Source organism: Nicotiana sylvestris, chromosome 4, assembly GCF_000393655.2.
Source record: "Nicotiana sylvestris chromosome 4, ASM39365v2, whole genome shotgun sequence".
Classification (NCBI taxonomy): domain Eukaryota; kingdom Viridiplantae; phylum Streptophyta; class Magnoliopsida; order Solanales; family Solanaceae; genus Nicotiana; species Nicotiana sylvestris.
In genome coordinates, this window is record NC_091060.1 from 120,999,653 (window position 1) to 121,071,741 (window position 72,089).

The following is a 72,089-nucleotide window of genomic DNA, read 5'->3' on the forward strand; positions in this document are numbered from 1 at the left end:
CACCAGGAAGCTTTGGTTTTTCTCTCCAATGGCGGTTTCAACGCCACACAAGATGATAACTAGAGGTATACCCACCAAAATTCTCAATTTTGATGGGCTCTCTTTCTCATTGCAAATAACTCAAGGGGAGTCGGATTTTGCAGGTTTATCAGCAACTACAGTTTCATAGAGAAGAACTAAATTACACAATGACAAGTCGAAAGAAGTCCAAGTTGAGAAATCTTCAAAAGAAACAAAAAATCTAGTTGTTACAAAGAGGAAAAAAACCTATGAATGATTCTTCATGTGTCAATATAAAGGAAGTCGCTGCAAAAAAAATATCAGATACACGACACGAAAAGGTAATTGCTATTGTATCAATATGCATTCAAAGAAACTTATATGTATTCATAATTATTCAAGTTATTTTACATGTACGATATTGTATTCGTATGTATCTGGTTGTATTTAAATATATTTAGTTTTATTCAATTTCACATTTTTGTACTATTTGATATTACTGTATTCAGTTGTATTTATAAGTATGTATATGTATTCTTATGTATTTTGATAGTTTGCACCTGTTCAATTTTCCAGTATGTTTTTAATTGTATTCATATGTATTCATCTTAGTTGTTTTTTGTTTGCAACTGTTCAATTTTTCAGTAAGTTTTTAATTGTATTCATATGTATTCAGCTTACTTATTTTTTATGTCATGTGTGTTGTAACTAGTTTTTAATATGTATTTAGCCTTGTCAGTGTATTTAGTTGTATTCGTATGTATTCATGTCAGATGTACTGTAATATATTTTGTGTATTCAGTTATATCTATGCTTCTAAGTGTTTGTAGTTGTATTCATGTTAGATTTACTATGAAATATGCATTGTATTCAATTGTATTTACATGTATTTATTCTTGTTAAATGCAGGGAGTTAATTTTTTTGTGAAACACCAGCCAAAATTTGCATTGTATTAATTTTTTTAGGGATTGTGGAGTGCATGTTGCAGCATACGCAGAGTTTCTGAGCACTCTTGGAGAGATTCCACAAACAACATTTGATTCCACTCTACTCCGTCAAAGATATGGTGCTCTCCTCTGGGACTATGCTATGCGGAAGATAGATGCTGATGCCATAAGCGAGAATTAAACACCTTCAAAGATTGCTAGGCAAATCACGGAGTCAGATTCACAGATGCAGATAGTGTTAGAGTAGCTTTAGGTTATTGTAATTTTGGAGTGTAGTTTCAAGATGAATACTATTTTGAGTAGTTTTTGGTGTAGATGGTATTTAGTTTGAAAACTTATCACTTTATCAACAGTGTTCGTGTATGACAATTGCAACTTTTCAATCACTGTTTCACTGGTTTGTTCATAAGTATTCATGCTTATTCTTCAGTTTGAATACATATTTATCTTACAGGATTCAAGTATGTGTTAATACCAAGCAACTTTGCTTGAACATGTTTTAGTTAATAAACATGTTAATGTCAAAGTCAGAAACTTTATGTATGCTGATGGTAGGTTATATAAAAGAATTCAGATGTATTTTTTCTGGATTCAGTTGTATTCAGTTGTATTTAACTGTCAAAATCAGTTGTATTCAGTTGTATTCAGCAGCATCCATTCAGATGTATCTTTCAAGTTTAGATAACACATATTAAAGAACGCAATTTCAGATGTATTAAACAGGTTGTACGTAATCAGTTGTATTCAGATGTACTCAGTTGTATTCAGCTTGTTTTATTCAGCAGTAGTTAGTTGTATTTAAGTATATTACTCAGCTGTATTCAGTTGTATTTTGGTGTATTCATTTACATTCAGTGCTACTCAACTGTATTATTCATAAAAATACAACAGTTGTATCCAGTTGTATTTTTTAGTAACTTTATGTATGCTGATGGTAGGTTATATAAAAGAATTCAGATGTATTTTTTTCTGGATTCAGTTGTACCAGTTGTATTTAATTGTCAAAATCAGTTGTATTCAGTTGTATTCAGCAGCATCCATTCATATGTATCTTTCAAGTTCAGATAACACATATTAAAGAACACAATTTCAGATGTATTAAACAGGTTGTACGTAATCAGTTGTATTCAGCTTGTTTTATTCAGCAGTAGTTAGTTGTATTTAAGTGTATTATTCAGCTGTATTCAGTTGTATTTTGGTGTATTCATTTACATTCAGTGCTACTCAACTGTATTATTCATAAAAATACAACAGTTGTATCCAGTTGTATTGTTTAGTATTCATCTATACTCAGTTATACTCAACTGTATAGTACATATGTATTTATCTGTATAGAAATACTTCAACTATATGTATTAAGAAACTATTCACGAAAGTCATTTCAGAATATATTACTTGACAATGAGAATTTATTACTTAACAATGTCATCATTAAGTATTGACAAATCGTTGAAGCACCAATACATGTCAGAGTGTTAACTATTTATTACGTGGAGCATTTTTACACGTTCGCTTATTATGTCCTCCCTGCCCACATATGCTACATGAATGTTGATTTTTCGGCTGCAGCAATTCACTTAAAGTTTTATCGCGCTTCTTCTTTGGCCTTCCAGGAGGTCTTTTCCATTTGGGTGGTAGTACAACCTCCCCTGCAACATGTTCTGGTATATTCCAGTCATTTCTGTCTGGTAGCGGGTACACTGGTACATCGTATGTCATTACAATTGTATTTGGTTTGTAATAGTTATAGCAATATTCTTCTGGCATTAGAAACTTGCTCTTCAATACAGCCCAAGCATGTGGGCATGTTAATTCATCAACTTAGAACCTCCCACAAACACATTTTCTCTCTAACAGGCAGACTGTGTAATTCCTCCCACCATCGTTAACCGTATGTAAGTATTCAGTTGATGGTACCACCTACATTTAAAAATAGAAATATAGGTTTTGAGCACATATACCTGAATTACCAAATGTATAATGCTGAATTAATAAGTTACATACAACTGAATTGCATATAGATGATTACATCAAATATTTAGACCAGTAGAATATCAACTGTAATTAGTGCAGAACTTATCAAAATTCTGTTGTACTTTAAGCAACATGATGCTAACAAAAGCATTAGAATCATACGTATTGACAATACATATTAAAATTACATATAATACAGCTTTGTTAGTTATATTCTGATGTATTCCAATAGTTTTTGCAGCATGTTTTTAGTTATATTCAGTTGTATTCATATCAGATCTACGGAAAAATATATCTTTTATGAGTTTGAATATAGTTGTATTCATATGTATTAATGGTAGTTCTACTTAAAAAAACATTGTATTCAGTTGTATTCATGCCATTAATTCAGTAACAATTAAGCTATATACAGCCATGACATTAAAATATAACTTACAGTGATACGTTAAACTTATTTTATCCCTTGGAGTGTATTTCCTCTTATGGTTTGTAAGCTTAGGCCTTATCATACCACCTATAAGGCTACTACTAGCCTGCCGCTGCTCATACACCTTGTCCTTCAGCGGACATGTATGGTTACCATTGAATTCTCTCACTTTGAATAGTTCTGATTTGTTAATGCTTGAAGCCTTAAACCTCCATTCACAATCTTCTTAAATACATAATAATGCATAGCTGCAAAGAATTAATTATTTTACATTTGATTAGCATAAGTGTTTACAAAAAAGTGCAGCTCATATACAGACAAATACAATCTGACATAGATACATCCTGACATCTATATATATAAATTTTTATACTAGTGAATTCCATTATAGTTATATGCGTTTGACTACAATGAATACAACTGAATACACTTGTTTGTATATGCATACACTTAATACCACAGTAGACATAATAAGAAAATAATTAGAGCCACTGTTGTGTATTTATACCAGTAAAATACATATGAATACATGTATTTAAGGACCCTAAACAAACATATGTTTACTTCATCTGTGATCATCAAGAGGAATACACAAATACGCATAAATACAACGACTTTAAACTTACAGTTCGAACCAATAATCGAAAATACAACAGAAAAAAAAATTAAATACATGCAAACCTGACAACATTAGACCTATCAACCCAGAATTGAAACCTTTGAGCTATAACATAATTCTCCATCACCTCTTTCAATGTAGCCTTATCTTTATAAGTCCAGCCATAACCTCCTTTTGATTAGTTTTTGAAATTATCAAATCCTTGTGGAGTTCGAACACTCCAATCGCTTCTCCTGAATTGACAAAATCTATAGCCAGTGTATCATCTGTATCAGAATCGTACCTTTGAACTCCTTTGTCTATTTGCACAATGTCGCCTTGATTTAAACTACCTGGGATATAAGATCTTTTTCAATAGTTGTTATGCACAAAGGATACATCCCAAATTCTCTGTTCTCTTTTTTCAATTCTGCATACACTCTGTAACCCATATCATTGTGTATTTCCATTGGCGTGCAATTTCCTTCTACTTTGTATTGTATTTTAATGGTCTTTGAGCTCAAATCTATACCCAGTTGATTAGAAATTGAAGCAACCAGATCATTAAAGGAGGCATACTCCTTTATCAGTATTCCCTCAAATTGAAAAATCGATGTAATTGCCCTCATCGTTCCACTTGCCAGAATGACGCAACAAAACTGTTAAACTTGTCATATGTATAGAGGATGAATACCTTATTTTGTATATAATTTGTATCAATCGAAAGAAAGGAGAAGAGAATGGAAGAAGTTCGATCAGATGTTGCTCTGTTTTTTCGCTGTATTCACGTTTCTGAATTGTTTTCTTTAAGCATAATACAGATTAATGTGTACTAGTTGTAAGCACGTGATTTTTGCCCTATATGAGAATTACTCCCAAAAAATTCAAAATAAAATGATTTTCCTTGGTGTGCAATTTTGAGAATTTTTGTGACATTTTTGGATAATTATTTGTATTTGTCTGTGCATGTTTATTTGTTAAATTAATAAAAAATACAAAAATATATCGCATTTTGCATGTAGGATTTAATTCTACAATTTGTTAGTAATTAAGTTTGTTTACAAAAAATGAAAATTACAAAAATATGCATCTTTTGCATTTTTAGCATTTAATGTCCAAATATACAATTTTATGCTTAATTATTACTTAATTGTGTGTTAATTGTTATTGAGAGTTAATTTGCATTTTTATAACTTAATTTAGTTCTTAATAATAATTTAAGTATTTTTATAATTTAATTTTAGAAAAATAAAAGAAGAAAAAGAGCAAAAATACAAAGAAAAATCGGATTGGGCCACTTCTTCAATTTCAAACCACAGGCCCAAATAATTGCCCAACCTTCCCCATTACCCGGTCCATTTCGAACCGGGTCGACCCGGTCCGCCCCATTAACCCCAAAATATTTTCATAAAAGAAGTGATAAAAAAAAAAATTTGGGCCTGTGGCGGACCAATGTTTTAGTATCGCCAACGTTAAGTTAATCGAAATCATGTAGCTAAATTCAGTTAAAACAGGAATTAATTTTGTGAATCAAGTATTAGGACATAATTTGAATTAAAACAGGGATAATTAAGGTTAAATTATTTAATTTTTAGAAATACGGTTTAGTAATCAAGATTATATCTAATTTTCAGTATTTGTAAATAATTAATTTCAATAGCTCAAGTCATCTAACAATATGATTTTTAATCGCCGGAAGGCTGACTTTGTATAAACAGCCACCTTGGGTCATTTTTTTAGGATTTTGGTTCAGTTGACCCACACAGCCTTAAAAATCTTCGTCCCCGAGGCGCTGAAGGGCCGTGTTTGCAACACAATGTTTTCATTGTAATTTGAAAAACAAAAACAAAGAGTCAGCGGTCAGGTGAACACCGTCTGGATTTTTAGTCAAAAATAAGCCAAGCCAGCTTCGGCCGCATCTTAAACCGTTCTTGCCGAAATAGCCTCAGAGTATCTTTCAGTTGTCGAAAGGCTATTTTCAGAAATGAAAAGACAGAAATGTATTCCCGCATTATACTGGTGGGCGACCTAGAACAGAAATGAAAAGACAGAAATGTATTCCCGCATTATACTGGTGGGCGACCTAGAACAGAAATGAAAAGACAGAAATGTATTCCCGCATTATACTGGTGGGCGACCTAGAACAGAAATGAAAAGACAGAAATGTATTCCCGCATTATACTGGTGGGCGACCTAGAACAGAAATGAAAAGACAGAAATGTATTCCCGCATTATACTGGTGGGCGACCTAGAACAGAAATGAAAAGACAGAAATGTATTCCCGCATTATACTGGTGGGCGACCTAGAACAGAAATGAAAAGACAGAAATGTATTCCCGCATTATACTGGTGGGCGACCTAGAACAGAAATGAAAAGACAGAAATGTATTCCCGCATTATACTGGTGGGCGACCTAGAACAGAAATGAAAAGACAGAAATGTATTCCCGCATTATACTGGTGGGCGACCTAGAACAGAAATGAAAAGACAGAAATGTATTCCCGCATTATACTGGTGGGCGACCTAGAACAGAAATGAAAAGACAGAAATGTATTCCCGCATTATACTGGTGGGCGACCTAGAACAGAAATGAAAAGACAGAAATGTATTCCCGCATTATACTGGTGGGCGACCTAGAACAGAAATGAAAAGACAGAAATGTATTCCCGCATTATACTGGTGGGCGACCTAGAACAGAAATGAAAAGACAGAAATGTATTCCCGCATTATACTGGTGGGCGACCTAGAACAGAAATGAAAAGACAGAAATGTATTCCCGCATTATACTGGTGGGCGACCTAGAACAGAAATGAAAAGACAGAAATGTATTCCCGCATTATACTGGTGGGCGACCTAGAACAGAAATGAAAAGACAGAAATGTATTCCCGCATTATACTGGTGGGCGACCTAGAACAGAAATGAAAAGACAGAAATGTATTCCCGCATTATACTGGTGGGCGACCTTTCCTTTCGGGAAAAGGCAAAACGAGTCTTAAGGGAGGTAGTCTTCGAAGTAGTTTGCAGAGGAATGAAACACTAGTTTTAGTTCGTTGAGTTAATTTAGGAGAATATCATGTGATTTGATTTCCTTCCGTTTTTAACAAGTTTAACCTTTCAGATTTTGCGCAGATACGTTACTGTATTTCATGTTAATGGCGCTTAAATACAACTAAATACATATTAGACTTAGCTGGAATTCCCGTTTTTTACTCCTATTTTTTTGTTGTATTAATGAATACAACATCTTAAATACATGAAATACATTGTATAAAAACATAAAAGGTATCTATAACACGTAATATAGCAAAGGGTATCTATAAATGGCTAATTAGACCTAAAAGATGGTTCTTTATGAAAAATTCTCTTAAAATTATTCTAGAAACCCCAATTCCTCTCTCACCAAAACAGACGCTCCTCTTTCCCCTCTCCATTGTCGCTTTCAATATCTGCCATGGCAGAGCTCTCCCTTGGCTTTTTCTTCCAATTTTGGCTAAGTCTTGACCTTCACTCTTTCCATAACAGAGCATATCTCACCATTTCGAGTGTAACCTGAAGCATATAACTGAAGAGTCACGTGAAAGCCTCAAACATTCGGATTCGAATGACTCTTTGACCACAAATTCAAAATCAAAATCAAGAATTCCCGCTCAAGAGAAAACCCTAGATTTTTCACTATAAATACTTGCATATCGGACCACTTCTGGACGGGGCAGGAGCCACCGCTAAAACACTATTATTTTTCTTATTCTTAACATTGTTCTTGTCCCTTAGAAACTCTAAGAAAGCACTTTTAAACTTTTATTTTCTGTTCCGATGTACTTTAGCCGGAATAGAGGTGTTCGAATTCCTTTGGCTTGGGGTTCAGATCTGTTCATAACGAGAGAGTAGATTCGAAGGTCGACGCCATAGTTCACTGCCATACGAACGGTCAGTCCCTTCTAAACTCTAATCTATTTATTTTCTTTTTGTTGTTAATGTAATATGAGTTACTCTTCTGGTTAGAAATCATGATTTAGTGTATAGTTGTTTTACCTAGAAGCCATGTTTAGATTCTTTTTGGTTATGTCAAGATCTATTGCAAAATTTGACAGTATGTTGTAGACTAGAGATTATCTTTAACCTTCCTTAAAAAATCAGAATCGTGATTTACTACTTGTTGAAGGGACATCATGATTTTAGGCTCTTTATGATAGAAATATCTATAGAGTTGTCTTTTGGCTGAGTTGAAGTATTAGTTGTAGAAATTTTCATTCTGTTGGTTTTGAGCTTACAAAAAATGAAAAGCGCGCACTTTATTTAATCAATGTAACATAGCGAGTATGAAGCTAGACTTAGTCGATTACGTACTTAGATATTAAAAGGGAAAGAGATATCTTTTGCCAAAACTATAATATGTCTGCTTTTCTATTTTGGATAATAAAAGGAATATTGTCTTAGTCAAGGTTTAGATATCATATTTTCAGGTGTTACCATTCAACTCATTCTTAAAATTGCAGTAGTGTTGTAAAAAAGTTCTTTCCTTTGGCATCTTTTAACATTGTTTATAAAGGTAAAAGATAGTCTATTAACTACTGTAAGTCAAAACATCATTTCTGGCTTAAGTTATTCAACTCCCATATTCGGATTTTTAAAAGTTAAAACCATGACTTTTGTCACGATCCAAACCCCGAACCGGCCATGATGACGCCTCTCGTGAAGACAATGCCAGCCAACCAACCCATTTCGCCTTTTCAGAATAGCTAATATTAATAAACAATTATAGCATGATTAAATATCCACAGTCAATACAAAAGGTTTCTTTATAAAGTGTGGAATACAACCCCAACACAGCCCAAACTGAGATGTCACAAGTCACGAGCATCTATTAGAGTATAAATACAACTACAAGGCCTGGAATATACAAAATAGGACTGATAAACAAAAAAAAGAAGTGCGGTGCTGCAAACGCTGACAGTCACCTTCCTAAACTCCGATAACTTAGGCTCCGATCAACTCAAAACCTGCTACCGGGTGAATAAATACCTGCATATGCACACGAGGTGCAGGGAGTAATGTGAGTACTCCAACTCAGTGAGTAATAAAGGTAAATAATAACTGAGCAGTAAGAAATCACGTAAGACAAACCATCATGCTGTATAGAGTAGTGTAAAACCCTTTGAGAAAAATAGTAAATCTGTGAAATCTTTAGAAAAACTTCTTAACTCAGTTTAAATCTCTTTTGAAAACGACTTTTCCAACGGTTACGCAAATGAATGCAAAACAATTGGTGCCGATAAGAACGGAAATCCGCCTCTCGAGCACAACACTCAATTAACAGATAATACCAAGCAATCAGGTAGATATCACATGGAGTAGCACAAACAACAGATAATGGCAGACAAATGAAATAAAGTAAACACGTAGAACAGTACCAGCACTACTGCGGCGTGCAACCTGATCCATATATCTCTCGATGGCGCTCACTGGGGGTGTGCAGACTCCGATATGGGTCCCTTACGGCTCAAGCGCGATATCAAACCATCTCGTGGCGTACATATCTCAGGCCCTCGGCCTCATAATCAAATCAGTATCTCACTGCTGCGGCGTGTAGCCCGACCCAAAAGTATCCTCACAATACAGACCTTCGGCCTTACTCAGTCAAAAATCACATAAGCCACTCGGGCAACAGTAAAATATGATGCTTAGCCCAAAAATACTATTGGAAATATCATTTCAAGTGTTAAAGAAAAATAAACTTGGCTGAGTTTTGAAAACAGTGGAAAATACATGACTGAGTTCAAGTATAAAATCAAAATAGTGAGGAAATATCAACAACCATCCCCGAAGGGGTTCAAATAGCTGGCACGAAGCCCAAATATGGCAATCAACCCAAATCATGATGATAACAAATAAGTTTCAGTCAAATACATGGTAAAATCATCAATCGGGACGGACCAAGTCACGATCCCCTATAGTACACGACCCCACACTTGTCATCAAGCTTGTGTCTCACCTCAATAAAGCACTACGATGTGCAATCCGGGGTTTCAAACCCTCAGAATATCATTTACAATCATTACTCACCTCGAACCGACTACAACTCTAGCTTGCGACGTCTTTGCTCCACGAATCGGCCTCCACACGTGTTGAATATATCCAAAACGAGAATGAATACGTCATAATATGCTAAGGGAACAAAGCCCAAGCGAAAACAATCGAAAAATGTCAAAAATCCCGAAATTAGCAAAACCCGAGACCCCGGGCCCACTTCTCGAAACTCAGAAATTTTCACATCAACGGGTTCCTTATCCTTCCACGAGTTCATACATATCAAAAGTTTTCAAATCCGACCTCAAATGGCCCTTCAAATCCCAATTTAGAATTTCAAAATCCCAAGCCCTAGTTCTTCCATTTTTAGCTTAGGTTCCATGAATTTCTAGGTTAATTTCACAATAGAATCACGTTTTTGGTTCATAAAACTTACCTCAAATAAATCATCCTCGAATCCCTCTTCAATTCCCTCAAAGAGCTGTCAAAGTACTCAGCTATGGTGGAAAAATGGCTTTAATTCGTGAATGAAATGTTTTTATAACTTTCTGCCTAGTTCTGGAACTCCTTCATCGCGATCGCGACCCAAGTCTCGCGATCGCGAAGCACTGAATTTCCACTCCTCAAATTAACTCTATGCGAATGCGATGATGTTGATGCGAACGCGATGCTTCCACTTTCAGAACTATGCGAAAGCGAGCCCTTAGCTGCGAGCGCGAAGAACAAATACACTGGGCCCCCAGATCCTCTTATGCGAACGCGAACATTACCATGTGAACGCGAAGCACAAGAATATGGCCTTCCGCGAACACGGACGCTCAACCGCGAATGCGAAGAGCAAAACACTTCCCTTCCAATTTCTTTATACGCGATCGTGACACCACCCCCGCGATCGCGAAGGCCAAAAACTCTGCAACATCAGAACTGAAAATCTACAACATTTAAACTTAGAAAATGGTCCGATTGACCATCCGAAACTCATCCGAGGCCCCCTAGGACCTCAACCAAAAGCACCAACACATCTTAAAACCTCATTCAAACTTGTTCCAATCATCAAAACACCTCAAACAACACCAAATCCATCAATTCACATCGAATTCAAGCCTAAGTTTTCTAAAAACTTCCGAAACAAGCTTTTAATCAAAAACCCAACCAAACCACGATCTGACACATATACTTTGAATAGACCCGAACTAGCTGTAATAACCCATGCCTGCAAACTCGGGAGCAATCCCATGATATACCACATAACTCAAACACTCGTAGCGATAACTTTTACTCACAGCAGCTGCCCACAACTGCCGAATACTGGTAGAAAACCTCATATCAACTAAAGTCTCATTCCAACACTTTCATATACTGCCAACGATAAATGAAATACGCACTAAACCACGACCATTTCTCAGATCAACCATTCATAAATCTACTTCTCCCCTGACAAATATCATAGCAAATTTCCGAGCCAAACCTCGATCTTATCCTTCCAACATGCTGAAATCGAATCTGTTCGTATTCATCAATGATCCCAACGATCTCTTCTAACCCAACACACCACTCTGGTGACATGACACATCAATAGAGGCCTAAGCCACAACTGGCATAATACGCACACTAATAAGCAACGGTCCGAACATACTCAAATCATGAAAATGACTCAAATGAAAGAGTTGTACCTCAAGCTCACCCGTACCACCACAACATAAGGCTGAGAACCCGTCTCACATCGTAGAAATAGAACGCACGAATCTAACCCGCAAGGTCATATCTCCACATAGCTTTGCTGCAAATGCGCGATCCTATCCAAACACGGTTCCACATGAAACACCTCAAGTCACTATACTTAAAATTGACAACCACACACAATTTGATGTCTGAAACCAAAGCAAATCATTACACCCTCGGTGAAACAAGTAACATATACCACGCAAACCCGATAGGACATAACTGATACGCCATTCACCGAGCAACACCCAATTACTCTTCCCGCTCGACTTCCGCTATGAACCCCAATAGAACCGCACCATATGTGCCCATAACCAACAAATCGTAATGTTTTTCAACACAGAAAGGCAACTCATAGATCTCCCCAGGTCACTAATAAGCTTAATAACAATCGAATCAACACATCCCTCAACAATGCAATTCGGAGCCAACCGAGCCGACTCAAGCTAGAACACCATCCACATTGGCCTACCAACGAACTCTTTATTAAGGAAATCCTGAAGTTGTTCCCTCAACTCCTTAACTCTGCCGGTGCCATATGATACGGTGCCCGGCACCAAATCAATACCGAAATCAACAACCTTGCCTGACGACATACCCGTCCACAAGAAACACATCCGATAAATCTTTCACCACCAAAACTGAATTAATGGTAGAAGCCTCTGCACTGACATCCATCACGAAGGCCCAAATAAGAAAGGCAAATCCTTCCCGGCCGTCCGCTGGGTCTTCAAAATATAAAACCACTCTACCAGGATATACTCCGATGTACCTCGCCACTCAACCCGTGGCATTTCCGGCATAGCCTATAGCGCAATAGTCCAAAATAACCCAACACGGAGACAACTAGTCTAAACCCCAATATCATATCCAATATCTAACATACCAAGCAACGAAAGATCCACTCGGGCCTCCAAATCCCGACAGTCGCTAAACAGTGCTGTTACATACAGTCCACAACCACAACATAGCCTAAATATAAGAACTTCCATCTCCAAATCCACACGGCACATAAATCACCATATCCGATCCCAATTCCACCGTCCGAATACATGCCACACCTCTAATACCCAGTCATTCCACGAGAGATACTCCAAAAATTCTTCTAAGCCACCAAGCAGCTCGAATATCATCAGTCGATCTAGCCTGAAAGTGCCACAATACTACCGAAGTGCCATCAACTTACTCACATTGGCCTCTTTCTGAAACATATACTCTCGTCAAATCACTCCCAATTAACAATACCATTTCTTTAATCATTTGAGGCTACCCGCTGCCTAAGAGTTTTATGAACTTCCTTTTAGAACTGAACTGAAACCTCACACATGCAAATCTCGATCCTCCACAACAACCCGTATATACCATACCATCCCAGGATAACATGAGAACTTCATCTCCCTTCCGAGCCACAGACATCTACGAACTCAACTAGTCCAAAACTTTCCATTGGTCCCATCTAGAAGAAAAATCACTATACATCCCATGCTTCGCATGCCCATAGAAGATATACATCTCCAAACCACGGTAAAAACCATCAAGAACTCTCCGAGTTCCCTTTGCATAAATCAGACCTTCCAGGACCGAATCCTTCTAACTCAACCAAGCTAAGCAAGCCATCGAAACCTAAGAGCATTGCTGCAAAATGCCTGTAAGAACTCATCACCTCGAACACACACAAGGAATTAATCATATCCTTACCATACCGGTCCGGTCTACTTTCAAGCTACTCCAGCTATTAAATTTCCTTCTGATTCACCTTCAACTTGATATTCCCTCTTGCTGTAGCACCACAATTCCTCACCCTAGGCTCACCACACGAGACCCAAGCATAAACCCACACTGTCTGAGACCCATAAGCCGTTGAATACTCTCTTAATCATTCTCAGAAACACCACATTCCAGAATACTTTACTCTAAAGAACTTCCTGCGAATCTGAATCCGTTACCCTTGCCTTCCTGATACTGATACATAGAATCCCATAATTAGCATAGACCTACAACAAGTCTTGACCTCTTCCAATGAAAACACAGTCTCTAACCACATATACAACCTTAAGATACCCGATTGTTCCCTGTAGAATCATGAACACTTTAGAACCATTCTCGAGAGTCATTCACTCTTATTCAACTGCAATTTACCTAGCCTAACAAATAGAACCACTCGTGCCTCATTGGCACTCCGGCACCGCAGAATGAAATCCTCATCACATTACAATCAAGCAACTTCCTGTTCTATGCGCTGAGCATTCTTTACCAATAACAACTTAAGACATCATATGATTCTCTTACCATATGAAGCATAATATAACCTTTGCCAATTTTTTTTTTCCTTTACTCGAACCATCCTCGATCTCTATTTCCGCGAGCCATAACTTATTCGCCCGCACGCCTCAAACTGGGATCCAACATAGCACCTAACCGTGTAATCAACTACTCACAGCAAACTCCCCCACTTAGCTCGGAGCCATAGATCGAAAATACACTCGATAACTCATAACACTTAAACTATATTGATACCACAATACCATCGTGATATTTAAACTCAAATCCTTCGTAAGCTGGTGAAACACAGATCATCTAGTACTTTAAATCTTCGGCAAATCTTGAACTCATTCTCGCAACATCTAAGCCCAATCTCTTAAGCGACCCAAAATTTCAGATTTTTTTTAATGCTTACACTTCACTTGCACATAAGATCTTCTAACAATCACATAAGGGTCACACAACCCCAGAACTCTTCGCAGGAGATAACCCACCTACTTTGCCTTCCATTAACATTTCTGTATACTTTCCACCGCCCTGAACTATACGCAGTCAATTAGTCTTCCTAAGTCTGAACTCGTTCCGCAACATAAAATTTACTTCACTCTCAACTGGAGAACATAAAAAGGTCCTTCACACGCCTATGATTTGGGGCTATACCTCGAATCATGATGGAATTCAAGCACCCAATAGTCCTTCTATCATCCAGTAGACCTTCCTCGTCACTTCCAAGTCATATAGATGCATCTCGCATTACTAACACTCATCACATAGATACCCAACCATCACTCCCACTAGTAGGGACAATACCGAACATATAAGTTCAAAACACTTGCTCACACAATCAGCACCTCCGTGCTCAAGCCATAGGCAAAGATCCGGCCTCAAGTCCTCCAGACTGGCCCCAACATCAAACTCACAGAGATCACGTCTCGCCCCTCGATCAGGGAATCACAAGCCATCAAGGCACATCTGACACTGAGCACTCATGCGCGTATACGAACGCGTGGAAGGAATTTCAAGAGTTATTTTTCAAGCTGAATCAGGGGCGCACGATGAGAATTCAAGAATGTGAAGTTTTCCTAAAGGTTCTGCAGCCTCTCGAGGATAAATACAGACGTCTTCGTACCGATCCGCGAGACTTTTCTAAACCTGCTCATGACTCGTGAGACCTATGCAACCTAGGCTCTGATACCAACTTGTCACGACCCAAACCCCGAACCGGTCGTGATGGCGCCTCTCGTGAAGACAATACCAGCCAACCAACCCATTTCGCCTTTTCAGAATAGCTAATATTAATAAACAATTTTAGCATGATTAAATATCCACAGTCTATACAAAAGATTTCTTTATAAAGTGCGGAATACAACCCCAACACAGCCCAAGCCGGGGTGTCACAAGTAACGAGCATCTATTAGAGTATAAATACAACTACTGTCTCACCTCCTTTTTCCCGCGCCCGCGGGGCGCGTGGGGAGTTTTCTCCAATTAAAGGACAGTCGAAACGGGATTTGTTTATTTGTTTCAGAGTCGCCACCTGGGAATTTTGAGGCGTCCCAAGTCACCAATTATAATCCCTGAATCGAGAAATTTATTTTGATTTATTTTGGAGTAATTTTTCGTAAGGCAAAAATCACGTGCTCACAACTACAAGGCCTGGAATATACAAAATAGGACTGATAAACAAAAGGAAGAAGTGCGGTGCTGCGAACGTTGGCAATCACCTCGCTAAACTCCGATAACTTAGCCTCCGATCAGCTCAAAACCCGCTACCAGTTGAACAAATACCTGCATCTGCACACGAAGTGCAGGGATTAAAGTGAGTACTCCAACTCATTGAGTAATAAAGGTAAATAGTAACTAAGCAGTAAGAAATCACGTAAGACAAACCATCATGTTGTATAGAGCAGTGTAAAACCCTTTGAGAAAAATAGTGAAGCTGTGAAATCTTTAGAAAAACTCCTTAGCTCAATTTAAATCTCTTTTGAAAACGACTTTTCCAACTGTTACGCAAATGAATGCAAAACAATTGGTGCCGATAAGCACAGAAATCCACCTCTTGGGCAAAACACTCAATTAACAGATAATACCAGGCAATCAGGTAGATATCACATGGAGTAGCACAAACAACAGATAATAGCAGACAAATGAAATAAAGTAAACACGTAGAACAGTACCAGCACCGCTACAGCGTGTATCCCGATCCATATATCGCTGCGGCATGCAGCCCGATCCATATATCTCGTCGACGGCGCTCACTGGGGTGTGCAGACTCCGGGAGGAGACCCTTACGGACCAAGCGCAATATCAAGCCATCTCGTGACATCAAATCTAGGCCCTCGTCCTCATATCAATCACAAGCCATTTCGTGGCGTACATATCTTAAGCCCTCGGCCTCATAATCAAATCAGTATCTCACTGCTGCGGCGTCCAACCCGACCCAAAAGTATCCTCACAATACAAGACCTTCGGCCTTACTAAGTCAAGAATCACCTAAGCCACTCGGGCAACAGTAAAATATGATGTTCAACCCAAAAATGTTATTGGAAATATCATTTCAAGTGTTAAAGCAAAATAAACTTGGCTGAGTTTTGAAAACAGTGGAAAATACATGACTGAGTTCAAGTATAAAATCAAAACAGTGAGGAAATATCAACAACCATCCCCGAAGGGGTTCAAATAGCTGGCACGAAGCCCAAATATGACAATCAACCCAAATCATGATGATAACAAATAAGTTTCAGTCAAATACACGGTAAAATCATCAATCAGGACGGACCAAATCACGATCCCCTATAGTACACGACCCCACACTCATCCTCAAGCTTGTGTCTCACCTCAATAAAGCACTACGATGTGCAATCTGGGGTTTCAAACCCTCAGAATATCATTTACAATCATTACTCACCTCGAACCGGCTACAACTCTAGCTTGCGACGTCTTTGCCCCTCGAATCGGCCTCCACGCGCGTCGAATCTATCCAAAATCAGAACGAATACGTCACAATATGCTATGGGAACAAAGCCCAAGCGAAAACAATCGAAAAATATCAAAAATCCCAAAATTAGCAAAACCCGAGCCCCGGGCCCACTTCTCGAAACTCAGAAATTTTCACATCAACGGGTTCCTTATCCTTCCACGAGTTCATACATATCAAAAATTCTCAAATCCGACCTTAAATGGCCCTTCAAATCCCAATTTAGAATTTCAAAATCCCAAGCCCTAGTTCTTCCATTTTTAGCTTAGGTTCCATGAATTTCTAGGTTAATTTCACAATAGAATCACGTTTTTTGTTCATAAAACATACCTCAAATAAATCCTCCTTGAATCCCTCTTCAATTTCCCTCAAAGAGCTGTCAAAGTACTCAGCTATGGTGGAAAAATGGCTCCAATTCGCGGATGAAATGTTTTTATAACTTTCTGCCCAATTCTGGAACTCATTCATCGCGATCGCGACCCAAGTCTCGCGATCGTGAAGCACTGAATTTCCACTCCTCAAATTAACTCTATGCGAACGCGATGATGTTGATGCGAACGCGATGCTTCCACTTTCAGAACTATGCGAACGCGAGCCCTTAGCTGCGAACGCGAAGAACAAATATAGTGGGCCCCCAGATCCTCTTATGCGAACGCGAACATTACCATGCGAACGAAGCATAAGAACATGGACTTCCGCGAACGCGGACCCTCAACTGCGAACGCGAAGAGCAAAACACATGCCTTCCAATTTCCTTCTACGCGATCGCGACACCACCCCCGCGATCGCGAAGGCCAAAAACTCTGCAACATCAGAACTGAAAATCTGCAACTTTTAAACTTAGAAAATGGTCCGATTGACCATCCGAAACTCACCCGAGGCCCCCGGGACCTCAACCAAAAGCACCAACACATCCTAAAACCTCATTCAAACTTGTTCCAATCATCAAAATACCTCAAACAACACCAATTCCATCAATTCACATCGAATTCAAGCCTAAGTTTTCTAAAAACTTCCGAAACAAGCTTTTAATCAAAAACCCAACCAAACCACGTAATGACCTGAAATTTTGTACACACATTCCAAATCACATAACAAAGTTACAACAACTCTCGGAATTCCATTCCGACCCTCAGATCAAAATCTCACCTACCAACCGGAAATCGCCAAAATACTAACTTCGCCAATTCAAGCCTAATTCTACACCAGACCTCCAAAACCAATTCCAATCACACTCATGAGTCATAAATCACCCAACGAAGCTAACCAAATCATAAAAATTCCGATCCGAGCTCATATACAAATAAGTCAACTCTTGGTCAAACCTTTCAAATTCAAAGCTTTCAACTGAGACTGTTCTTTTAAATTCATACCGATTTTCGTAAAAATCAAATCCAACAATCTACATCATTCATAACACATTACACGGGGCAAGTCATGCCCGAGAACTGGCGATCAAAGTGCAAAAGCTCAAAATGACCGGTCGGGTCGTTAAAACTTTATGCTAGTAGATGTCATTCCCATAGGTTCTAAATGCTCTGTTCGAAATAAACTTTAGTAACTTGGATATACATGTTATCTTGTATGCCTTTACAGATCCCGTAAATGAGTGACTGCACCTTTGTTATAAAGAAGTACAAAACATGTTTTGACTGATTCACATATTAGATTAGTTTGGTTAAATCTCGCATCACATTTTGGGCTGTTACTTGAATACGAAATGTAATATGTTTATCTAAAATGTAAGAATATTGTTTAAGATACTTTCCTGTTGGTACAAGTTAGTTCGTTTCTCATGTTTCAGGTTTACCATGATATGTAAAATATTTGTGTAAGTATGAGTTTGCAATATGTGTTGTTTCTCTGATTATTACGTTTATTAAGAAGCATAGATCTGTTCCTTTCTAACTCATTCTTCTTTCTATTTCTTTATTTTTGCATGAACACCGAGCCAAAGAGTCCTACTTTGAGACTTGACGACGCTGTAACACCATATGGAGTCTGGCACATCATATTCTCATCCTACTTGATATAGAGGCGGAAATAACAAAATTATCCCTTATGGGATGCTGGCTGGGAAGCCAGTCAATTATTCCTTTTAGTTCTCATTGGCCTATCTTTTGTGTTGTTATTTGTTATGGATGATGATTGTTAAGTTAAGGGTACTGTAAGTGTTTAATTCCTTTGGTTGGTTTAGACCTAATCAATCTTTCAAAATCATAGAGCTTTCAAGTAACCATTTGCGGGGAACGTGAGGTCTAAATCTGTTTTTTTCGTAATATTTGAATAACTTTTAACTTTGAACTCTATTTCTTTCAATTCGTAATAGACTTCGAAACCAAAATGAGTTCTAACTTGGAAAACATTTTAAAACCATACAAGTCCAAAAGTCATTTTCCTGAACTATAGAACAGATTCCGTAATCAGTTTATACAAACTTCCTCCCATTTTTTACTTTTAGTCCATGACAAAAGTATCTATTTTATCCATTCATTTGCTTCTTCTTTTTTCAGATTTAAGCCTTTTTCTTTAGGGTTATATTTGGGGGAAAAGACAGGACTACCTATAAAAGTGAAACTATTTACCCTCCCCTACCCATTAAAAAATTCTACCCACTAAATAATTACAACTCCTACCCATTTAATAAATAAACGACAGTCACAAAATAACTACCCACGCTTTTAATGCCCTACGTATAAAAACGCAGAAGCTGCTCAAAATTTCAGAAAATTAGCGCACAAACGTGGAAAAACGCAGAAGCTCTTCAAAATTTCAGAAAATTAGCGCACAAAATTGAGATTTCCACTGATCGAAGAGCAGTAAGTGTGAAAAAACAGATCGGAGATGCTGATTCGGATTTTAATTTCGCTGTTCTCTTCAGATTTTGATTTTGCTGTTGGTTTGATTTTGATTTCGGAGCTAAACTTCTGAATTTTAGCTGAAAATTCTAATCTAGGTTTGGAGATCTGGAGATCTAGAGGTCTGATTTCGCTGTTGTTTTGTTGAAATTTCGAACACTGTTGATTTCGAACACTGTTGAAATTTGCATTGTTGAGATTCAATTTTGGACATAAAAGTGATTATAACTTTAGAATCATGGAAAATATTCCAATTCTGCTGCAACATAGTGGAGAATGGGATGATAACAATAATTTCATAAATTTTCATGTTGATGCAATTCTAATAAAGACCTATTGGAAATTTGAACAACTTCTCAGAGAAATTGCAAAGCAACTGCAAAAGGACAGTAAAACAATAGTTATTCAGTATCTATTGCTCAAGGATATCCACCAATTACAATTTGTAGCGATATGAGTGTTAGTGTTTATATGGAATCGAAAAAATCAAGTGCAGGGATGACAACACTTCCCCTGTGTGTGTCGTTTGCTAAAAACACTATAGCTGCAAGCACCTCCAGTTTCGATGTTGCTCCAATTTCACCAGAAATTGCACAATTTGAAAGCACTGATATGATTACTACGTTTGATGTGCAAGAAGGAGATGACGCCATTTTTGAACTTGATGATGGAAACATCATAACTGATCAATTTCATCAAAATGTTGAAAAAGGACAAATTTACGAAGACAAGAACCTGCTGGCTCTCGTTATGAAACAGTATGCTGTAAGAGAAAAATGTCAATATCGGGTTCATAAATCATGCCCAAGAAGGTTCGTCTGCATGTTTTCAAGTAAAAAAATTATGTGATACCTATATAGTATATAAGTATGCTAAATCAGTATACTATGAGAGTATGGAATTGTATTGGTTTGTCTGTGTTTTTTATCAGTGATACTGGTATAGTATATAAGTATGCTATATCAGTATACTATGCGAGTATATAACTGTATTGGTTTGTCTTTGTTATTATCAGTAAAACATAATACCAATATAGTATATATATGTATGCTAAATCAGTATACTATGTGAGTATAGAATTGTGCTGCTTTGTCTATATTTTTTATCAGCAAAATATGATACTGATACAGTATATAAGTATACCAACAGAGTATACCATGTGAGTATATAATTGTACGGATTTTTGTGTGTGTGTTTTTATCAATAAAACATGATACATAACTGTATTTGTATCATAAACAGGTATATCCTTGAATGCGTGGATGAAAGATGCACTTGGAGACTTAAAGCATCAAGCCTGCGAGCATCAAATCTTTTCAAAGTGACAGATTTCAATTCTGTCCACAGTTGTTTAACTGATAAGAGATTTTGTTCACAAAAGTAAGCTGTCTCAGCTTTTGTTGCAGCTGTGGTACAAGATAAACTTGTTGACCCGAAAACCATATATACACCAACAAATATCCAGAGAGACATCCAAAAAGCATATGGTATGGACATAAGCTACATACAAGCATGGAGATCAAAAGAAAAAGCAATACAATTATTGAGACGATCACCAAGTGAGTCATACAAGAAAATGCCAACATATCTTTATATGTTAGAGTACGCTAACCCAGGATCAGTGACACGACTACACACTGAAGTAGATGGGAGCTTCTTGTATGCATTCATAACTATATATGCATCGATTAGAGGATTGGCCTATTGTAGGCCAACAATTGTAGTTGATGGAATTTTTTTAAAGTCAACATATAGAGGGACCATACTCACGGCTTCCACGCAAGACACAGAGGGTAAGAATACAATCCAATTACATTCAGTTAAAGAAACAAAAAATATTTTCAAATATTTATGATACAAGTATACCAACAGAGTATATAGTTGTTTTGCTACACACCTGCACGTACCTATAACTATACTACTATATGAAATACTAAATTAATATTTTGTGTACAATCCAATTACATTCAGTTAAAGAAACAAAAAAAAATATTTTCAAATATTATATGATACCAGTATGGTATACTAGTATACCAACAGAGTATATAGTTGTTTTGTTACACACCTGCACCTACCTATGACTATACTACTATATGAAATGCTAAATTAATATAGTGTGTTGTAATTGATATTTTGTTCTTTGGGTTTACAGGACAAATTCTACCCCTCGCATATGCAATTGTTGATTCGGAAAATGATGCATCGTGGGAATGGTTCTTCGTGCAGTTGAGAGAAACCTATGGACAAAGAGAGGGAATGTGCATTGTATCAAACAGGCATGATGCTATATGGAAAGCAACTTCAATTGTCTATCCAGAAGTCCCTTATTGCGCATGTATGTTCCATCTGTGGAACAACATAAAGACAAACTTCAGGAAGAGCCAAAAATAAATCAAAGAAGTATATTTTGCTTTAGCAAGAGCATACACTGTTGAAGAATTCAACATGCATATGGCAGAGTTAGAAGCTATTGATAGTAGAGTGAAAACATACCTGATGGATATTTGATATGATAAATGGTCCCGGGCGTATTCCAAGGCAAATAGAACCATGACCATGACATCGAATATTGCGGAATCAGTAAATGCAGCAAACAAGCACGCAAGAGACCTCCCAGTTGTGAATTTGCTTGACTTTATGACAACATTGATTCAAAAATGGAATTACACCAATCGGAAGGATGCAGTGGAATCATTTATGAAGATTGGTGCAAAGTATGAAAAAATATTGGCAGATAATACTATCTTATCACAGACGATGACAGTATGCATTTTCAAAATCATAAAAACACTGCATGTACTGTATTTTTACTTTTTTACCTTAGTGATTTCACTAAACAACTGAATATTGTTATTTAAAAAGTACTATTACTTCATATAGCTAATGACTTGTCTTAATTAAAATTATACTAGGTGTTGCCATCAACTGAATTCTTACATTTAGTAATTGATGGCCAAACAAGAAATGTGGTGCGCCTACATGAAAGAAACTGCACTTGTGGGAGGTTTCAGCTAGACGATATTCCATGTCCACATGCAATGGCAGTTATACAAAAATTCCATATGGATTCATACAAGTATTGCTCGGATTACTATAGCATAGACTACTTGCTGAAAACATATGAGATACCAGTAAATCCATTGCCTGATGAAACAACGTGGAAAATTCCAGAACATGTCTCTTCGCAGGTGGTACTGCCACCAAAAGGAAAAATCAAACCAAGAAGACCTAAAAAGAAGAGAGGCATAGGAGCCTGGGAAGGAAATACAGTTACATGTGCACTATGCGGGAGAAAAGGACACGACCGGAGAACATGCCGAAATATTCCAAAGAGAGATTGATATAATGCTTCAATGTTTTTATACAACTCATATATTCTAGAATCATAACATTTGAACAGCAAAAAATAAAATGCATTTCTTGCACTGGACATATATTTGGTATGATGATTCTTTACGAAATTATTTTTTGGCAACAAATTTATATGGCTACTTGTATTTTCAATAAGAATTTGTTTATTTTCTATTTTAGTATATAAAAGTGGGATGCATTTACATCTAGTTGCTGCAGGAAAAAAGATGCTAAAATATATCTGTGATACCCAAGTGGTATATCTGTATACCTTATTAGTATCAAAATATGTGCAGAAATAGAAGTGGTGCACGCTTTGCAACTCATGTCTGTATTGAACTATAACAAATTGGAAGCCATTTACATGTAGTTATTTGTGCATCATCAGGTACATTAATACAAGGTGATACCCAATGTTATATTTGTATACCTCGCTGGTATATAGTGGTATTGCACTAATATGGCTAAAACAAAATATGCGCAGAAATATAAATGGTGCACCAGATACAACGTGATACCTAAAATGCGCACACTTTGCAACTCATGTCAGTACTTACATCTAGTTGCTGCAGGAAAAAAGATGAGCCAAATACAACGTGATACCCAAATGGTATATCATTATACCTGATTGGTATATAGTTCTACTACACTAATACACCATCTATGCTAAAACTACAGATGAACATTAAAGCTTAGACCATCATCACATTCGAAAGCAGATCATTTAACTTCTGTCACAACTACTTTGTATGTTGCTGGAGGTGTTCACTTCATCTGCCCCTAATTTTTACTTGCTGAATCCATTAAACCTTACCCTCTGGCAAAGGAATGGACCTCGACATCCTAATAAACCAATAACTTTATGGAAGAAGCCTAAGAAAAACCTAATAACAAGCTGAAATCGGAAACAAAATCAGCAAATTTTCAGCATCAAGAGACATAACTATACTGATAACCCCCATATACTTGAAGAAATCTATTACCACATATTTTGAACCAGAATAATTAAATATGACCAAAGAAACATTAGCAACTGGAAATATTTTATAAAGGCACAAGTTTCCTACAGTCTTGAATCAGCAGAAGGTCATTTACTACTAATAATACCATACTTCACCAAAAACTATTAAAATCTTGCAAAGTTTTTATGATACAATTAACTAAAACCAAAAAGAGACCTATACTACTTCTTGCGTTTCTTTCCACGAGTCTTTTTAGGTGCTACTGGAGCCTCAGATTCACTTGATTCGCCATGCAACTGCTTGTTCCTCCCATAGTGCCACAACAGTATACCAAACCTAGCTCGAAGACCATCCACATCAAAATTGGCAACAGGGATTGGAAGATCTTCAATAATATACTCTGCAAAGCAAGCAACATATACTCCACAATCTCTGAAATAAAACAAATGAATAGAATATAAAAATCAATTAGAAGTGAAAATGTTAATATGAATGAGGAAAACAAAGTAAAAAAAAGTAACTATTCTTATGAATTTTGCTGTGTTGGCAGATTTGTAATCAGTTCAATATCAAAAGGATTAGTCAACTTCTTTCCCATGTGCAGACCATTTTCTACTACAATGTCACTTCTTTGGTTATAAAATTCAATACTAACTAGAAATAGGGGGATCAACACAGCATAAGCCTTTGCCACTTTCTGAATAGCTTTTTTGTGCTTTCAACTATGTAGCGAGTCATATACATAAAAACATCTCTTGTGGAATGACACACACCCCAATATCCAATGCCAAATTTCTGCCAAATTAATTGGAAAAAGGACATGATCAACCTGGTGGCATGGAGTGTTGCAATGCATCCTAAATCCTTTCATGTACTCCATGATATCGTCTGATCTATCAATCAAATGATCTTGTTTCCCACCTTTTACAAATTGTGTGAAAACCCTTTGAATGATATTATTAAAAAGAGTATTTGTAGTTGTGACTTTGATTGGCATATTAATTCCATATTTCGCCTTCTTCCTAAGATAGTAGAATATAATATTCAAGTGCTGCAAAAAAGAGAGGAAGAAAACATGACTACCACTAACAATATGAATGAACTACTACAACAACAAAAATAAAAATCAGTACACATACCGAACTAGAGAGCGGCCTGCCAGAATAGTTTAAGGTATGGAAAAACGTCTTATCATCAATCTGTTCAACTTCAAAGTCAAAACAAGGCTCTAGCTTTTGATCACCAGGTAAATACACTTCCCTATTTCGTATAAAAGAAGATATGGATAAGAAATATAACAACAAACATTAAGAAAAAATGAAAATAAAAGTACATGGAAACGAATACGCACTCTCCCAATTGCATATTTGCTTCAACAAAGTTTGAGAATGCGGTCGTAAGCTTAAAATCAACCGTCTCTGAAATGTCATTTACAAATGGAAATCTTCCTTTGATAACCTTCGAGGATCCCCCAACTGCACTAACACCAGATTGCCAGTCATTCCTATACGGTGACTGTTTTACAGCTGCGGGGCGCCTTTTCCGTGTTAAAATTGCAGGAGTAGTTTCAACATCTGTTTGTATCTGAACAATATTTCTTGATACCGACTGATCAGGTTTAGACTTATTTACAGCACGAGTTGTTATATCATTTCCAGATTGATTTACATTACGTCTCCCTCCTTGTGTAATGGCAGCAATTAGATCAAGTTGAGAATCAGTATATTCAAAATCAGAATCCAAGTGAAGATCACCCCCTTGTCGACATGGAGCTTAAATTAGAAAATGCTAGTGAATAAATAAATATACAAAGTTAAGAAATTTAGAAAAAAAGAATGAAAAGTTATATATAGAAGACATTACCAGAAGGCAAATTCACATTACTTCCACCAACATCCACTTGGCCAACACCATCAATCCGACATGCTAAACACATAAAAGCATTATCAGCATCACTACTTAAATAAAAAATAAAAATCAATCAAGAGCCTATCATTTACATACTAACTACAGAATTAGTAACATCAACATCGTACCCTGTGGAGCAGTATTAGACTCAATAACAACATCTGCTCGTGTCTGTACAGGGATTCTTGATGGCAGCGGAGCAGGACCCGACTTTTTAACATCATGAGATGACTGCTTATATGTTGCTTGTTGTGTAATAGCGGTGATTTGATCAATTGCAGATGCAGATAGTTCAAAGTTAGAATCCAAGCCAAAATCATGCTCATTTACGAAGGGGGATGAAAAAAGTTTTTTAAAAAAAGATTAGTCAATGCACAAATACATAGAGTTAAATAAATAAAAAATAATCAAAAATTACATATACAACATTTTACCAGAACGCAAATCATCATCCTGTTGCTTGTGCTGAAAATGAGAAATTAACAATTTTAGTCTTATGTATATTACAAGAATACTATGTGCACTATAAGTAAAGAATGGAATAGCATCCTATAAGCATATATTGCATCTTTGAACAATATACTATAGCATTATATTATATAAAAGATGAATACCGCTGAATTTCCCTCTGGTTTCACTGACTGCCTACCAATAGCTGCAAGCACCTCCTCAAACTTGTTCTCTACAAAAAGCTTCAAAGCTTGTAACTCCTTCATTATCTCAGCATTGGTAGGTTGGGAATCACCTCCAGTACTTTCAGGCATACTTTGTGTCTTTGGTAATTGAGTGCCAAAAACCTGAAAGCTATCGGGCTGGCTGGGTTGGCTGTCAGTGCACTCAACTTCAATTTCAAAACTTAGACCACGCACATCAAATTGTTTCTTCTCATCATCAGTTGGGGTGATGTTCTTTAGCTGCAATTATTAAGCACACTAGTTAGAAATAGAAATGATAATAAAGTATGAAAGAAAAAAGATCCATATTACCATATGATACCAATATAGTATACATGTATACCAACAGAGTATATCACTGAACTGGGATATAGTATACATGATACCAATATAGTATACATGTATACCAACAGAGTATATCACTAAACTGGGATATTGCTACAACTGTGACTAAACTAGTGTACCAAAACATTAAGAGAGACAATAAAACTATGAGAAAATTACCTGCTTGCGTTGCAAGCTACACATTTGCAAAGCAACTCGCTCATTCGGGATTTGATCCATGACTGCCCATTTCAAAATTCGTGGAAGTTTGTTGTTTCCAAGATGATCAACAAAGTGACCATCCAAACTTGGGCAGCATTCATACAACCAAGTCTGTAAAGCCAACGGGAAGCCACCAAGTCTATAAAAAGAAGGCTTATCTTGAAACTTGTTGGAACACGAGTCAATTGTAGCTTTATAAACATCTATACCCCAGGGATAATTATTAAAATCACCAGACTCAATCAAGTCAATGTAAGACCGTGAAATAGCCTTTGTTTTGAGTTGAGAAAATAAGAAGCTGTTGACAAAATACAGAACTGCTATCTTCAACGCATCATCATCCGTTTCCCATTTCTTCTTCTTAAAACAGTCTGCTAGTTGGGCAAATGTCACGGATGCAGTCCCAAAATATTTTGAAATCAACCTATTCTCTGCTATGCTCTCTATACTTGTACCACCCTTACATTTCAACCCAGTAACAAGTGCAAATTCACCCAAGCCAAACCGCAACCTAGAATCATTCACTACAAACCGCATCTCATTTTTAACCTCATGATGTACTTCTCTCATAAGCAAATGGTGCATAATACGAATCTGCACAATCACTGGTGGCAGATCCAAAAAATAGCCAAAGCATGTTTTCTTAAACAGTCGAAGTTGCCGCTTTGATAAATTCGCTTTCAATTGATGAATAACATGGCAATTGGTATCCCAATCAACCTTTGGTTTATAATCTAATTCAATAGGCACAAAGAAATCCCAACACTGCAAAACATGTTCATATAAAATAATTTCAGAAATAGAATTCACTTAAAATGCAACTAAACTAACTAAAAATATCACAACTACCATACGATACCAACACGACATATAATTATACCAGTAGGGTATACAATTATACTGACTAATTTTCGGCAACTACAAATGACTATACTACTATTACATAACAGATAGGAATAAAGAGAAAAAGCAAAAAGGAATGCAGCTATAAAGTATTTTCAAGATACTGTATGATACTACTATTATTAAAGGAAAAACAAATAGCGAAGACAACTAAAAAAAGATCCAGAAGCATATGATAGTATATAGCTATACTAACAGGGTAAATAATTGTACGGGGTTGTTCCAACAACTGTTTATAACTATAAAAACTATCACATAACACACATACACTATGTCTATAGGCACAAAACTTCTATGGGAAACATCATGCGTGCCATTGCCACTGCAACAAAATACCAGTTACGCAACAATCAGATAAAGAACATAAATGCAATTTTTTAGAAAAACTATGTCAAATAGCATTGCCTCCCCCTTCCAGACTCAAGTACTATGTCAATCATGTAACTGAGTACCTGGCATCTTTTTTGTATACTACTTAGCACCAATTCAACAAATCATTTTCATTAGAAAATAAGTCAATCATGTCCTAACTTATTACTTAAGGTTAAGGGATTCTTCAGATGTTTCAAAAGGGACAATGGGTGTTATTCAAAAAACGCCCCATACATGATCACTCTACCCCGATGCCTGCCTATAATCAATGCCAGTGGTGGTCACCAGCCAAGGCCGTGGGGCTTCTGCACATTGACCCCATCCACACCATGCCACCTATAAAGAAAAGCTCATTCTGCACACATAACTTACACGGTCCCATTCCTTCTATACTTGCTTCTCCCCACCACTATCAACTGGCCTAAACACTAGATCACGTACAAAATCATCTAATGCAAAGCTGAAAATCAGAAATCACACAGAGCAGCTCTGGCTTCAATAAATTTGGTTGACAACAACAACAACTGATTGACAGCACTAGTGAATCAGCGACCATTTTTTTAAACCTCAAGCAGAACATTAATTTAATCTGTCTATTTAATTCAAAAAAATTAACACAACTGACTATAACTATAATATAATACAAAAGCATAATAAGAAATCAAAAAATAACAATGTACTATACATTAAAAATCGCAAAGATCATAATTGTAAGAAAATTACCTTCTTGGGTGCGGCACAAATTTTTCTCTTCTTTAACTAAGAATCATCGCTACAATCAACATCTACTGGTTGAGTCTCTGTTTCAGGCACGGATTCACGTCGGCTTCCCCCTAACTCAGAATCCTCAACAACTTTACCTTTTCCCTTATCAGTCACAGGAACATCTCCTATGACTGGTTCGAAATTTGTGTCGGGTAATGACAGGTAGGGAGTTTCATCGACTGACGCGACATTAATATTTTTGCCTTTTCCACCCTCTAATTCTACATTTTCAGTTGTGTTTTCAACATGACTACTACTAGAGTTACGACTAAGTGGAGACTGAGAATCAGAAAATAAGGAAAAACTAGGCCCAGACATGGCTGAGGCAACGGATTCAGCAGCTACTTCTTTTGAAGAATGATATTGTCCAAAGCGCCACCATCTACGCGCACAACTCTTCCGACCCATAGAGAAAACAACAACCCATAGACATTGATTCATAAAAGTACAAAGGAAAACATAAAAATCCTATGATTTTGAAAACCCACTTTCACTAAAATGTACTTTCAGAAGCAAAAAATTCACCCAAAGAAAAAATGTCACCCAAAATTAGGTACTAGACGAAGAGATAGAACGGAATCGGAAGAAAAAAATTACAACTCGAATGTGTTTCACTTTTGTGTTCTCATCGGTTGGCTATGGAGTTATGAAAAGTGCACTCTGTTAACTGATAGAGAAAGAAGGAAAACGTGGGAATAATGGGCAGAATGGGCTGGATCGAAGATAAGGGAGAGATGAGTAGATTGGGCCGGGGCCGGGTAAATAGATTGGGCCGACTAGGTAGGCAGGGTAAATAGTTTGGGGATGGGTATTAAAGGTAAATATTTTGGGCCTAATAGGTATGAAGTGAGATTTTCTCTTATATTTGCCTTAATTAAGAGTTCAAGTTCACTATTGTTAAGTCCAAACTTGACGTTGCTGTACTTAATCACTACTTTAAGCTTTTCTATTGAAGCTAATATATTCTTTTGTTTTTTAACATTACAACACTTAGCCTTAATTAATTTAGTTCGGTTGGGCAACCATTTAATATGGATCTTAAAGGGTGCCTTAAAAATCTTCCCTTTAGATTAATTGAACCCTTACATAGAATCTTTAGGTTAAGTACACCATTAATAGAGTTATACTTTATTAATACATTACTTTACTTTAGGTGTCCTAATTCACCATAATTAATTAGGTGGCGACTCTTTAACTTTAATCAAATTCAGAATTGTCTATATGTTGTACCTTATTTTAACCGGTTTAAAATGGGGTATAATAGCTACTCATAATTAAAGAAGAAAAGCAAGAAATAGATGAAGAACAACTCATATTAATTAATCACTAAGGCAAATAACAAGATTCAATGATGAAAAGTAGATAAAATTGCCCAAAATGGCTAAGAAAGTTGAACCCACGAGCGCAACTTAGTGCTTACAATATCTGATACCCTAAAAATGGGAAAAGAAGCTATTTATACTAAGCTGAAAAATCTGGACAAAAATGCCCCTGAGGGACTAGTGCGGACCGCATAAAATGGTGTGCGGCCGCTGTAAGGCTCTAAACTTGAAATCCCATCTCTCTGAACTCAGGCACTGCGGACCGTAGAGAATGGACTGCGGCCGCGGAGGCTTCTAATGCGGTCCACATAAAATGAAGCGCGGACCGTATTGGCTTGAAAACTCCAACTTATTCTTGGCTGTGCGGACCGCACAAAGTTGAGTGCGGTCACATTGATCTCAGTGCTGACCGCACAAAACCTAGTGCGGCCGCAATGTCTCTTTGCCTGGAAATCAACCTCTCTGAAACTCCTTGTGCGGACCGCACAGAATGGTGTGCGGCCGCATTGGGACTGTTTTGCCTGAGCGTTTGTCTTGTCTTGGTACTTGTGCAAATTTCACTCCTTTTGAGCTGATCTTTGACATCTTGTCACTTTGTTGATCAAACCTACAATCAAGCACAACTTGTGAGCCTTTTGGGACTATTTTGTATGAATTTCTAATCAAAGCATAAGCAAGAAGGAGTATAAAATGCGTCAAAATTCCTAGTTATCAGTGCACGGTCGGGCGTTTGGGGGCGTAAGTCTTACAAAATTAAGTCTCACAACGAGCCCCGAAGCGAGTCCCAAAAAAAGCCTTTTAAAACACTGATGTGAAGTAACACTTGGGCTTTATATTGGGACTAATTGTAGTTTTCTTTTGAATTCCAAGACCTAGTTACCTTACCTTTGCCTAAGTTATTGACAAATAGGTTACAAAGAATCCAAAGAAACCACCACGAATAAGTCTAGTAAAAAATCAAGATCTTAAAAGAAGCTTCTGAGAAATTTAACGCGTCAAAAATACGCCTACACCTTCTCTTCTTGATGTATACTATATATATTCTTGACCTAGTCTAATTAGATACGAAATTACATTTTAAAAAGATAAAATTTTTTAAATTTATAATCTTAAATATACCATAATAGTTGTGTGGTAAAATGAGTAATTTGATTTGTTGAGTACTTGTAAGGATATTAAACGGGTGGGCCGGCCGGTCCGAGTTAGGAAAAAATGAAACCGGCCGATTTCCTATCCGGGGTCGGTTACGGGTTAGTCTTTATCGGGCTTAACGGTCCGTGTCCACCCGGATAAAAAATGAATCGTAAGGGTTACGGGTCCAAGGGGCGGGGCCGGATTAGTGCATTATTTATTTATTTATTTATTTATTTATTTTGTATTTTGTATAACTATTGTAATTTATATTAATATAAAGTAATAATATAAAGAATACAATGAAGATGGAAAAAAAAATTGCACGTATAAATTACAAGTGCTACATTTATTTCAAAATTCAAACTTACAAATTGAAAGGTTTACATTTAACAAGTAAATTAACGAAAAAGAGTAAATTCAAAGGTTTTGTATTGCCTTAGACTCTAAAACCTTTTAAAAAAAATCTAGCCATTAAATCGGATCGGGCCGGTTAACTAGTTCTACAGGAATTTTGGTTGACCGGGTTTGATCGGTCCGGTTAACCGAATGAATTAAAATGAACGGACCAACCCCCTAACCCCAGTAACCCAGCCCACCCGGCCCCTTAAGCATCGGGCCTGTTCCTAGTCAACCCAGACCGTTTGACACCTCTAAGTACTTGTTTAAGAATGATTTGTACGAAGAAAAAAGGAATAGGGGTTATAGTCCCCAAATAATATATATACACACACGTAGGTTATCTCAAGTGGGTGGCTCTCTTAAATTTTTTATGTCAAGTTGGCATGTGGATCTGGCCCAGAGCTAGAGTTTAGATTATAGGTTCAATCGAATTCAGTAGTTATAGTTTCAATTTTGAATTTTTCTTAAGATATTCATTGAATAAGTACAAATTTTTAATTTAGAACGACCTAATAACTTAAATAAACTAGAATTCTAAATCTAAGAGGTTCAGTGCCAACTCCGAGAAAGAAGGGATCATTTCACTTTAGTATACTCACATTTTACATGCCGATAATGGCATAAACATTGGAGTTGCATTTGGGAAAGGATATAACGTTAATCTGGATACAGCATGATCAACAACCGACAGTTCGGAAGATTTTACCGGTAGGCCCCAAACTAAACAAATAGAGAAATTATTTAAGTAAAAACTGTTGACATGTAAAAAGCAGCATTTTTGTTCATTAATGCGTAATTTTGATATTTGTAAATCTATCCTATTTATACTTATTTAAAGCAAAGATACCATAGACCAGTAATCCCAAATATTACTGCAGCAAGTCAATTAAAGTAGAGCATATTTAAGCCTCATTTAATTTATTTGTACTTAATGGATGTCTGAATCTTAATTATTTAGGTGTCAGACATTAAGTGTGTTTATGTTTTTTAGATTGAATTTTAATTATTCAAATCTTAACCATTAAGTCTGTTTGTTTTTTCCAATTTTACAATCACTTAATGAGTCTGATATAAAAGCAGCCCCAACCTCCAAATTAAAATATCTATTCCATTTTGGTACTCTCTAGAAACAACATCTCTACTTACATAAGGTAGGGGATAAGGTCTGCGTATACACTACCTTCCCTACACCCACATATAGGAATATACGGAGCATGTGTTGTTGTTGTATAACATTCTAGTATTATTCCCTCCGTTTCATATTAAATAACGTAGTTTGACTCGGCACGAAGTTTAAAAAAAGAAGAAGAAGACTTTTGAAATTTGTGATCTTAAAAACTTAAGAGGTAAAAAGTTTGTGGGGCCATGACATTTGTGTGGCTATAAAAGCTTCTCATTAAGGGTAAATAGATAAAATGAAAGAGTTTAAAGTTGAATTATTTCCAAATTTAGAAATATATCATTTATTTTGGAACAAACTAAAAAGGAAAGTACCCATTTAATATGAAACGGAGGGAGTACTATATTTATCATCATCATGATGACAACCAATGGGTACTACACTTACTATAACTGGTACTTCTTCTTTTTGTTCTTTTTAGGCAGATTCTACCCAAAAAAATGCCGGCTCTCACTAAGTTTTTCTCTCATTTTCACGAGCTGACCAACAGTTTCTTCTCTTCATGGCTTCCTCAAGTTTTTAGATGTCTACTGCTGGTTTTATTTGTTCTATTAAGTTTATATGTACGGAGGCTAGAAAAAAACAAGCACAAGAAAATGATAGACAAGAAATGCTCTACAAAAAGAGGAAGTTACTGGGTTTAGCTGCTACTGAACCACTTGATTGTGCGATTTGCTTATGTGATTTTTAGAATGGAGATAAAGGGAGGAAGATTACAAGTTGCAGTCACATTTTCCATGAAAATTGCCTGGATAAATGGATAATGCATGGCAAGGGACAAAACAGTAATTGCCCGCTTTGCCGGAGTGTGATTATACCGAACTATATGGTTGAAGAGATCCAGACAGTTGAAGATGAAGGACTGAGGTTTAATCTCTTTGAGGAAGAACTTGTTCTTCTATTGCTTTCTGGCTTGAGTAATCGATGTTCTACCCACAGGTGTTTTTAGTCACAAATTTGATTTGTTGAGTACTTGTTTAAAAATGATTTTTACGGGAAAAAAAAAAGGAATAGGTGTTAGTAGTCCCCAATAATATATACGTAGGTTATCAGTGTGTGGTTCTCATTAAATCTTTTAATGTCAAGTTGGCATTATCAGGGGCAAAGCTTAGAATTTAGATTACGGATTTGGTCGAATTCAGTAGTTTTAGTTTAACTCTGTATTTTTCTTAAAAAATTTATTGATCAATATATATATGTTATTAATTTAGAACGATCTAACAACATAAACATGCTAAAATTCCAAACCTACCCGGTTCAGCCCCGACTATTGAGAAAGAAAGGATCATTTCACGTAACTATACTCACATTTTACATGCCGACAATGGCATAAACATTGAAGTTGCATTTGGGAAATAATATAACGTTAACCTGTACAGCATGATCGACAACCGACAGTTCGGAAGATATTATAGATAGGCCCCAAACTAAAGAAATAGAGAAATCATTTAAGTAAAAACTAATGACATGTAAAAAGCAACATTTTTGTTCATTATTGCGTAATTCTGATTTTTGTAATATACTATTTATACTCATTTAAAGTAAAGATATTTAAAATTATTTCTCCAATTAAATAGTACTAGTTGTAAAATGAATCTTAGGCCATCTCCAACGCTGGAGTGACACTTTTCGTCTCCTCCATTACTATTTCCTATTTCTTTATTATTATTTTTATTATTTAACACTTTTAATTGATTTCTTTATATATACCTAATTATGTTTATGTAATATCTTTATAATATTAATTTTACATCTTAAATTTAGCGTATAATTTTGATAAATTAATTTTCGTGGATTTATTATTTTAATGTAAAATTGATGAAAATCAACTATTTGAACAATTTTTAGCTCGACACAAAAGAATTAAGGACAAAGATGCTCATTTTGCACTTCGTAATGTATTAATAGATCATTTATGGGAGCATACTAGAGGTTAATGTTGAATATTTATATAGTATTTAATCTGAATTTTTCCATAATATAATATGTATTTAATTATCATGTATCTCAATGATTTCACTTTTATTTGAATTATCCATTAATATATATAATCTATAATATTTGCTTACAACTTATTTTATTTAAAAATTTATGGTATAAATAATTTTATATTAAATGATAATATAAGAAAGGATTAATATAAATTATATGTGATGAATATATATAAAAGAAAAAAGATAGAATTTCTTTAATAGAAATAAGAAAATAGAATTTAAATAAAAGATAATAATATAATATTGAAGAGAGAAGAGTATAAAATGAAATATTCTTTTTTGGAGTAAAAAATAGAGTAATGGTTGGAGTAACTTTACTTCATTTTGGAGTTTACTCCATTTTGAAGAAGAAAATAGAGGCAAGGGTTGAAGATGACCTTAATAATTTATTTTATATTTTTGTAATTTAACATTCAAAGGCGCTTTTTAAAAAGATTAGTCAGACATAATCTGTTTATCAAATACTTAAAAAAGTACTTTTTAGATGAACTAGGCAAGCACAAATTGTTTCATTCCAAAAGTCCTTATCTGAAAAGTTATTTTGATAAAAGTTATTTTCGAAGTAGACAATTCATAGAGCTCGGCCAAATATGCTCTAAGTCCATCTACCAAAGTTATTTTCATGACAAAAATTTGGCAGAACTTTTTAAAATTTCATAGTAAGTGACATTAAAAATCTGTAAAATAAGACAGTTACTACTACTATAATAAGTTAAATTATATAGATAATTAATTCTTACACTATCAATATGTATAACTAAATTATTGATATTTAAAATTAAAAAAAAATCGATATCTCATAGAAAAAGAAAAGCGTAAAAGACCAGCCACATTTTGGAAGAGTCAAATAGCCAAATTGACGAGCGTTGGGCCTAGTTTATTTCCTGGCAGTGAGAAGGAAACAAGAGGGGCTAGAAAGCAACAAAAAAGTCAAAAACATTGAATTTGAGTCATGCAAACTCACAAAACTTGACCTTTGGAACTAATTGTTACGACTAGAAAATCATGTCTGTGTTAGGTGTATGCAATAATTTTCTTATCATATTTGGTTTTTCTATTTGTTGAAGGAAAGGGCAATATAATTACCTTAATTGGGTTTTCCTTTTTGTGGAAGAAAATTATAGTTCTCCTATATTTGGCTAGTCCTTTTTCTTGTAGGAAAAAGTTTGGACTTCTATAAATTGAGGATCCTTTTTTCTCATTCAGTAGCATCCATAATGTAGCCATATGGGGTAAAGAGTCGTGTTTAGGGGGAAAACTTTATGGGACAAGTGTTAGTGTGTCACTTGTGTTTGCCTCTTCCTCGACATAACAGTGGTATCAGAGCGAGGTTCAAGACAGGTTCATCTTGGCAGGTTCAGTTCTAGCCGCAACATATTTGACGATAATCGTGATTTTTGTCTGAGAAATTTGACCAGTGTGCTACGCACGTTGAGACAAACTTTGTGGTGGAGATTTGGAGATGCAACCTGTTGAAGGCTATGTGAAGAAGGTGATAAACACGACTCTTTACCCCATATGGCTACATTGTGGATGCTACTGAATGAGAAGGAAAAATCCTCAATTTATAGAAGTCCAAACCTTTTCCTACAAGAAAAAGGACTAGCCAAATATAGGAGAATTATAATTTTCTTCTACAAAAAGGAAAACCCAATTAAGGTAATTATATTGCCCTTTCCTTCAACAAATAGGAAAACCAAATATGGTATGAAAATTATGGCAAACACCTAACAATTCTCCCCCTTTGCCGGAATTTTCTAACAAAATAAACTTGATACTCTTCCTCGACATAACAGTCTGCACTAGTGCACCTTCTTCTTAACGTATACTCCCTCTATTTTAAACCTAATTTGATTTGGCATGAAGTTTAAATTAAAAAAAAACTTTTTAAGTTTTGAGATTTTTAACGGCCATCATATTTGTGTCATATCTTTTATTTTTTCTAATTTCAGTTAATAATCTTATAGCACACTGACCCTCTATTCCACAAAAATAGACTACTCATCCCAAATATAACTGCGGCAAGTCAACTAATTAAAGTAGAGCATATCCGTAAAGCAGCGAGCCGCCGCCTCCAAATTAAATTATATATACCATTCTAGTACTACACTTACTATAACTAGTATTTCTTCTTTCTGTTATTTTTAGCATATTCTAAACACAAAAAATGCCAGCTCTCACTAAATTTTTCTCTCATTTTTTCGAACTGATCAACAGTTTCTTCTTTTCATGGTTTCCTCAAGTTTTGAGATGTCTGCTGCTGGTTTTTATTGTTCTATTTAGTTCGTATCTACGGAGCCTGAAAAAAAAACACAATAAAATCATAGACAAGAAAAGCTCTAAATTTGTGAACAAAAAGAGGAAGTTACTGGCTTTAGCTGCCACTGAACCACTTGATTGTTCGATTTGTTTATGTGATTTCGAGAATGGAGATAAAGGGAGGAAGATTGAAAGTTGCAGTCACATTTTCCATGAAAATTGCTTGGATATGTCATGATCCAAAATCGACCACCGTGATGGCGCCTATCGTAGAACTAGACCAGCCTCAACTCAACAACCCATCACAACAATAATAAGTTTGAAAATAAAACGAAAGCATTTAACATTTAAAGATACCTTTTTGAAAAACATAATAAATCCCAAAATACAATACAATCCAGCCCAAAACCGGGGTGTCACTGAGTACATAAGCGTCTAAATTAGAATACAGTCCACTACAGTGTCTAGAGAAATAAACTGAAAATATGACAAATGATAAAGGAAGAGAGTCAAGGCCCACAAATGCCGTGCAGCTACCTCGATAGTCTCCAAACTCAGAAACCTCAATCAGCAACTGCTGCTGCGACCGATATCACCTGGATCTACACACGAGGTGCAGGAATTAACATGAGTACACCAACTCAGTAAGTAACGAGTCCAAACTTTGGACTGAAAGGTAGTGACGAACTCAACCGGAATAGATAAAATAGAAATACATGTGCAGAAACATAGGCATGCTTTCAAGTTAAATAGACAGCTCAAAGCAGTAAAGTATATACAGATCCAAACAATGTAAGATATATAACTCAACTATCTCTATATGCCAATGCACATACTGTATGAAATACACCATGTGCTCCCACTCTCAAATGCTCAACCACTCGGTACTGTATATAGCCTATCCGGTCCAAGGAAGATCCATCCCGGAACATATACATCACTTACTATAAGTTACCCAGTACCGAGGAAAAGGGCGATCCAGCCCTGTAGAGAAGATCCATCTCCAAGTATCAAGTACTTCGGACAAGATCCATATCCAGGAAAGATCCATCCCTCAATAATATCAGATGCACTCACTAGGGGTGTGTTACAGACTCCGGAGGGGCTCCTACAGCCCAAGTGATATCACAAATCAATATAACTGCTACGGTGTGCAGCCCGATCCGATAACTGTTACTCATAATTAGGCTCTCGGCCTCACTCAGTCATCAATCTCTCTAGTCTCACCCACGTGCTCACAATGTCGTGAAACTAACCTAGAACAATGATATGATGTATCAATAAATAACTGAGACTGAGATATGATATAAAAATGCATAAATATGAGTGAGCACAGAATACCAATGAAATCAGTGAGATGACATCAAGAAACGGCCTCTAAAGGCCCAACTGTACCGGCATCAAGCCTAAACATGATATCTAGCATGATTTACATCTCAATCACTTTATCACATGTTGAAACACAGACATTAACAAGATAGAGTCATATACAGTGCTATGGAATCAACCAGGTCACAATTCTCACGGTGCACGCCCGCACGCCCATGACTTGGCATGTGCGTCACCTCAATACCAATCACATAACACATAATTTGGGGTTTCGAACCCTCAGAACGAAGTTTGAAAGTGTTACTTACCTCAAACCGAGCAAAATCCTACTCCGCAATGCGTTTGCCTCTCAAATTGGCCTCCAAACGTCCTGAATCTAACAACAAGTAATACAATACGATCAATATAGGCTAAAGGAATCAATTTCACAAGAAGAATACCAAATCATAGCCAAAAATCCAAAATCGGCTCAAACTCGGCGCCCGGTCCCACGTCTCGAAATCTGACAAAAGTCACAAAACCGAAAGCCATTCACTCATGAGTCTAACCATACCAAATTTACTCAAATTCGATAACAAAATTCCATCCAAAACCTCAAAATTCCATCTCAAGAACACTTCCTCTTTTTCCCGATTTTCCACCTCAAATCACAAATAAAGTGGTGAAATTCAAGACATAATCATGGAATTTGACTAAAATTAGATAGGAATCACTTACCCCAAACACCCATGCAAGAATCTCTCCAAAAATTGCCTTCTACCGAGCTCCCAATTCAATTTTATGATATGAACTCAAAACTCTAGTTTTTGAATCTCTTATTCTGCCCATGTACGCCTCCTTCGCCAATGCGGAAGCACCCTCGTTCTCGATGCACAAGTTGCCTCTGACCAGAAATCCCTTCTACGTGAATGCAATCAACCACTCGCGAGCGCGAACCTTTATTGACTCCTCTCATCGCGAATGCGACCTCATCTCCGCTAATGCGTAGACCAAATGAATGGGGTCCCAAGTTGCCTCTTATCTTCTTCGCGAACACGTTCCCCATCTTGAGTTCGTGATGCACTCTACTCCCAAACTATCGTGAAAGTGAAAAATAAATCCTCCTAAACCTCTAGGTTCTCTTCGCGAACGCGTAAGAGGAAACCAGCAACAAAAAAAACCAGCAGATCAGTTATATCTCAAAAGCCATAAATGATCCGTTATCCACCCGAAACTCAACCGAGACACTCAGGACCTCAGCCAAACAAACAAGTCCCAAAACATCACACGAACTTAGTCAAATCTTCAAATCGCCTCAAACAACATCAAAAAGACGAATTACATACGGATTCAAGCCTAATAAACTTCGAAATTTCTAAATTCTACAAATGACGTGAAAACCTATCAAATCAAGTCCGATTGACCTCAAATTTTGCATACAAGTCACAACTGACACCACAGACCTAGTACAACTTCCGAAAATCCAATCCGACCCCACTATAAAAAAGTCTACCCCCGGTCAAACATTTAAAATTTCCAACTTTTGGCATTTCAAGCCTAATTCTACTACAGACCTCCAAAACACAATCTGGACGCGCTCCTAAGTCCAATATCACCTAACAGAGCTAATGGAACTATCAAAATTCAAATCCAAGGTCTTTTACAAATAAGTCAACATCCGGTCAACTTTTCTAACTTAAGCTTTCAAATAAGAGACTAAGTGTCTTAATTCATTCTGAAATCACTCCGGACCCAAACCAACTAACCTGATAAGTCATAATACAGCTGTAGAACAGAAAAGAAGCAGGAAATGGTGGAAGAGGGCTACAACTCTCGAAACGACTGGTCGAGTTGTTATATCCTCTCCCTCTTAGGCAAACGTTCGTCCTCGAACGGGTCTAGAAACATACCTGGATCCTCAAATAGGTGTAGATATCTGCTCTGCATTTCCTGCTCGGTCTCCCAAGTAGACTCCTCCATGGGCTGACCTCTCCACTGCACTTTCACTGAAGTTATATCCTTTAACCTCAACTTTCGAACTTGCCGCTCCAAAATAGCCATCGTCTCTACATCATAAGTCAAATCACCATCTAATTGAACCGTGCTGAAATCTAGAACATGAGAAGGATCGCCAATATACTTTCGGAGCATAGAAACATGGAATACTAGATGCACACTTGGCAAGCTAGGTGGCAAGTCAAGCTTGTAAGCCACCACTCAAATCATCTGAAGTACCTCAAAAGGCCCAATGAATCGAGGGCTCAACTTGCCCTTATTTCCGAACCTCATAACACCCTTCATGGGTGAAACCTTCTGCAGAACCTTCTCCCCAACCATGTAAGACACATCATGAACCTTCCTGTTGGCATAACTCTTTTATCTTGACTATGCCGTGCGAAGCCGCTCCTGAATCAATTTAACCTTGTCCAAAGCATCCTGAACCAAGTCAGTGCCCAATAGTCTAGCCTAGTACGACTCAAATCAACCCACTGAAGATCTACACCGCCTCCCACATAAAGCCTCATACAAAGCCATCTGAATACTCGACTGATAACTGTTGTTGTAAGCAAACTCTGCGAGTGACAGAAATTGGTCCCATGAACCACCAAAATCAATGACACACACACGTAACATGTCCTCCAATATCTGAATAGTGCACTCGGACTGTCCATCTGTCTGAGGATGAAATGATGTGCTCAACTCAACCTGAGTGCCCAACTCTCGCTGCACGGCTCTCCAAAATTGCAATGTAAACTGCGTGCCTCTATCTAAAATGATGGAAACTGGCACACCATGCAGGCGAACAATCTCTCTGATGTAAATCTCATCCAATCGGTCTGAAGAATAGGTAGTGCTCACAGGAATCAAGTGTGCGGACTTGGTCAGCCGATCCACAATCACCCAAATAGCATCTAAATTCCTCGAAGTCCGTGGGAGCCCAACTACGAAATCTATGGTCATCTGCTCCCACTTCCACTCTGAAATCTCTAACCTCTGAAGCAATCCACCAAGTCTCTGATGCTCGTATTTGACTTGCTGATAGTTGAGACACTGAGCCACAAACCCAACTATATCTTTTTTCATTCTCCTCTACTAGTAGTGCTGCCTCAAATCCTGATACATCTTTGCGGCACACCGGATGGATAAAATGCTGCGAGCTATGGGCCTCCTCAAGAATCAACTCCTGTAGCCCATCCACATTGGGAACACATATCCGGCCCTGCATACTCAACACCTCATCATCTCCAATAGTCACATCTCTGGCATCATCATGCTGAACTCTGTCCTTTAGGACAAGAAAATGAGGATCATTGTACTGACGCTCTCTGATGAAATCAAATAAAGAAGCCGAAAAATCACACAAGCTAGAACCTAATTGGGCTCCAAAATATCCAATCTCACAAACTGGTTGGCCAAAGCCTGAACATCAATTGCAAGCGGTCTCTCCCCAACAGGAATAAATGCAAGACTGCCCATACTCACTTTTTTCCTACTCAAGGCATCGGCCACCACATTGGCCTTTCCCGGATGATACAAAATAATAATATCATAGTCCTTTAGCAGCTCCAACCATCTCCGCTACCTCAAATTGAGATTCTTCTGTTTGAACAAGTGCTGGAGGCTACGATGATCAGTGAACACCTCACAAGACACACCATAGAGATAGTGCCTCCAGATCTTCAATGCATGAACAATGGCAGCCAACTCCAAATCATAAACAAGGTAGTTTTTCTCATGAGTCTTCAATTGGCGCGAAGCATAAGAAATCACTCTACCTCCTGCATCAAAACACACCCAATATCGATCCGAGTAGCATCACAATATACTGTATAAGAAACAGAAGCCGATGGTAGAACTAGAACTGGAGCTGTGGTCAATACAGTCTTTAGCTTCTGAAAGCTCGCCACACACTCATTCGACCACCTGAAAGGAGTACCCTTTTGGGTCAATTTGGTCAAGGACGATGCAATAGAAGAGAAACCCTACACTAATCGACGATAAAAGCAAGTAAAACCAAGATAGCTCCGAATATCTATAGCTGAGGGCGGTCTGGGCCAATTCTGAACCGCCTCTATTTTCTTCGGATCGACCTGAATACCTTCACTGGACACCACGTGCCCCAAGAAAGCTAGTGAACTGAGCCAAAACTCACACTTGGAGAACTTAGCATAAAGTTTCTCCTCCCTCAACTGCTGCAACACAATCCGTAAATGCTGGGCTTGTTCCTCCTGGATACAAGAGTACACCAGGATATCATTAATGAATACAATAACAAACGAGTCGAGGTATGGCTGAAATACGCTGTTAATCAGATGCATGAATGCTGCTGGGGCATTGTTCAGCCCAAAAGACATCACAAGGAACTCATAATGACCATAACAGGTCCTGAAAGCTATCTTAAGAATATTCGAATCCCGAATCTTCAACTAGTGATACCCCGACCTCAAATCAATATTGGAGAATACCCTCGCTCCCTGAAGCTAGTCAAATAGATCATCAATACGCGACAAAGGATACTTGTTCTTGATTGTGACTTTGTTCAACTGCCTGTAATCAATGTATATTCTCATGGTACCATCCTTCTTCTTCACAAATAGAACTGGTTCACCCCAAGGGGACACACTAGGCAAAATAAACCCCTTATCAAGGAGTTCCTCAAGTTGCTCCTTCAATTCTTTCAACTCCTCTGGTGCCATACGATATGATATAGAAATAGGTTGAGTACCCGATACCAAATCAATACTGAAGTCAATATCCCTGTCCGGCAGCATGCCCGATAGCTTTGCAGGAAATACATCTGGAAAATCTTGCACCACTAGAATAGAATCAACAGTAGAGGTCTCTACACCGACATCTCTCATGAAAGCCAAGAAAGAGAACCCTTCCCAACCATCCGCTGGGTCTTCAAATTTGAAATCACTCTACTGGGAACATAGCCTAAAGAACCTTGCCCCTCAATCCATGGCAATCCCGACATCCCCAGCGTCACTGCCTTAGTGTGACAGTCCAAAATAGCATAACATGGAGATAACCAATTCATACCCAATATCATGTCAAAATCAACCATACTAAGCAGTAGAAGATCAACTCTAGTCTCCAATCCCCCAATAGCCACTACACACGACTTATACACACGGTCCATAATAATGTATCGCCCACCGGAGTAGATACATGAACAGATGAAACTAAATACTCACGAGGCATATCCAGATAATGGGCAACATACGATGATATATATGAATAGGTGGAACCAGGGTCAAATAATACAGAAGCATTTCGGTGACATACTGAGTCAATATTTGTGATCACTGTGTCTGAAGCAATAGCATCTAGTCTGGCAAGGAGTTCATAGAAACGGTCCTGACCACCACCTGATCGGCCTCCCCCTATAGGGAGGCCCCTAGATGACTGAGCTCTACCCCGAGCTGGGTGGGTGGGTGGCAAAGTAACTGGTGCTGAAGTCGAAGGATGACTCCTCTGCTGAGATGAACCTCCCATAAGGCAAGGAAAGTACCTCTTGATATGACCAAAATCTCCACACTTAAAGCAACCTCTCCCTACAAACGACAGTGGAGACTGAAGAGAGTTCCGAGCATCAGGATAACCGCTAGAAAGACCCGACATAGAGGAACCTTGAGTTAATGGTGCATGAGTCAAACTTTGAGCTGGGAGGGTACTGAGAGATGAGTGAACCTATTGAGAACTGTGAGAACCATGGCCAGATGATGCACCACGGTGAACTGGACGAGTCGTCTGAGCATGCCTGTAGGGATGACCCCAGTGTGGTGAAACTGACCTCCAGAAGAAACCCCACCAAAACTACCAGATCAATGAATCCTCTTGACCTCCCTCTCAACCCGTTCCTGGTGGCGAAAAGACTCTATCTCCCTAGCAATGTCAACAACCTTCTCAAAAGTAGCACCAGACATCCTCTCTCTGGTCATAAGTATCTGCAGCTGATATGCGAGGCCATTAACAAACCTCATGGTCCTCTCCCTATTTGTGGGAACCAACCAACCAGCTTGACGGGCTAACTTAGAAAATCTCATCCCGTACTGTATCATAGTGATATCATCTTGACATAACTACTCAAACTGTCTGTACAGCTCCTCTCTGCGAGACTGTGACACATACTTCTCCAAAAAGAGAATGGAGAAATCATACCATGTAAGTAGCGTTGCACCAACTGGCTTACGCCTCTCATAAGCCTCCCACCAAGTGAAGGCATCTCAAGTGAATTGAAAAGTAGTGAATGGGACCCCACTGGTCAGAATGTTGTACGGAGAATCCTCTGAAATCTATCCAAGAAACCCTGGGCATCCTTTCCGCCAAAATATGAAGGAGAGTCTCCCAAACCTCTCCAATCTACAATACTCATCATCAGGCATGACAAGAACCATATAGTCCTGAGCATCTGCAACCGGATGGGCTGGTGGTACCCCCAGTATCTAGAGTTTCTATACCACCTACTTGGGTGTGTGAGCAGCGTGCGTCTGAGCACCTTCCCCAGCTTGAGAAGTGGCTGTTGCGGCTGGAATAGATACTGCCTAAGCAAGACTGGTGCATACGATCAAAATCTGGGCTAAGGCCTTCTGAAAGCCTAGAATCACAATAGGCATTGCTGGTGTCTGAGCTGGTCCCACTGGCATATCCACAACTAGGACCTGGCACATAACTGGGCAACTGGAGGATCTGTAGGTGCCACCCTAGCTGGTGTACGGGCTGCACCTCTGCCCCTGCCATGGCCTCTACTACGACCTCGGCCTCTTGCGGCCCCAATTGGTGGTACTCGTGGCTATCCATCCTGCCTAGTGACATGTGTCCTTACCATCTGTGAGAGAATAGAATAATAGAAGTTTAGTTACCAGAATCAATAGAGTCGCACGGTGAATTCAAGAATGTGAAGTTTTCTAAGGGTTCTGCAACCTCTCGAAGATAAGTATAGACGTCTCCGTACGGGTCCACAAGACTCAACTAAGCCCCCTCATGACTCGTGAGACCTATGTTACCTAGGATCTGATACCAACTTGTCATGACCCAAAATTGACCGTCCTAATAGCGTCTATCATAGAACTAGGATAACTTCAAATTAACAACCCATCACAACAACAATAAGTTTGAAAATAAAATGTAAGCATTTAACAATTAAAGAAACCTTTTTGAAACATAATAAATCCCAAAATACGATATAATCCAGCCTAAAGCCGGGGTGTCACTGAGTACATGAGCGTCTAAATCAGAATACAGTGCACTACATTGTCTAGAGAAATAAACTGAAAATACGACAAATGATAAATGAGGAGGGTCAAGGCCCCAAACATTGTGCAACTACCTCGATAGTCTCTAAACTGTGAAACCTCAATCAGCAACCGCCGCTACGACTGGTATCGCCTGGATCTGCAAATGAGGTGCATAGAGTAACGTGAGTACACCAACTGAGTAAGTAACGAGTGCAAACTTTGGACTGAAAGGTAGTGACGAAATTAACCAGAACAAATAAAATAGAAATATATGTCCAAAAATGCAGGCATGCTTTCAAGTTAAATAGACAGCTCAAAGCAGTAAAGTATATACCGATTCGAACAGTATAAGGTATATACCTCTGCTATTTCTACATGCCAATGCACATACTGTATGAAATACCATGTTCTCCCACTCTCAAATTATCAACCACTCGGTACTGTATCTAGCCCATCCGGCCCAAGGAAGATCCATCCCAAAACATATACATTACCAACTATAAGTCACCCAGTACCGAGGAAAAGCGAAATCCATCCCTGTGGAGAAGATCCACCTCCAAGTATCAGGTACTTCAAACAAGATCTATGTACAGGGAAGATCCATCCTTCAATAGTATCAACTACGCTCACTGGGTATGTTACAGACTCTAGAGGGGCTCCAAATCCCAAGCATTATCACAAATTAATATAATCGATGCGGCATGCGGTCCAATCCCATAATTATCACTCATAACCAGGCTCTCGGCCTTACTCAGTCGTCAATCTCTCCCATCTCACCCACAGGCTCACAATGTCATAAAACTAACTCGGAACAATGATATGATGTATCAATAAATAACTGAGACTGAGATATGATATAAAAATGCATGAATATGACCGAGTACAAAAATCAATGAAATCAGTTAGATGACAGCAAAAAACGACCTCTAAAGGTCCCAACAGTACCGGCATCAAGCCTAAACATGATATCTAGCATGATTTATGATATTCGGCCAAAACTGCATATATTTACCCATTGTTGCCTCACATTCTAGTACTTTTAATCATATTTTGAGTATTAATTATATTATTTTATGCTTAATATTTTATTTTAACTGTGTAGGAATAAAACGGTGTGAAGATGAAGTAATGTGGAGTAAAATTGAATAAAATGCGGAAGAAAAAGAAAGAAAATTAAAAGAATAAAAAAAGGGGGACAACCTTTGGGTTTTGTCCCCCCAAGTGGAAGACAAAGAATTGAAATTGAAATCAAACAAGTAAAGAACTTGGCAGCACAAAAATTGAAAAAGGGGAACGTGAAAACGTTACTAGCCTCAGCGTCAGGGCTAGCGCGAGGCGCTGCCCTGGACGCTGGGTGACAAGATTTTCCTATTTCGCCCGAGACAAGGTTATTTTGACTCTACATGGTCCCATTTCATACAAAAGGGGTCCTAAACCTAATTTGGAAGATATCTAACATACTTTGAAGGAGAATTCACGTGGAGGAACACACACCATGCTTGGAGAAGGCTTTTAACTAGTTTTTCTCTTCTCTTCCTTTAATTCATAGTTTATTTGTTCTAGAGTTGTGGTGTGCTACATGAACGTTGCGATTTGAAACTTGAATTGTTCTTATTATTTTATCATTTTGGTTTATTTTTTTAATATTGCACTTAATTATTTGATTGTTTGATCAACAATTGAATACTATCTACGAATCTAGGATTGAACTCGGGAGAGGAAATTTTAGATTGCAAATAAAATTGAATAGAGCAAGATCTTGAACTCGAGTATCGGGAATGGATTTGTGGTTAGGATAGGGATATACCTAATTACCATGCTTAGTTATTATGCAAAAATTATTAATGTGTTCTTGTTAATCCTAATTCCATAGGAATATAGGCGTTAGGTTAGCTTTAATTGGCGAGTTGTACTTCGGGAGAAGTCTACGAGCAATATTAACCCTGTCAATCAATAAACTAGATAAATTAATTAGACAGTTTAGGTAAAAAACTCAACGGGATTGTTAACTAACCCATATCTCTAGAATATTCTCTCCCATTGAATTCGTTTTTAAGCCTGTCATTGTTTTCTTTAATCTCTTAATTTGTTACTATAGAATAATTTTAGTTAAATATTCATACGTTAGGATTCGCTTGAATAGATTAATTATTTGATTTAATTTAGTTTATAGTTAATCACAAGTCTCTGTGAGTACGATATACGTACTTACAATCCTTTATTATTTGTACGATCACGTATACTTGTGTGTGCGTTTGGGAGCAATAAATATTTGGCGCCGTTGCCGGGAACTTAGAAATTAACTATCTACTAGATTGGATTTTTACTTCTTGTTTATTTTAGTTTTTTAATTTAATATTTTATTATCTTTGTTGAAATGGCAACTTGGAATGAGAATTGGTAGAATATTGGTTATTCTTATTATGGTGATCCTTGTCCATATTGTGGAGGACCACACTTGTGGAAAAATTATGAATCTCAATCTTATGGATGAAATATTTTTAATATGTGTGGTTATCAAGGTAGCCATTGGGATGGTTGTCTTAATTCTTATTATCCTTCTCATAGCTCTTATTATAATATTTCTAATAATGTTTATGAGTTTGATAGGAGCAAGGAAGTGGAGGATATGGAATGCATTACACGTATTATGGACATGATTAGGCAATCAGTAGACGAGCAACAAGACATGATGAGGCAAGTAGCCGAGCAACAAGTTCTTGACGCCTTAGCGATCAAAAGAATGCAGGCTAGAATGGACGAACTAATGGCCAATTTCCAAGAAGAACCTCAACTCGACGAAGAGAGCGAGTACCCACAAGAAGATAATTTTTAAGAAGCAGACATAGTATGCAATCTTGGCTAGAGAAACAAGCTTAACTGATAAAATCTCATGAGTTTCTTCGCGATGGTCTTTCAAATATGACAGAACAACCGATAGAAGGAAGAACTGAGCTCAAGCAAGTAGACCAATTTAGCTCAGATATCCATAACCTGCAGGCTGAATTGAATAAAAAGGCTGAGGCGTTTGATGCCCTACAACCAACTTTTGTGGATAATGGCCAGCTTGTGGAGCGGAAAGAGGAATTCCAACCTTTTGACCAAAATATTATTAATGATGCCAAGGTTGACGAAGTGGTGCAAAAGTGAGGATGTTAAAAGTGAAGCGATCCTAGAGTTGGAGCGTATTGGACCTCATTCTAAACACTTTTCAACATTGTGTTTGGTTGGCAACATGAGAATAGATCCATTAAAGCATATAGAGGAGTCAATAGATGAGGAACAAGGTGCTTATATACTAAAATTTGCAACACCTAAAAGGTAAAACGACATCCCTCACTTAAAGGCCAAGAAGTGCAAGATGTGATACCTATTGCTTGATTCCTTTATTTTTACACCACCGCCCCAGGAAAGTGATAGAAAAATTGATGCAAAATTGGGGGCGTAATTCATATCCTCAAAGTGGAAGGAAAAGTGGTGAAGCGATGGCGTCGTTCCACGACTATAAATAAGGCGTTTGTTGGAGGCAACCCAATTCTATTTTTTTTCTTTTTATTTTTTTGTATTGTGTTATCGTTGTGGTGTTGTTTTTGTGTTTTGTAGGCATAGGAGCATGGAATCAAAGCCTATAGGCTTGTGTAAAATCGATCATGTGGTTGGAACTAAGTGTGAGGTACCCACACAAGGGATCATACCTAGGAGAAGTCTGAGTATCTCGTGAGCTGCTAATACTTTGGCCTTTGACCTACCAGGTAGTCTCTTTTACCCTCTTGTTATTTAGAGTGTGCATTGAGGACATTGCATAATTTGAAGTGTGGGGTGAAGAGATTGTCTAGGTGATTTTGCTGTGCTATCTTAACTTAGTTGTAGTACTCATTTTTAGTGTAGTGGTTTTTGTTAAAAAAAAAAAAACATAAAGTTTTAGACTTTTCCTGACGATAGATCTCTTGGACAACTTTCTTGAGGGATTAAGGTCCAATGAAAAAAATATAAAAAAATATTTTGAATTCTTATTAGTTTTACTTAGGTATTAATCCCCCTTGGTTTTTCTTTTTTACATCGGTTCTTTTTCAGGGGATGTAACTTGAACCGGGTAAACTTTTTTTTTTTACTTTTAAGATTAGATATTTTTTGAGTAGAAAAATAGGGAGAAGAAAAAGCTTTGTGATTTGTTTGATAGTAGCATATTTATACCTGAGCTTGAGTAGTGCTTTCCTCTTAGTGCTTGAGTAATGAATAAAATAATAAACTTTCTGACACCTAAGCTCAGGGTTGTGACTCTGTATATACCTTATTCTTATTTTGTTGTTCACTATTATCCTGTCTATCTTAGAGTATAATTGACCCATCATGATCGATACTTGTGCCATGTGGGGTGAGAATTTCTTACATATATTCCATGTTTTGCATCTTAGTCTAGAACTTTCCCTGCATGTTATTGAAGAGAAATAAAGGTGTTGTTCTGTTTAGAAGATGATAATAGGCTTTCTTTATGATGTGACTTGTGAATTTTAGCCTTTTCAGATATTGTACCACTAGTTAGCCCTTTGAATCTATGGCCTTTTGTTTGGAAGCCGTATTTTTGTCTTGGTCCTTTTGTTTGAATCCCTAATTTTTGTACCCTGCTTCTTTGAGCACTGTTGCATAGAGTGTGATATTAATTATGAAATTTGAAGAATGAGATGGTTAAGTGAAAAATGGTGACCAATGTGTCACGACCCAAACTGGAGGGCCATGACTAGCACCCGACCATATTTGCCGAGCACCAACGTACATTTTATCTAACCTTCTTTATTATCTTTTACGGCTGACGAGATCAATATAAATGGTAGACATGGATCATGGACAACCAACAATAAAAACTGATGGCATGAACATATATAATATGGGATGACCAGACAATCAAGAAACTATATATAAGGTATGAGCTACCACGCTACCATGAAAGACTATACAACAAAAACTAGCCGACAAGGCATACCAAACTATACATGAGTCGACACCTGTCTATGAGCCTCTAAAGGAACATAAGTGCTGCAACATAGCCGGAACAGGGCCCCGACATACCCATAATGTCTATAACAAAAATGCATACCAAGACCAAGGCAAGTTCGAAGAAGGGATCTCGCCAATCACCGCTGAACTGGATAGCCTACTGTGGTGGGGGAGCTACACCTGCCTGTCTATCAGGACCTGCAGCATGACATGCAGCGTCCACAAATAAAAGGACATCAATACGAATAAAGTACTGAGTTGTAAGGCAGGGAACCATAAATATGATCAGTAATGTAAGCAAGGATAGAGAATATACAACCTGTAACATCTTAGTACCTCTGAGGGCTACTGACATGAAATGCATGATACATATGTATAAATACATAAACTTTTAAAACATTCGCCTCTGTGGGCATCATCATCATCATATCGTACCCGGCCATAATAGGCTCGGTAAAAAATGTACCTGACCATTATAAGGCTCGATAGAATCGTACCCGGCCACATGGAGCTCGGTAAAACCCAACTGATCAGTGGTTGCACAATAGGTGCCGTACCCCGCCAACTATAGCGTGGCTCGGTAGAGTAAAATAGATACATATATATAATGCATGCTCGACTCATGGAATCACATTCTAAACCTTTCGGAGTGACGTAAGGTCAGTATCCTCTGTACACGTTATTAGGACTAACTCTTCACTATGAACCTTATAAGAATCAGGAAGTACCAACAACATTGATAACATAAGAATAAGAGAAGCAACATTAACATCAATCGTTCCATAAGAGGGAAAACAATGTAAGTACTGCTAGCTTCTAAGAGTAGAGTATCTTGGAAGCTCGTTCATTACATTATGTACAATCGGAGTCGTGCAAAAGAAGGAAAGGGATAGCCTCACATACCTTGTATATACTGCCCCAATCTCAAGCTATGCAATTGTCAAAACTCCTTAGTCTACAATAAGAGAAACGATACTATCGTTATCATTTAAGCGTCATAACTATTATGTATCGACCACAACCTATTTTACGATGAAACGGACAGCACCTCCCCTATATATATGACTTCACACCATTCAAAACAATCACCAAACAGCCCAAACAACATCAATAATAAACATATTGAGCCTCCCAAAATAGTCCACGCACAGCCTAATCACTCCATACATACGACGACCACCGTAGTCGTGTCAAACGACCCGGAAATATTATGAATAACTATCATCCCACAACCCTAAATATATATGGTGTTTATCCACACCCTTCCTCCTCCAAAACTCCACAAAATAGTAGTAAAATACGCAGCACAACAGCAACGCAAAACAGTCCACAAAACAATAACATTACTACCAAGCCTTTCGATATATATTTCACAAGTTCTAGCTTCAATGGCTTAGCCGCAACTTGGATAATCTTAAATACATATAGAGTAAGAGGTTCCTTACCTTTATACAGAAAGAACAACTCCAATTTGACCTTAAATTTCCATGAAATATCCCTCCAATGCTGCCACAACAACAAAAAAGCGAAACTAGCGATCAATTAGTGTTTTTCGGCACTAGAATCACTTTAGAAGGCTTGAAATCACCTAGGATTGATATTAAGAACATGAGGGAGTATTTACAGAACATAAACCCTTTAAAACAACCTCCCACACGAGCTGGAACGACACAAAAATGAGCAACAACAAGAAGAACAAGAGACTTACTAGCGCCACGGAATTCCCGACACTTGATTTGTGTTGTTTGCCCTTTTTTGGGTCTTGAATCTTGAGAGAACCTTGAGAGGATGTTACTAGGGTTCTAAGGTCTGAAAATAGTGAGAAGAAATGGCTTAAAACGGGTTGGAGGCATCCTATATAGGTCCAAATATCTTAAACCGCCTTAGTGGGCCCCATAGAGAGGTGCTTGGCGCAGTCTCGCGAAAATGCGAATATCTCTCTACTATTAGATCGTATTGATGAACGGTTTAATGAGTTGGAAACTAGATTCATAGATATTTAATTTGGTTGGTAGATAACCCCGTAATTCCTTGTAAATTAGGAGAAAAGATTAGAAACATTTGACCTAATGTTTAAGTAAAATTATGAACCTAAGTTGCGACAACTTTTGTCGACTTTTATTTCATAACTCGTTTGACTTCAAGACTTATGATACAGATATGATATGATTAAAATACCTTAATACATGACCTCTTGAGTGTATTAAGCACCGCTAGATTTACCTGAATATACGAGTTACAACATCCTTGATTTATTTAACTTCTAATACTTGTTAATCACCCTTATACACTCTTGTATCACTTAAGACCGATAGGATTGACTTATTATCATCTCAAAGATAATTCCTTCTTGGATTTATGTTAACTAATATATGGCATGAACTAACACATGTGGATATGGGTTGTAACATCCTCCCCTCCTTAGGAACATTCGTCCTCGAATGTAAGGGTTCATGAGGAGTTTAAATCATCGTGGATTCCAATGGAAATTTCCGATCAATTTTCCCCTATAAAATGGTCACTAGCAAAACTTGCAAGCAATTAAGCCCAACATATGGCTTCACAAGGCTACACAAAGCATTATGCATATTTACATTATCTACATATCACCATTTTGTATTAAGGAGGAGTATTCTCAAATTATTGCTTACCTCATAGAGCCGTTTCACCTTCCAATGTATCCTGTCTTCCACCAGCATCCTTGTTATCTTCATTCTGGAATAGGTAAGGGTATTTAGACTTCATCTCCTCTTCTGCTTCCCATGTCATTTCTTCCATATTTTTGTTCCTCCACAATACTTTGACGGAAGCTACATCTTTTGTTCTCAGCTTGCGGACTTGCCGATCTAATATCGCCACTGGCACTTCTTCATATGATAGGTCCTCTGTAACTTGTACATCTTTGATAGGGACGACTCGAGAAGGGTCTCCAATACATTTTCTCAACATAGATACATGGAATACCGGGTGGACAAATTCCAATTCGGATGGCAATTCTAACTCATAAGCAACCTGTCCAATTCGTCGAAGAATTTTATACGGCCCGATATACCTTGGACTCAGCTTACCTTTCTTCCCAAAACGCATAATACCCTTCATTGGTGAGATCCTCAGGAAAACCCAATCACTAACCTCAAACTCTAGATCACGACGTCGGACATTGGAATAAGATTTTTGCCTGCTTTGTGCCGTCCTCAATTGCTCCTGTATCACTTTCACCTTCTCAATAGCTTGGTGAATCAAATTTGGCCCATATAATTCTGTTTCACCGACTTCGAACCATCCAACTGGTGATCTACATCTCCTCCCGTATAGTGCCTCGTATGGGGCCATTTTAATACTGGAATGGTAGCTATTATTGTAGGCGAATTCTATGAGTGGAAGATGGTCATCCCAATTCCCCTTAAAATCTAGAACACATGCTCGTAGCATATCTTCCAGTGTCTGAATAGTACGTTCAACCTCCCCGTCAGTTTGCAGATGAAATGCAGTGCTGAGATTTACTTGTGTGCCTAAACCCTTCTGGAAAGACCTCCAAAAGTTAGCCGTAAATTGAGCTCCTCGGTCTGATATAATAGATACGGGCACACCATGAAGCCTAACAATCTCCTTGATATACAACTTCGCATAATCTTCAGCCGTGTAAGTTGTCTTCACTGGCAGAAAATGGGCACATTTTGTAAGTCGATCAATTATCACCCAGATGGAGTCAAACTTATGATAAGAGCGAGGTAATCCAATAATGAAGTCCATATTAATCACCTCCCACTTCCAGGTCGGAATCTCTATATTTTGAAGCAATCCACCGGGTTTCTGATGTTCTATCTTTACTTGTTGACAATTGGGACACTGGGCTACAAATTCTGCAATAGACTTCTTCATATTATCCCACCAATACTGCTCCTTGACATCATGATACATCTTTGTCGAGCCGGGATGGATGGAATATCGGGATTGATGAATCTCATTCATAATCTTCTCTCGCAACCCTGCCACATTAGGCACACACAATCGGCTCTGGTATCTCAGTGCCCCATCTTTTCCGATCCCAAAAGCCATACTTTTACACTGTTGAATGCTTTCTCTTAATCGTACTAAGATAGGATCTTCATATTACTATGAAAGACTATACAACAAAAACTAGCCGACAAGGCATACCAAACTATACATGAGCCGACACCTGTCTATGAGCCTCTAAAAGAACATAAGTGTTGCAACATAGCCGGAACAGGGCCCCGACATACCCATAATGTCTATAACAAAAATTGCATACCAAGACCAAGGCAAGTCCGGAGAAGGGATCTCGCCAATCACCGCTGAACTGGACAGTCTACTGTGGTGGGGGAGCTGCACCTGCCTGTCTATCAGGACCTGCAGCACGACATGCAGCGTCCACAAATAAAAGGACGTCAGTACGAATAAAGTACTGAGTATGTAAGGCAAGGAACCATAAATACGATCAGTAATGTAAGCAAGGATAGAGAATATACAACCTGTAACATCTTAGTACCTCTGAGGGCTACTTACATGAAATGCATGATACATATGTATAAATACATAAACCTTTAAAGCATTCGCCTCTGTGGGCATCATCATCATCATATCGTACCCGGCCATAATAGGCTCGGTAGAATCGTACCCGGCCACGTGGAGCTCGGTAAAACCCAACTGATCAGTGGTTGCACAATAGGTGTCGTACCCGGCCAACTATAGCGTGGCTCGGTAGAGTAAAATAGATACATATATATAATGCATGCTCGACTCATGGAATCACATTCTAAACCTTTCGGAGTGACGTAAGGTCGGTATCCTCTGTACACGTTATTAGGACTAACTCTTCACTATGAACCTTATAAGAATCAGGAAGTACCAACAACATTGATAACATAAGAATAAGAGAAGCAACATTAACATCAATCGTTCCATAAGAGGGAAAACAATGTAAGTACTGCTAGCTTCTAAGAGTAGAGTATCTTGGAAGCTCGTTCATTACATTATGTACAATCAGAGTCGTGCAAAAGAAGGAAAGGGATAGCCTCACATACCTTGTATATACTGCCCCAATCTCAAGCTATGCAATTGTCAAAACTCCTTAGTCTACAATAAGAGAAACGATACTATCGTTATCATTTAAGCGTCATAACTATTATGTATCGACCACAACCTATTTTACGATGAAACGGACAGCACCTCCCCTATATATATGACCTCACACCATTCAAAACAATCACCAAACAGCCCAAACAACATCAATAATAAACATATTGAGCCTCCCAAAATAGTCCACACACAGCCTAATCACTCCATACATACGACGACCACCGTAGTCGTGTCAAACAACCTGGAAATGTTACGAATAACTATCAGCCCATAACCCTACATATATATGGTGTTTCTCCACACCCTTCCTCCTCCAAAACTCCACAAGATAGTAGTAAAATACGCAGCCCAACAACAACGCAAAACAGTCCACAAAACAATAACATTACTACCAAGCCTTTCGATATATATTTCACAAGTTCTAGCTTCAATGGCTTAGCCGCAACTTGGATAATCTTAAATACATATAGAGTAAGAGGTTCCTTACCTTTATACAGAAATAACAACTCCAATTTGACCTTAAATTTCCATGAAATATCCCTCCAATGCTGCCACAACAACAAAAAAGCGAAACTAGCGATCAATTAGTGTTTTTCGGCACTAGAATCACTTTAGAAGGCTTGAAATCACCTAGGATTGATATTAAGAACATGAGGGAGTATTTACAGAACATAAACCCTTTAAAACAACCTCCCACACGAGCTGGAACGACACAAAAATGAGCAACAACAAGAAGAACAAGAGACTTACTAGCGCCACGGAATTCCCGACACTTGATTTGTGTTGTTTGCCCTTTTTTGGGTCTTGAATCTTGAGAGAACCTTGAGAGGATGTTACTAGGGTTCTAAGGTCTGAAAATAGTGAGAAGAAATGACTTAAAAGGGGTTGGAGGCATCCTATATAGGTCTGAATATCTTAAACCGCCTTAGTGGGCCCCATAGAGAGGTGCTTGGCGCAGTCTCGCGAAAATGCAAATATCTCTCTACTCTGAGATCGTATCGATGAACGGTTTAATGAGTTGGAAACTAGACTCATAGATATTTAATTTTGTTGGTAGATCACCCAGTAATTCTTTTTAAATTAGGAGAAAAGATTAGAAACATTTGACCTAATGTTTAAGTAAAATTATGAACCTAAGTTGCGACAACTTTTGTCGACTTTTGTTTCATAACTCGTTTGACTTCAAGACTTATGATACGGATATTATATGATTAAAATACCTTAATACATGACCTCTTGAGTGTATTAAGCACCGCTAGATTTACCTGAAAATACGAGTTACAACATCCTTGATTCATTTAACTTCTAATACTTGTTAATCACCCTTATACACTCTTGTATCACTTAAGACCAATAGGATTGACTTCTTATCATCTCAAAGATAATTCCTTCTTGGATTTATGTTAACTAATATATGGCATGAACTAACACATGTGGATATGGGTTGTAACACCCTCCCCCCCTTAGGAACATTCGTCCTCGAATGTAAGGGTTCATGGGGAGTTTAAATCATCGTGGATTCCAATGGAAATTTCCGATCAATTTTCCCCTATAAAATGGTCACTAGCAAAACTTGCAAGCAATTAAGCCCAACATATGGCTTCACAAGGCTACACAAAGCATTATGCATATTTACATTATCTACATATCACCATTTTGTATTAAGGAGGAGTATTCTCAAATTATTGCTTACCTCATAGAGCCGTTTCACCTTCCAATGTATCCTGTCTTCCACCAGCATCCTTGTTATCTTCATTCTGGAATAGGTAAGGGTATTTAGACTTCATCTCCTCTTCTGCTTCCCATGTCATTTCTTCCATATTTTTGTTCCTCCACAATACTTTGACGGAAGCTACATCTTTTGTTCTCAGCTTGCGGACTTGTCGATCTAATATCGCCACTGGCACTTCTTCATATGATAGGTCCTCTGTAACTTGTACATCTTTGATAGGGATGACTTGAGAAGGGTCTCCAATACATTTCCTTAACATAGATACATGGAATACCGGGTGGACAAATTCCAATTCGGATGGCAATTCTAACTCATAAACAACCTATCCAATTGGTCGAAGAATTTTATACGACCCGATATACCTTGGAATCAGCTTACCTTTCTTCCCAAAACGCATAATACCCTTCATTGGTGAGATCCTCAGGAAAACCCAATCACTAACCTCAAACTCTAGATCATGACGTCGGACATCAGAATAAGATTTTTGCCTGCTTTATGCCGTCCTTAATCGCTGCTGTATCACTTTCACCTTCTCAATAGCTTGGTGAATCAAATCTGGCCCATATAATTCTGTTTCACCGACTTCAAACCATCCAACTGGTGATCTTCATCTCCTCCCGTATAGTGCCTCGTATGGGGCCATTTTAATACTGGAATGGTAGCTATTATTGTAGGCGAATTCTATGAGTGGAAGATGGTCATCCCAATTCCCCTTAAAATCTAGAAGACATGCTCGTAGCATATCTTCCAGTGTCTGAATGGTACATTCAGCCTGTCCGTCAGTCTGCGGATGAAATGCAGTGCTTTGATTTACTTGTGTGCCTAAACCCTTCTGGAAAGACCTCCAAAAGTTAGCCGTAAATTGAGCTCCTCGGTTTGATATAATAGATAGGGGCACACCATGAAGCCTAATAATCTCCTTGATATACAACTTCACATAATCTTCAGCCATGTAAGTTGTCTTCTATGGCAGAAAATGGGCACATTTTGTAAGTCGATCAATTATCACCTAGATGGAGTCAAACTTATGATAAGATCGAGGTAATCCAATAATGAAGTCCATATTAATCACCTCCCACTTCCAGGTCGGAATCTCTATATTCTGAAGCATCCACCGGGTTTCTGATGTTCTATCTTTACTTGTTGACAATTGGGACACTAGGCTACAAATTCTGCAATAGACTTCTTCACATTATCCCACCAATACTGCTCCTTGACATCATGATACATCTTTGTCGAGCCGCCCAAACTGGAGGGCCATGACTAGCACCCGACCATACTTGCCGAGCACTAACGTACATTTTACCTAACCTTCTTTATTATCTTTTACGGCTGACGAGATCAATATAAATGGTAGACATGGATCATGGACAACCAACAATAAAAACTGATGGCATGAACATATATAATATGAGATGACCAGACAATCAAGAAACTATATATAAGGTATGAGCTACCACGCTACCATGAAAGACTATACAACAAAAACTAACCGACAAGGCATACCAAACTATACATGAGTCGACACCTGTCTATGAGCCTCTAAAGGAACATAAGTGCTGCAACATAGCCGGATCAGTAACAAAAATACTGATAAGTGCTGCAACATACCCATAATATCTATAACAAAAATGCATACCAAGACCAAGGCAAGTTCGGAGAAGGAATCTCGCCAATCACCGCTGAACTGGACAGCCTACTGTAGTGGGGGAGCTGCACCTGCCTGTCTATCAGGACCTGCAGCACGACATGCAACGTCCACAAATAAAAGGACGTCAGTACGAATAAAGTACTGAGTATGTAAGGCAGGGAACCATAAATACGATCAGTAATGTAAGCAAGGATATAGAATATACAACCTGTAACATCTTAGTACCTCCGAGGGCTACTGACATGAAATGCATGATACATATGTATAAATACATAAACCTTTAAAACATTCGCCTCTGTGGGCATCATCATTATCATATCTTACCCGGCCATAATAGGCTCGGTAAAAAACATACCCGACTATCATAAGGCTCAGTAGAATCGTACCCGGCCACATGGAGCTCGGTTAAACCCAACTGATAAGTGGTTGCACAATAGGTGCCGTACCCAGCCAACTATAGTGTGGCTCGGTAGAGTAAAATAGATACATATATATGATGCATGCTCGACTCATGGAATCATATTCTAAACCTTTCGGAGTGACGTAAGGTCGGTATCCTCTGTACACGTTATTAGGACTAACTCTTCACTATGAACCTTATAAGAATCAGGAAGTACCCACAACATTGATAACACCTAGGATTGATATTAAGAACATGAGGGACTATTTACAGAACATAAACCCTTTAAAAAAACTTCCCACATGAGCTGGAACGACACAAAAATGAGCAACAACAAGAAGAACAAGAGACTTACTAGCGCCACGGAATTCCCGATACTTGATTTGTGTTGTTTGCCCTTTTTTGGGGTCTTGAATCTTGAGAGAAACTTGAGAGGATGTTATTAGGGTTCTAAGGTCTGAAAATAGTTAGAATAAATGACTTAAAACGGGTTGGAGGCATCCTATATAGGTCCGAATATCTTAAACCGCCTTACTGGGCCCCATAGAGAGGTGCTTAGTGCAGTCTCGCAAAAATGCAAATATCTCTCTACTCTGAGATTGTATTGATGAACGGTTTTATAAGTTAGAAACTAGACTCATAGATCTTTAATTTGGTTAGTAGATCACCCCGTAATTCCTTGTAAATTAGGAGAAAAGATTAGAAACATTTAACCTAATGTTTAAGTAAAATTATGAACCTAAGTTGCGACAACTTTTGTCGACTTTTGTTTCATAACTCGTTTGACTTCAAGAATTATGATACGGATATTATATGATTAAAATACCTTAATACATGACCTCTTGAGTGTATTAATCACCGCTAGATTTACCTGAAAATACGAGTTACAATATCCTTGATTCATTTAACTTCTAATACTTGTTAATCACCCTTATACACTCTTGTATCACTTAAGACCAATAGGATTGACTTCTTATCATCTCAAAGATAATTCCTTCTTGGATTTATGTTAACTAATATATGGCATGAACTAACACATGTGGATATGGGTTGTAACACCATGATGGCTAAAATGTGATTCATAGTCCTTCTTGAAAAAAATGTGACCTGAAAAAAAAAGAGAATGAAGAGAATTGGTTTGAAAAAAAATAAAATGTTCTTGATATGAGGGAAATACTTCTGAAATAATTTATTAAGAGAGGCTTGAAAAAGAAAATTAAGAGATGAAAATAATGGTTGATGAAGTCAAAGTGTAAAGTGCTTAGGGAAGTATAAGTCACTATTATATGATTCTCCTACCCGTCCCTTAGCTAACATTACAACTCGTTAAAGTCCTATTTGATTTAGAGATGTACATAATGGTCAAGCTTATGGTTCTTTGTGCATACATGCATGTGAATTCATTTGTGAGTGTGAGAGTTGTTCTTTGATGCTAAGTCCTTAAATTATATTAATTCGTTGATTTGAGTGTATGGACTATTTATTCTTGTGAGGGCACTAATTTCATGATAGATAGGTGATGTTATTAGCTTTATTTGACAAAATAGGTGAGCGGGCTTAAATTGGATAAGTTAGAGACCATCTATGAGGTTAGGAAGTTAGAAGTTTTTTTTGTGACTTACATATTTTGCACGATGATCAAGAAGTGTATATCGGATGGTTTGAGTTGTAATAGGGCCTAATCGTTAGTATCAACTGAAGTGGTGGTGTTTCTGGGCTTAATTTACTAAGAATGATTATAATGCTTACTCGAGGACGAGCAGGAGTCTAAGTGTGAGGTGTTGATGTTCGACCAAAACTGCATATATTTACCCATTGTTGCCTCACATTCTAGTACTTTTAATCATCTTTTGAGTATTAATTATATTACTTTGTGCTTAATATTTATTTTAACTGTGTAGGAATAAAATAATGTGATATGAAGTAATCTGGAACAAAATTGAATAAAATGCGAAAGAAAGAAAAAAGAAAATTACAAGAATAAAAAAAGGGGGGACACCCTTTGGGTTTTGTCCCCGCAAGTGGAAGACAAAGAATTGAAATTGAAATCAAACAAGTAAAGAAAACCTGGCAGCGCAAGAATTGAAAAATAGGAACGTGAAAACATTAATGGCCTCAGCACCAGGTCCAGCGCGAGGCGCTACCCTGGACGCTGGGTGCGGGATTTTCCTATTTCGTCCGAGACAAGGTTGTTTTGACCCTACACAATTCTATCTCGTATAAAAGGGGTCCTAAACCTAATTTGGAAGATATCTAACAGACTTTGAAGGAGAATTCACGTGGAACACACACCACGCTTGGATGAGGCTTTTAACTAGTTTTTCTTCTCTTCTCTTCCTTTAAGTCATAGTTTATTTGTTATAGAGTTGTGGTGTGCTACATGAACGTTGTGGTTTGAATCTTGTATTGTTCTTATTATTTTACCATATTGGTTTATTTTTTCAATCTTGCGTTTAATTATTTGATTGCTTGATCACCAATTGAATACTATCTATGAATCTAGGATTGAACTCGGGAGAGGAAATTTTAGATTGCAAATAAAATTGAATAGAGCAAGCTCTTAAACTCGAGTATCGGGAACGGATTTGCGGTTAGGATAGGGATATACCTTATCGCCTTGCTTGGTTATTATACAGGAATTATTAATGCGTTCTTGTTAATCCTAATTCCATAGGAATATAGGCATTAGGTTATCTTGAATAGGTGTGTTGTACTTCGAGAGAAGCCTACGAGCAATATTAACCCAATCAATCAATAAACTAGATAAATTAATTGGAAAATTTAGGTAGAAAACTCAACGAGATTGTTAGCTAACCCATGGCTCTAAATATTCTCTCCCATTGAATTAGTCTTTAAGCATGTCGTTGTTTTCTTTAATCTCTTAATTAATTATTATAGATTAATTTTAGTTAAATATTCATACGTTAGGATTCACTTGAATAGATTAATTATTTCGTTTAATTTGGTTGATAGTTAATCACAAGTCCCTGTGGGTACGATATATGGACTTACAATCCTATATAGCTTGTACGACCACGTATACTTGCGTGTGCGTTTGGGAGCAATAATTTACAGCTTAACTACTTAATCTCATGATGAAACACGGATATCAACAAGATAGAGTCACTATACTGTGCCATGGAATCAACCATGCCACAATTCTCACGGTGCATGCCCGTCACTTGGCATGTGCATCATCTCAATACCAATCACATAACATATAATTTGGGGTTTCGAACCCTCAGAACCAAGTTTCAAACCGAGCAAACTCCTACTTCGCAATTCCTTTGCCTCTCAAATCGTCCTCCAAACGTCCCGAATCTAACCACAAGTAATACAATACGATCAATATAGGCTTAAGGAACCAATTTCATGAGAAGAAAATCAAATCATAGCCAAAAATCCAAAATTGACCCACGGGACCACATCTCGAAATATGACAAAAATTACAAATCCAGAAAGTCCATTCACTCATGAGTCTAACCATACTAAATTTACTCAAATTCGATAAAAATATTCCATTAAAAACCTCAAAGTTCCACCTCAAGAACACTTCCTCTTTTCCCCCTATTTTCCACCCTAAATCACAAATTAAATGGTGAAATTAAAGATATAATCATGGAAATTGACCAAACTTAGATAGGAATCACTTACCCCAAATACCAACACAAGAATCTCTCCAAAAATAGTCTTCTACCGAGCTCCCAATTCTATTTTGTGATATGAACTCAAAACCCTCGTTTTTGAATCTTTTATTTTGCCCAGGTACGCCTCCTTCGCCAACGCGGAAGCACCCGCGCATTCGCGAAGAAAAAATTACCTCTGACCAGAAATCCCTTCTATGCGAACGCGATCAACCACCGCGAACCTTTACTGACCCCTCTTATCGCGAATGCGACCTCACCTCCGCGAACGCGTAGACCAAATGAATGGGGTCCCCAGTTGCCTCTTTTGTTCTTCGTGAATGCGTTCCCCATCTCGTGTCCGCGATGCATGATCGGCTCCAATCCTATACCACTATAGAATGACAAGAGCGGTCGATGCAGCTTTTACCCGAAAGGTCGGGATCGAATCAACAGAGAGCTAAGAAAGGTTGGGAGTTGTGTTCCTATCTAATCTAGCAATGTGCGATGTTATTGTTTGCACTTCCAATCATTCTTTGTTTGTTTACTATTCTAATTTAATACTAATGATGCAGGAAATTAAACTAAGTATGATATTCTTGTATGGGGTTTTCTTGATTGGTAGAAAGGCACTAGGGAAGTGACTTACTCCTAGGTTAGTATCTAACGGGATTTGAAACTTAGGGCAAATTTGTTATAGTTGGTATCATGATATAGCCATTGCACGTAACTACTCACTCTATACCTCTCGGTAGTTTGAGTGACTTTGCCTTAATTGGCTTTCTCAAGCCCAATTGGGTGTTCAAACAATGTAAAATTGGCTCAAGTCGGGTATTACTATCTCTAGGTTTAACCATTTAATTGGGGCTATCAATCTCTTGAAATACACCCCAATTCCTTATTGTCCTGAATTTCCTAGACTTATTCTCTCTTTCTCAAGAAAAGCCTAAGTCAAAAAGGCACAAATTAGTGTTTGCAACCACCAATTCAATATTTAAAAAATAAATCAGGCCAAAATATCAATCACCCATAAATATTTAAGCCTTAAAATAGAAGACCCATTAAATACCCACACTAGGGTTGAGCCACAACCCTAGCAAATGGGTTTAGATACTCATAATCAAAGAAAAAAATCAAAGATTTAGATGAAGTATAACCCATAAAAAGTAATTACAAGATGAGAATCTAAGATTAATTGTTAAACAAGCTCTAAAATTACTAAAAAGGCTAAAAATGGTTGTTCACGTGCTCTAAACAACAGATGCCCTAAAAATCTGAAAAGGACTATTTATACACGACTAAATTTTTCGGACAAAATGGCCCCTACGAGGTATCTACTGACAGCGAAAAATGGACCACTGTAGCATTATGACTACTGCGGCCGCGCAAAATCAAGCGCGGACCGCGGTCTTCAATATTTTAGCTAGTTTTGAGCTTAGGACCGCTGGGAGTGGAAAAACGACCGCTACAACGCTTCTAGACCAACAACAACAACAACAACTACTACCCAATAAAATCCCACCAAGTGGGGTCTGGGGAGAGTAATATGTACGCAGACCTTACCCCTACCCCGATAGGGCAGAGAGGCTGTTTCCGATAGACCCACAATGCTTCTACAACCACGGCGGCAAAATATGAGTGTGGACAACAGTCTTCACTTTGAGCTCCAAAATGAGTTCTCTAATTCTCTCCTCCGCCGAGGGCGATAAATTGACCGCTACCGCGTTAGAGACATCGCTGCCGCGTAAAAGCACCACGGGCAGCAGTAACTTGCAAGCCAAAAGTTGTAATTCTCTGAACCTTGCCACTACTGAGAGCGTAATTAAGACCACCCCAGCGGTGGACCCTTCGCATCCACGTCTGATTTTTCGCTGTCAGCGCCCTTTTGACTCAGCTTTGAACTTGTGCAGGTTTTGTCACATCCCTCTTCTACCCCCGCAAAAAGATAAATATGTGTGTTATGGATTGTGAGTTAAAGAGTTTTTCCAATTAAAATGACAAATTTGAGTGGGGATTATTCTATTTACAGAGTCGCCACTTGGAATTAATTTTTCGGTATTCCAAGTCACCTTTTGTTTGAATCCCTAGTCAAAGGAAGATTTGACTCTATTTTTTGTCGGACCGCGAAACAAATTTCGGGCAAGGAATTCTATTTGGGGAAAAGGTTTAAGGCATTCCCCGAGTCCCGTGGTTCTAGAACGGTCGCTTTATTGACTTAAAACCTGGCTTAAATTAATTTTTGGATAAACTGTGCTTTATATGATTTTTGTGTTTTACCTATCCGCTCTTATTTATTGATAATTAGAATAAAAAAATGATATGGATAAATTACGTTGTCATAACCACTCTACACAAGCGAATGCGTGATAAAAAAGCAAAATTAATTAACTTATCATAATTGCGCCTCGCAAGCGAATCCGAAATCATGACAATCAATTATTTGTAGTACTTTTAAGAAATTACTACTGTGACAACCCGACCGGTCATCTTAAGAATTAACTCCCTGATCCCATGTTAATTGCTTTCCCCAAGTCTATTTCTGCTAATTTGAATTTGCTGGGATGTTCAGTTTTGAGTTTCGGAACACTTAGTCCCTAAATGAGAGTTTAAGTGTTGAAAAGTTGCCCGTAGTTGGAACAGTGTGAAGACAACCTCGGAATGGAAATCCAATGGTTCCGTTAGCTCCGTTTGGTAATTTCGGGGTTGGGAGCGTGTTCAGAATGTGTTTTGGAGGTCCGTAGCTAATTTAGGCTTGAAATGCCGAAGTTTGAATTTTTGAAGTTTCCGGTCCGATAGTGAGATTTTGATCCGAGGGTCAGAATGTAATTTCGGAAGTTGCAATAGTTCTGTCGTGTCATTTGGGATGTGTGTGCAAAATTTCAGGTCATTCAGACGTGGTTTGGTTAGATTTTTTATTGAAAGCGTATTTTGAGAGAATTTAAAGTTCTTAGGCTTAAATCCTTGATTAATTCGAGTTTCCGACGTTGTTTTAGGTGGTTTAAGGATTGGTACAAGTTTGAACGATTTTATGGGATATGTCCGTAGGTTTGGTTGAGGTTCCGGGGGCCTCGGGTGTGCTTTGGATGCTCAACGGGGCATTTTAGAGTTGTTAAAAATTGCAGATTTTTGGCTTCAGCTGTTGCAGACTTTTTCTTCTTCGCGATCGCGGCCCCTTTCTCGCGATCGTGTAGTGTAATCTTGGAGGAGTACCAGTTTCTTCTATGCATTCGCGTCCAATTCCCCCACGTTCGCGAAGCCCTGTCTTTTTCCCCTTCGCGTTCGCAGCCAGCCCTCGCGTTCGCGTAGTGTTATTTAACGCTGAGGGTTGTGCCTATTCTTCGTCATCGCGTTTGCATGCCTCTAGTTGCATTCGCGTAGCTTTGCCATCCTAGGCCTTCGCGTTCGCGTACCGTTCCATGCGTTCGCGAAGGGCAATTTTACAGCCTTCATTTTTCCTTCTTCGCGAACGCGAGACTTCCTCCGCATTCGCGATTCATTAAAAACCTGGGCAGTATAAACGTTTCAAAATCCGAGGGTTAGCCATTTTTACCAAAACTCAAGCTTGGGAGCTCGGATTTGAGAGATATTTTGAGGGATTTTCAGGGGCAACGATTGGGTAACGATTCTAAACTCTTTTTTGCTTGTAACCCACTAATCTAATCATGAATTCCTCCTTTAATTTCAGATTTTTAATGAAAAATTGGTAAAACTTCATAGACCAAATTATTGATCTTTGAGTGGGAGTTTAACCTCCGATTTGAGAGATTTTTTATATGGTTAGACTCGTGAGAGTACGAGGGTTCTGAAAATGTTAATTTCATCCAATTTCGAGATGTTGGCCTGAGGGGCGTTTTGGTCATTTTACCTAATTTCGCATCTTAGCTTTGAATTAAATCGTAGAATCAGTTGTTTGAGACGTTATTTATGATATGTAATTGAATTGAATAGATTTGGGCCATTTGGAGTCGGATACTCATGGCAAACGTGTGGTTTCGAGTTGATTTTGGAGCCGGTTCGAGGTAAGTGGCTTGTCTAACCTTGTGTGGGGGACCTTTCCCCTTAGGATATGATATTTGGTAATTGAATGCCTTGTACGTGAGGTGACGAGCGCGTACTTGAGCTAATTGTTGAAAATCCGGTTTGCTTTAAATATTTAGACTGAGTTTCTTTCTTACTTGTTTTATTGTACTTGCAATTATAACCTGTGTTAGTTTAGAAAAGCATGCTTAGTTGACCTAAATTGCCTATTTTCTTAAGTTGCTTTGATTGTACTACGTGAATCAAGTTAGGCTAGAACTACCTGTTGCCTTGTATTTTTGCACTCTATTTCGGAACATCTTCTTGTTGTGGCTGCATATTTACATTGGGACTACGGATGTGGGATTCCGGTAGCTCCCCCTTGTTTGTTTACTTTGGGACTACGGGTTAGATTCTTGGTAGATCCCCCTTGCACATTTACGTTGGGACTACAGATCGGATTCCGGTAGATCCCCGTGCATTGACAGTTAGACTATGGGACGGTATCTCGGGAGATCCTTCAGACATACACATATGATGGACTATGGGACGGTATCCCGGAAGATCCTTGGACAGTTTATGGAATGGACTACAGGACGGTATCCTGGGAGATCCTCATTGTTGGTACTGATATTGAGTTGTTTTACTCCGTGTTACCTTATTCTCTGTGTGTTATTTGTTGCCTTGTATAACCTGTCTTACTTCATAGTTGTACTCATTATTTCTGTTTATTTCATACTGTTGCAAGGCTTATTATTATGTTTAATCTCAGTAGGGCTCTGACCTTCCTCGTCACTACCCGATCGAGGTTAGGCTTGGCACTTACTGAGTACCGCTGTGGTGTACTCATGCCCCTTCTTCGCATGTTTTTTTCATGTGCAGATCCAGGTACCTCTACCCAGGCGTATTATCCTTGAGGCAAGGAGAGCTACGGAGACTTCGAGGTACATCTGCCGCGTCTGCAGATCGAAGAGTCTCCTTTTTTACTCTATCTTGTAGTGTTTAGCCTTCTATCGTACTTTTGATGTAGACATTTCTGGAGATTAGATCACTTTACTGTATTCCTTCTAGCTTGTGTTCCCGTGAGTTTCCGAGTCTTGGGGAAGATTTGTAGAAGTTTGAATTATTATGTTGTATATGTTGAGTGCCATTTTACATTTCGTTTCTTCTGTTTTAAATTTCTGATTTTAAGTTATATTTCCGCAAGTTTCGATTTGTTTCCGCATTGTTAGGCTTACCTAGTCATGGGACTAGGTGCCATCACGACATGTTCACGGAGGGATAACTGGGGTTGGACAAGTTGGTATCAGAGCTCTAGGTTCATAGGAGTCACAGAACACATGCCGATTTATTAGAGTCTCGCTGATCGGTACGGAGACGTCTGTACTTATCTACGAGAGGCAATGTAACTGTTAGGAAATTTTTTACTTCATTTGATTTCCTTGTCATGCGATATTTTGACATCACAATTCTAAAGTTTATCTTCTATTCTCTCACAGATGGTGAGAACACGTGTTACTCGAGATGATCAGGCACCCGTGCCCCCTATTACAGCCTTCAGAGGTTGGGGCCGGGGTAGAGGCCGAGGACGCGCACGTGGTGCAATGAGAGCACCTGCGCGAGCTGCCGTCGAGGTACCACTAGCAGATCCAGTCGGAGTCCAGGCACCTGACACGCCTACTGCCACTACTACTCCAGCCCTTCAGGAGACGTTGGCTCAGTTCAAGACTATGTACACCACATTGGCTCAGGCAGGGTTGCTTCCCCTTGTTGCAGCCACATCCCAGGCGGGGGGAGGAGCCCAGACTCCCTCCGCCCGCACTCCCGAGCAGAGAGTGCATGTGGAGCAAGTCCCAGAGATCATTCATGTACCACCTACAATGCCAGTTCAGCCCGAGGATGGGTTAGCTGCTTCAGAGGACGAGCAGCGGAAACTTGAGATGTTCAAAAAGTATGATCCTCCAGTATTCAGTAGATTGGCATCAGACGATGCCTTGGGATTTCTAGAGGAGTGCCATTGTATTCTTCGCACTATGGGTATAGTCGAATCTATCAGGGTTTCCTTTACTGCCTTCCAGCTTCGGGGAGCCGCCTATGATTGGTGGTGCACTTATGAGATAGACAGTCCAGCCGAGGCTGCTTCACTAACCTGGACCCAGTTCTCAAATATGTTTATGAGAGAGTTTGTCCCTCATAGCCTCAGGGACGCATGGCACGCAGAGTTTGATCATTTGCGCCAGGGTACTATGACCGTTTCAGAGTATGCTATTCGGTATACCAGATTGGCTAGGCATGCATCGGCCTTGGTTGCTACTGTCCGCGAGAGGGTTCGCCGGTTCATTGAGGGTCTTATCCCACCTATTAGATCTAGCATGGATCGAGAGTTGGAGATGGGCATTCCTTATCAGCAGGTAGTGAGCATTGCTAGGAGGATCGAGGGTATGCTCGCTAGGGAGCGAGAGGAGAGAGAGGCCAAGAGGTCTCGAGAGTCGGGCCACTACTCTGGTGCCCGTACCATAGTAGCAGGTCGTCATGGTAGGGGTTATATGGGCCGCCCCGTTCATTCAGCTCTTCCAGCAGTGCTCCAGCTCCTCCTAGGCCTCAAGAGTCATACTATGCACCTCTGGTTTCTAGCGCGCCTCCTGCGCGGGATGCTTTCAGGGGTCATTCCAGTAGACCTGCCCCTAGCCAGTCACAGCCACCACGTCCTCCCAGAGCTTGTTTCGAGTGTGGTGATACATGCCATATGGTTAGGGACTTCCCCAGACTTGGTAGGGGTGCATCTTCACAGACTGCTCAGCCACAGCATGCCCCACAGAGTTCTCAAGCTATGATCACAGCTCCAGTTGTTACCCCATCTGCCCAGCCAGCTAGGGGCGGAGGTCAAGGAGGTAGAGGTCTCCCTCGAGGGGGAGGCCATGCCAGATATTGTGCTATTCCTGCTCGTACGGAGGCTGTTGTCTTCGATTCTGTCATTACAAGTATTATACTGGTTTGTCACAGAGATGCATCAGTTCTATTCGATCCAGGCTCTACTTACTCTTATGTGTCTTCTTATTTTGCTCTGCATTTGGGTGTACCCTGAGATTCCTTGAGTTCTTCTGTATATGTTTCTACTCTTGTGGGGGATTCTCTTGTTGTGGACCGCGTTTATCAGCCATGTTTTGTTACTATTCGTGGTTTTGAGACCAGAGCAGATTTATTGTTACTCAGTATGGTTGATTTTGATATTATCTTGGGCATGGACTGGTTGTCGCCCCATTATGCTATTCTTGATTGTCACGCCAAGACCCTGATGCTGGTTATGCCAGGTATTCCGCGTGTTGAGTAGAGTGGTACTTTAGATTACACTCCTAGTAGAGTTATCTCTTTCCTTAAGGCTCGGCGTATGGTTGAGAAGGGGTGTGCCGCGTATTTAACTTATGTGAGAGATATCCGTATTGATACCCCTTCTATTGATTTGGTCCTAGTGGTATGGGATTATCCCGATATGTTTCCAGCTAATCTTCCGGGTATGCCGCCTAATAGAGACATTGATTTATTGCCGGGCACTCAGCCCATTTCTATCCCTCCGTATCGTATGACTCCTGCTGAGTTGAAGGAATTGAAGAATTAGTTATAGAAATTTCTTGATAAGGGTTTTATTCGACCTAGTGTTTCACCTTGGGGTGATCCTGTCTTGTTTGTGAAGAAAAAGGATGGTTCTATGCGTATGTGTATTGATTATTACCAGTTGAACAAGGTTACAGTGAAGAACCGCTATCTTTTGCCTCGTATTGATGATCTGTTTGACCAGCTTCAGGGTGCACAAGTGTTTTCTAAGATTGATTTGCACTCCGATTACCATCAGATGAAGATCCGGGAGCCAGATATCCCGAAGACTGCCTTCAGGACTCGGTATGGTCATTACGAGTTCCTTGTTATGTCATTTGGGCTGAGCAATGTGTGTTCAGGCCATATCTCAACTCGTTCATTATTGTTTTCATAGATGATATTCTTGTATACTCCCAGAGTCAGAAAGATCATGAGCAGCACCTGAGGACCGTGCTTCAGACCCTGAGAGAGAAGAAGTTATATGCGAAGTTCTTAAAATGTGAGTTTTGGTTGGATTCTGTGGCATTCTTAGGCCACGTGGTATCGAGTGAGGGTATTTGGGTGGATCCGAAGAAGGTAGAGGCCGTGCAGAGTTGGCCCCAGCCGTCCTCAGCTACAGATATTCATAGTTTCCTTGGCTTGGTGGCCTACTATCGTCATTTTGTAGAGGGGTTTTCATCGATTGCAGCCCCTATGACTAGATTGACCCAGAAGGGTGCTCCATTTCAGTGGACAGAGGAGTGTGAGGCGAGCTTTCAGAAGCTCAAGACAACTTTGACTACAGCCCTAATTTTGATATTTCCCACTGGTTTGGGGTCTTATACAGTTTATTGTGATGCCTCACGGGTCGGCCTTGGAGCGGTGT

General features: G+C 38.4%; 2 protein-coding genes across 2 annotated transcripts; one reads left to right on the forward strand and one right to left on the reverse strand.

Annotated features, from left to right (window-relative positions):
* The first annotated feature begins 22,344 nt into the window (after nucleotides 1-22,344).
* On the forward strand, nucleotides 22,345-23,135 carry LOC138890084 (uncharacterized). The gene is made up of 2 exons (XM_070173435.1): nucleotides 22,345-22,557; nucleotides 22,707-23,135. The coding sequence occupies exons 1-2, from the start codon at nucleotides 22,345-22,347 to the stop codon at nucleotides 23,133-23,135; spliced, it is 642 nt and encodes a 213-aa protein (XP_070029536.1).
* Nucleotides 23,136-24,328: 1,193 nt separating this feature from the next.
* LOC138890085 (uncharacterized) lies at nucleotides 24,329-29,066 on the reverse strand. The gene is made up of 10 exons (XM_070173436.1): nucleotides 29,044-29,066; nucleotides 28,904-28,970; nucleotides 27,194-28,000; nucleotides 26,630-26,929; nucleotides 26,450-26,480; nucleotides 25,971-26,033; nucleotides 25,459-25,879; nucleotides 25,247-25,367; nucleotides 24,881-25,158; nucleotides 24,329-24,539 (listed from the first exon to the last, which is right to left on the reverse strand). The coding sequence occupies exons 1-10, from the start codon at nucleotides 29,064-29,066 to the stop codon at nucleotides 24,329-24,331; spliced, it is 2,322 nt and encodes a 773-aa protein (XP_070029537.1).
* Between the last annotated feature and the right edge of the window lie 43,023 nt (nucleotides 29,067-72,089).

Coding starts and splice junctions, on each gene's coding strand:
- LOC138890084 (XM_070173435.1), top strand. CDS start 22,345: ATGACCATGACATCGAATATTGCGGAATCAGTAAATGCAGCAAACAAG. Junction 22,558..22,706: donor TCTTATCACAGACGATGACA/GTATGCATTTTC, acceptor AAATTATACTAG/GTGTTGCCATCAACTGAATT.
- LOC138890085 (XM_070173436.1), bottom strand. CDS start 29,066: ATGGTCGCTGATTCACTAGTGCT. Junction 26,481..26,629: donor AACCAGAGGGAAATTCAGCG/GTATTCATCTTT, acceptor TCTCATTTTCAG/CACAAGCAACAGGATGATGA. Junction 25,880..25,970: donor TAATGTGAATTTGCCTTCTG/GTAATGTCTTCT, acceptor TTCTAATTTAAG/CTCCATGTCGACAAGGGGGT.